The 72,089-nt window shown below is 30.1% G+C and overlaps 1 protein-coding gene across 3 annotated transcripts; it reads left to right on the top strand.

Annotated features, from left to right (window-relative positions):
- Positions 1-21,474: 21,474 nt before the first annotated feature.
- Gbs-76A (Glycogen binding subunit 76A) lies at positions 21,475-55,022 on the top strand. Of its 3 annotated transcripts, XM_085484411.1 has the most exons (3): positions 21,475-21,982; positions 22,040-22,109; positions 51,963-55,022. In XM_085484411.1, coding segments are annotated over exons 1-3 (2,577 nt in total). In that variant the 5' UTR covers positions 21,475-21,980; the 3' UTR covers positions 54,468-55,022. The 3 variants fall into 3 exon arrangements, with proteins under 3 accessions (XP_085340537.1, XP_085340542.1, XP_085340550.1); XM_085484416.1 differs by having other exon boundaries at positions 21,475-22,109; XM_085484424.1 differs by lacking the exons at positions 21,475-21,982; positions 22,040-22,109 and adding an exon at positions 46,966-47,515.
- The last annotated feature ends 17,067 nt before the right edge of the window (positions 55,023-72,089 follow it).

Below are 72,089 nucleotides of genomic sequence, written 5' to 3'. Positions count from 1 at the left end.
CAATTCATAATGGGTTTGGGGTTTTAAAGTTTTTATTATGGGGTTTTTTTTTTAAAAAAAAAGGGAAAAAGGGAATAATGATTTTTTTTATTTTTTAAATTTTGTATTATAAAAAATTATTATTTTTAACTATTTTTTATTCACGTCCTGCCCCCCTTTTCTAGTCCGCCCCCCCGGGCCCTGTTGCCCCCAAAATAATGGGGGGGGGGACAGTTTAAGGGGGGAAGGGGGAAAAAAGCGCTCCTCCTGGCCCAAAATCCGGCGCGGGTTTTCCCTTTTAAAATGAAATTTTAAAAAAAAATTATTTTAGTAATTAGAAATATGGTATATCTGGGGATGGTATAAAAATAATAAATGTTAAATTTTTTTTTAAAAAAAAAAAAAAAATTAAAAAAAATAATAAAAAAAACAGTTAATTTTTTATAAAATATTTTAAAAAAAAAATTTTTTATTAATTGGGAATATATTTAAAAAATATTATAAATTTCTAAAAAAATTAAACAGAGTATAAAAAACGAAAAAAGACGGGGAAAACCCCCAAAATTTTTTTGGGGGTCATTAAAGAATCGTGTAATAATGGGGGGGGTACATATGTAGGCCAAAAAAAAAAGGGGGACAATTAGGTAAAAAAAAAACCCCCTAAAAAATTTTGGGGTTTGTTTCCCCCAAAGGGCCACCCGGGGGGTTTTTCATCATTTTAAAAAAAATTTTTCCACACTTTTTAAATTTTGGGAACGACAAAAAAATTCTTTTTTAAAAGAAAAAAATTTTTTAAAAAAAGGTTGATATCAGAAAAAAAAAAATTTTTTTTTTTTAAAAAAAAAAGGGAAAAGGAAAAACTTTTAAAAATTTTTAAAAACCCCATAGTTTTTTTTTTTCCCCAAAAAAAAATAGTGTAACTCTAAAAAAAAAAAAAATATATTAAAAAACCTTTTTAACGCAAAATTTTTTTTAAAACAAAATTTTTAACCCCATTGGGAACAAAAAAGGGAAAAGGGGGTTTTTTTAAATTTTTGCCCTGATGTAAATATTCCAATGATGTAAAAATTTACCCCCAATTAGGTAGTGATTTTAGCCTTCCCTTAAACTGATAAAAAAAAGCTTTTCCGGGGGAATTTTTATTAAAGACAAAAAAAAGGGGCAATTCAAAAAACCCAAAAAAAAAATCTAAAAAAACAATAAAAAAAAAGCTATTCCAAAAGTTCGTTTTTTTTTTAAAAACAATCTAGTAAAGAAAAAAAATAAATGACAACTTACTTTTATGTAAAAAAAAAACCATGTTTTTTTGTAACAAAATCCCAAAATTTTTTTTTAAAAAGAGAAAAGGGGGAAAAACCGCCCGGGGAAAAATGCCCAAAATTTTTTTTATATAGACAAAGTTAAAAAATTTTAAAATGAAAAAAAAAAATTATATGAAAAAAAAAAAAAAACCCCCAATAAAAAAAAATAAAAAAAAGACCTTAAAAAATTTTTAAAATAATGGTTAAAAAATAAAGGGGGGTACAAAAAAAAAACTCTTTTTTTGGGTTTTAAATTTAGTGATTCATTTGGTTTTTCCCACGCATATGGCTTGCCCAAAATTAAAAAAGGAAAAAATTTTATCAGAGGAATAGTATCGGCGGTCAAAAACCCCAAAAAAAATTTTGCTGCATATTTACCAAATTTTAGTAAAAAATTTTTCCCAAAAAGGGAAAAAAAATTTTAAAAAAAATTTTTTTAATTTTCCCCCGCATGTCTGATTTAAATAAATAATAATGAAAAAATCGTATCTTGGATGTGAAAACGTTTTTCACAAAGGTCCTTTGGACTTGCAATAGCACCCCAAAAATTTAAAAGATGGCATTACATTGAAAACCCCCCCTTTAATAGAAAAAAAAAAGTTTTTTAAAAGGAATTTAAAAATTTATTTGCCCCTTTAAGAAATTTTAAAAATTTAACAAAAACCCCTTTTTAAAAAAATACAGGGAAAACCCCCCATGGGATCGCCTTTATCCCCCAAATTTTTTGCGGATATTGTATCCCCGAGGGGAAACGGGGTTCTTGAAAAAAAAAGGGGTTTAAAAAAAAAATTTTTTCTTCCCCCCAAAAATCGTAAAAATTTTGGGTTTTTCTTGCCGGAAGATAAAGTACATATCTGTAAAAAAATTTAATGATTGTCCCCTTTTGTTTAAAAATTTTACAATAGAAGAGAGGGATAACCTTTTGAAATTTTTTTTGAAAAACTCAATCAAAATTATAAAAACATAATATATATAGATTTTGGTTTTTAAAAAGACATTTTTGGGTTTAACCCCCCTCATAAAAAAATTAAAAAATCCATATTTTTCCCCAAAAAAGTGTAAAAATTTAAATTTTGGGGGGGCCGGGCCCCAAAAAATTTTTTTCACATCCCCCTTTTATTTTTTTTAAAAATTGAACATTTTTAAAAAAAGAGATTTTATTTTTCAATATTTCCCCTTGACTCATTTTTTTTAGAATCAATAATAGAAAGAAGTTCCTTTGTTAATAACCAAAAAAAAAAAAGAAAAAAAGATATAAAAAAACGAAATCATAAATAACGACAGAAAAAAAAAAATTTAGCGTACCCCCCTTTGAAAGAAAAAGGGCCCCCTTTTTTTCCGAATTAAAAAAAAACAAATATGACAGTAGGATACAGATGGGCTAAAAATTTTAAAAACCCCCGGGTTTTAAAAAAAACCCAAAAAGGGGGGGGGTAAACTCCAAAATAATTTTTGGGGGCATATATAAGATATCCTGAATAATTGTGATGGGGGATTGAGGAAAGGGGCGAAAAGACAATTGGTACAGAGTAAAAAAACCCCCAAAAAAAAAATTTTGATTAGGGGGCTGCAAAAGGGGGCGGTGGGGTTTTTTTCATATTAAAAATTTACACCCCAAATCAAATTTGGGGAAAAACCAAAAAAATCCTAGATTATGGGGAAAAAAAATTTTTTAAAAAGGGTTGAATCAGAAAAAAAAAAATATTAAAAAAAAAAAAACCAAAAGGGGGTTTTTCCAAAAAAAAGGGGGAACCCCCCGTCTTGAGGTTTTTTTTTTTTATATTCTAAAAAAAGTCTACGTCATCTTAAAAAAATTTGGGGGGATATTTTTTTAAAAAAAAACCCGAAATTTTTGGGTAAGATATCGATTTGTTTTTAAAAAATACAAAATTGGGTTAAAAATTTTGAAAAAGAAATAATTTAAAAAAAAAAAAATGTTTGTTTATGACAAAAAGTAAGTTTAAAAATTTTTTTTAAAATCTAAAAAAACATTTGAGCGGATATATTAATTTTTTACAGTGTCGTTACAAAATAAACGCAATGACATACATAAATCTGACGCTCTAATAAAACCCAAAAAAAAATAAATTTTTTAACGTTCGTTTTATGATAATCCCCATAAAGTTTTTTTTTTAAAAAGGCCCCATAGATTTTAAAAAATTTTTTTAATTTTTCCCATGATTTTTAAAAAGGGAAAATGTCGTACAGTCGAAACTTTTTCTTATCTTTTGTATTTTTGACGCAAATTAAAAAAAAAAAAATTTTTTTTAAAAAACAAATCACCTATATTATAAATTTTTTTAAATTTTAAAATTTTAAAAATAATTAAAATTTATTAAAAAAATAAAATCAGGAGACGGGTATGTTGGCCATTTTTAAATTTTAAAAAATTTTAAAAAACACTACAATTTTCCCCCTTTTCCTGCCCCCTCAAAGCCTTTTTTTTGGGGGTTTTTAAAAATACTAAAATTTTTAAAAAATTTTTTAATTCCCCGTAATAAAACCCTGAAAGGCGGCATCGCCCGAGAAATTTTGGAAAAAAAAAAAAATAAAATCGGTAAAGCCGTTCGGGGGATAAAAGGGGTAAAAAAAATAGGGTTTTTTTTTATAAAAAAAGAAGTAACTCTCTTCTTCTTCTTTTTCTTTTTTCTAATTCTTTTTTTTTCTCTGCCCGGGTTTTTAAAAAATTTTTTTCCACCTTTTTAATCAAACCCCCAAAAAAATTTCCCCCCCAAACCCCTTTATCCCACATCCCGCCCCAAACCCACCCCACCCCCCCCCCCCTTTTTCCCCCCCCTTCCCGACTTTTCCCCTCTTGCCCTCTTCACCCTTTTCCCAAACCCCTTTTTTTCCCCTTTCTCTCCCCTTTTCCCCCTTTTTTACTCTTTTAAAATTTACTCATCCTCTTTAAAATTTCACCCCCTAAAACCCCCTTTCCCCCCTTTTTAAAATCTTGTCTTTTTCCCCCTTTTTCCCCTTTTACCCCCCCCCCTTTGTCCTTTTTACTTTTCAAAATTTTTAAATTTAAAATTAAAAACCCCTTTAGTAATTTTTCCCCCCCTTTTTGCCCCCTTTTTAAATCTTTAATCTTTTCCCCCTCTTTTCCTCATAAACCCCCCTTTTTATCTTTTTTAATCTTTCACCCTGTTTCGTCTTTTCCCCCCTTTTTTATTCCAATCTAAACCCCCCTTTCGTCCCCTTCCCCCTTTTTGTCCCTTTCAACTTCTTTTGCCCTCTCTCCCCCCTTTTAAATTTTTCTCAACCTTTTCCCCTTTTTTTGCCCCCTTTTTTAAAATTTTTTCCACTCTTTGTCCTTCTAAACCCCCTTTAAAAATTTTCACCTTTTTCCCCTATATTTTAAAAATTTCGACCTTTTCACATTTTGGGGGGTTTTTCCCCCCTTTTGTCATTTTCACCTCTTTCGTGTTTTAAAACCCCCTTTTGCCCCCTTTTTTGCCCCCTTAAAAACCCCTTTCGCCCTTTTCCCCCTTTAAAAACCTTTTCCCCCCTAAAAACCCTTTTCCCCCCTTTTTTTTTTTCTTTCCCCCCCTTTTTCCAAATTTTGTCTTCTTTACCCTCATTCGTCCTCTAACCCAAATCCCAAAAAAAATTTAAAAATAAAAAGGGTTTTAAACCATGTTCAAAAAAAGGGGTTTTTAAAAATTTAAACCTATTTGGGAAATGAAAAATAATTTTCGTAAAAAAAAAAAAAAAAAAAAAAATTTGGGTTAATATCGAAAATTTTGCAAAAAAAAGGCCCCCCGAGTCAAAAATACCTAAGTATATGCAGTTTTTTCTGTTAATTTTTTTTTTTTTTTTTTTTTTTTAAACGAAAAAAAAAATTAAATGATTTAAATATAGGGCCCCTTTTAAATTTAAAAACTTATATAATCGAACTTTTTTAAACAAAGGTGAACATTTTTTTGCCTCTGCCTTTACAAGAAAAATTGGATAAGGTATGTCCTCCGGAAATTTTATAAATTTTAATCACGAGGTTTCACATTCTCGTTCGAGGGGTACCCAAGAAAAACTAAAGTGGTTTGAAAAAAATTTTGGGAGATATTAATAAAAGGGATAAAGGTTTCAATGGTTGAAAGAAAAAAAATCCTCATTATTTAAAAAAATTTGTCTTCCAGCGTAAAATTTATGATCTATTAAGAAAAAATTTGGGGAGGAAACCGAAAATGGATTGTCGATGGGGAAAGCGACCAAAGACGAAAAAAATGAGGTGGGTTTAGGAATTTCCAGCATGAATTTGTAAAAAGTACAGCAAAACAAAATAATAATGATCAAACCTTTTTAAAAAAGTACGGCTTTTTTTTTTAAAAAAATCACTGAAGATTTGGTTTTTAAAGGGTCATTAACCCAAAATACCCAATACACGCGAAAGAATCGATAAAAGAAAACTGCATTAAAGCTTTTTCAAAAGGTGAAATTGTAGATTTTCCAATGGATAATCGTTAAAAAAAATCTGGATGTCAAATTTTTCCCTGTTTTTTATCCTGATGGTGTCAAAAAAAGGAAACGAGAAGATTTGAAACTTTCATTCCCGGGGAAAATTTTTTATTAGAACCGTTTTATGTCGAAACATAGTAGATTCAGGGTTTAATCGCAGTATCTGGTTTTTCCTTTTCAATGATGCAACCCACCGAAATTGAAAGTGGTATCTATAACGATGTGGTTACTAACCCCCGAGAGAGATACCCCTGCTGGTAGATACTGAACGAATTTAAAAAGGGGGGCCCAAATTTGAACGAATTTAATGAGTTTTTCGCCCAAAAATTTTTAAAAAACGGATCAATTTTGGCGCAAAAATCCAAAATGTAAAATGATGACTTTTCATTACGGTCCACGACGTGGTTTTTGACTTTTTAGTATAGTGAATGGAAATGGTCCGATTTTGGGGGGGAAAATTTTCGAGTATGAATCCCGATAAAGAGAAGTTAAACATCAGCGAACTAATCGATACATTTTTTTAAAACTTTTTTGATTCATGTGTATAAAAATTTAAAGCCCTGATTGATTTTATTTGTTTTGGGCCGATAATCAAATGGGAAAGGTTACCCCTTACTTTTTTGGGGGGCTGGAATATCAACGTAGAAGAAACCAGCAATCCCCCGTATGTTTTGGGGAAAAAAAATCCCCCCCCCCCCGGGATTGGGAAAAAAACCCCCGGGTGAAAAATTCCCCAGTTTTTTAAAAAAATTTCGAAAATTTTTGAAATTCCAGAGGGGAAAAAGTTCCCCCCAAATTTTTACGAAAAAGGAATAAGTGTCAAAAAATAAACATAACTGTTTTTGCAGGGGTACGAAAAAAAGGGAAAAAAAAATATATACAAAAAAGTGTCGGTTCATTTTCCCCCCGGGAGTTATGGGGGAATTTTTGTTTTAAGAGACTTTTTTAAAAATTCGATAGTCGGTAAAAAAAATTTGCCATAAGAGCAGATTTTAGTTTTCCCCCAAAGGGGAGTGGAAAAGGGTTTTTTAAATGGTCCCCCCATCATCAAATTAGCCTGGGAGGGAAATATGGAAACAATTTTTAGAAAAAAATCATTTTTTTTTAAACTCTTTTTTAAAAAAAATACACAAAAAAGGGGGGGAAAAAAATGCCCCCCCCGCCTTTGACGTGATAGATTGGGAAAAACCCCCTTTTGGGCATCAAAAAACGGGGGAATTTTGCAATGCGTTCTTTAAAAAAAAGGGGGAAATGCGGTGTTTTAAAACCCCCCCCGGTAAACTATTGGGGAAAAACCCTTGTACGGTACGGATAATGATATTTTTGGTTTTAAAAGGAAAATCGTTTTTTAAATGGGGGAAAAAAATAAAAAAGGGGTTTAAAATTTTTAAAAAAAATTTAACCCTCCGATAAAAATTTTAAAAAAAATATTTATTTTCGTCACTAACCGATGTTTTTTTCCCCAAATAGACCTCGGGAAAATTAGAATCTTTGAATTTGTAATTTTTTTTTTTCCCAAAAATTCGGGGAAAAAATTAAAAAAACAGATGCAAATAATAAAAAAAAAAAGGGGTGTAAAAACGGCATGGGTTTTTTTTTTTAAAAAAAAAAAAAAAAAGGGGGATTTTAATTTTAACCCCATTATCGATTTAATATAAAAACCCCCCCCGAAAAAATACTTTTACTCGCTGCTTTTTTTTCAAACCATGGAGAGATTTGAAAAAACCCCAAAAGGGGTACTTTCGGGGAATTACACGGCCCCCTTTTTTAGAATTCAGAGTTTTTTTTAACCCCAAAAGGAAAATGAAATATCACGAAAGGTCGAAGAAAAAAAAAGCTTTTGGGGAACGTTCCCTGAATTAAGGCGAACCCCCGAAACTTCCCCCTAAAAACCCCCCCAGAAAAAAACCCAATCCGAGACAAAAAAGGGGTTAAAAATTTTCCGATAGAAGTGACGAGCAAAAAAAAGATCTGGAAGATTTTGGTAATTGCCCCCCCCGTTTGTTTACCCCCAAATGAGTCGCAATTAAAAAAACCCCCAAAAAAAGGAGTCTTGATGGAGTATCCCAAGTTTTACAAGATAAAACCCCGTTCTGCTTTTTGTACGAAAGGGGGGAAGGGGGGTTTACAGGGAAAAGTTTCAAATTGAACGTTTTTAAAAAAATTTGGGTCAGAAAAATTTAAAAAAAAAGACTGCCATATCTGCCCCAGGGTTTTTCGCAGCTTTTTTTATCGTTTTGGTTTTAAATCCATAGAATGTTTCAACTACCGGTTTGTCTGAATCTCCCAAAATATACGAAATTTTTCAGACATGGTTTTGAAAATTTTAGAAAAAAATTTAAAAAAATGTCGAATTTTTTTTAATCAAAAGGGCTTAATGTAAAAAAAAATAAGGGGTTTAGGAAAAGATTTTTTTTCCCCTGTGGTAAAAGCCTAGTTTTTGGTTTGCACGAGAAATTTTAAATTTGGGGGCCCCCATTTGAAAATTTAAATTTCCCGCACCCCGTTAAAGCAAACTCGGGGCCCTTTGGGAGAATAAAAAGATTGAGATTTTATTCAAATTGAACTCAAAAACAACCCCCTCCCTTTCCGAGCAAAAGGTTTTGGGAAAAGTACGTCCCCGAGGGGGTTTTTTTTCTTCTTTGGGATGATATGCAGATTATGATGTTGACCGGAACCAGCCAAATTTTTTTTTCCCGGGGGGAACCCCCTTTTTGGGTTTGAAAAACGATGTTTGTTTGTTTTACGAAATTTTTAAAAATTACAATTTTTGCCTTTTTATTCCCCTACGTTTTTAAAAAAAACTGAAAAAAAGCATCAAAAAATTTATTGAGCTTTGCGCGTATGGGGTAAAACCCCTAAATATTGCAACTTTTTAAAAGGGGGTTTTTGAAGTTTTTGGGGGGAAAACGTTTTAAAGGGAAAAAAAAAACAACAAGATTTTTTCGGAATTTTTTACGGCATAATATAAAACGTATTCCGACATAAAAAGGGGTTTTTTAAAAATGGGGTTAAAAAAACCGTTTCATTTTTCTAAAAATTTAAATTTTTAAATTTCAATGTAACAAAAACTGGAAACCCCTAGTTTTTTTTAAAACCCCAACATTCGACTTTTAAAAAAGGGAAAAAAGGGGGGTTTATTTTTACAAAGTTTGATTAATTTTGGGGTTTTCAAATGGGAAACGTTTTTAAAAGGAAAATTTTAACGAATGAAGGGCAGGGGTTGAAAAAAAAAAACCCTTCGAATTTAAAATTTTTTCCGCCCCTATTTTAATTTTTAGTTTCCCAATTTTTTTTACTTTTTTTTAAAAAAGGGGCTTTTTAAAAACCCCTTATAAACAATCGGATAACCGGGGGCCGACGAAAAATATCCCCGGAATAAATAAAAAAAAACAAGCTAAAAGCGTATATTTCACGAAGGTGAAGAAATAAAATCGTGATACAAAAGGGGGTTTTTAGTTGAGTTTTTGACAAAAAAATCGGAGGGTATTTACTCTAATAATATGGAAGTGTTAAAAAAAAAAAAGGGCCCCCCAACGGGGGAAAAAAGGGGGGCCCAAATACTTTTTGGGGTTTTAAAAAAAAATTAAAATTTTAATGGCGTGGAAAAAAGGGGCCCCCCCCGTAAGCGCCAAAAAAAAAAACCGGCCTGCTCGGGGGGGGGAAAAAGGGCCCCTTTTTTAAACCCCCTTTTTTAAAAAAAAAAAATTTTTTCCCCCCGCTGTAAAAAAAGTTGCCTTTTAAGCGCCCCCAAAAAAAAAGGGGGGGCCCCTGTTTTTGGTTTTTTTTAAAAAAAACCCGGCCAAAAAAGCGCTGTTTTAAACGAGGGAAAAAATTTTAAATTTTGCCCGGGGGCTTTATGTTTTTTTTAAAAAAGTACATCAAGAAAAAAATTACCCGCCAGAAATATGTATGTCTTTTGGTTTTAAAAAAGGAGAAGAAAAAAAGAAAAAAAAAAATTATGGTTGCTTTTTTTCACGAGAATGGGCGAGGGGCCCCCCCCTTTTTTTTTAAATTTTTCCCCATACAAGATAAAAAATTTTTCTGCCCCCATTGAAAAAAAAAGGGGGCCCCCGGGGTTTTTTTTAAAAAAAGTTTTTACAATTATACAAAAATTTTTACAAAAATTTTTTTAAATTTTAAAATATATTGTATACTAATAAATTATATATTTTATTATGAAAAATATACCTATATTTAAATTTTTTTGAATGTATTGAAAAAATTTGTTATTAAAAAAATTTTTTATGTAAAAAAGAAAAAAAAATACATAATTTGAACTTGAATTACTAAAAACCCCCTTCTTAATTGTATTTTAAAAAAAAAGTGTTATTAAAAAAAATTTAAATTTTAAAAAAAAAAAAAGGGGTAGGCCGTTAAAAAAGGGGGTATAAAAAATTTTAAAAACCCATCTAATAAAAAAATTTATCAAAAAAAAACTGATATGTTATTAAAGGGGCCAGTCAAAGTGAAAAAAGTAAAGTGTTTTTTTAAAAAAAATTTAGTAATAATTTTTTAACCATGGGAAGAGTAACTGTGATTTTTTTCAAGGTGAAAGTTCAAATTAATAACATAAAAATAAGAAAAAATGTTTACTTTTTTGATTCTAGAAAATAAGTGCGAATTTTTTTCTTAGGCCCCAAAATATAATATTTTTTTTATAGTTTTTAAAAATTTAAATTTCCCCCTAGCCCCCCCAAAATGAAAAAAATTTTCTCGAAATTTCCCCGAGTACCAATTTTTTCTGACTCAGAAAAAAAACCCCTGGGGGCCCTGTTTTTCCCCCAAAAAAATTTCAAAAGGGGGAGAATAAAAATTTAAATAAAAATTTTTTAAAATTTTTTTAAAAAAATTTAAAAAACCCAATCTTTTTTTATTTTAAAATTTTCAAATTTTTTTTTTAAAAATTCCGATTTTTTAAAAACCCCTTTTTCAGGGAGAATTTTTTGATCAGAAAAAATTTGTTTTTTTGCTCGAAAGGGGTTTTTATATATTAAGTAAAATTTATAAAGGGGTTCCCCCTTTTCAGTAAAAAAAAAAAAGCTATACGTTTTAAAATTTTTTGATTAGTGTGTAAATAAAAAAAAAAAATTAAAATTTTAATTTTTTAAAAAAACAAGTGAGAAAAAAAAATATCTTTTAAAAATATAATACAAAAAAAATTTACCCCAAATTTTACTTTTTAAAAGTAAGTGACAGGTTTTTAAAAAAGAAAAGGGTTTCCCCTTTTACTTACAATTTTCTTCAAAAAAAACAAAAAAAAAAAAAGGGTTTTTTAATTCGTTTTTTTCACCCTTTGTTGTGGTGTAGATTTTTTAAAAAAAACTTTTAACCCCTTTTTAATCTAATCTTTTCCCCAATGAAAAATTTTGTATTTCAAATTTTTGTAGAAATTTTTCCGTAAGACCCCCGACCATTATTTCAAAAGGGAAAAAGGGGGAAAAACCCCTAAATTTTTTTAGAGGGCCCCCCTTTTTTTTTTTTGAGCTTTTAAAAAATTGGTACTCTAAAATTTAAAAAGAAAATTTTTTTTTAAATTTTAGGGGGGGGTATAAAATTTTAAACCCCAAAATCTCAAAAAAACGATATTTTTTTTTTGTGCATTAAGGGGAAAAACTATCGCACTTTTTTTTTAGAAAAAAATTGAAAACATTTTTTTCCCTATGTTTTGGATATTAAAAATTTAACTTCCCCTTGAAAAATTTCAATTTTTTTTCATGGAATATATTATTAAAAAATTTTTGATAAAAAAACTTTAGAAATTTTTACTTTGAACTGGCATTTTTGGAAAAAACATACCCTTTTCTTTTCGTGATTTTTTTTTTTTAGATGTTTAAATTTTTGGGGAAAACCTTTTTTTTAACATGGCCTGACCCCTTTTTATTTTATGATTTTTGGGGGATATATATTTACTCATTCTACCCCTGGTGGGGCCCAAAAAACTATCGCATTTTTTTACAATAACGGGTTTTTAAAAAGCCCAAAGATTTTTTTTTTGAAAAGAGTTTTTTTTTTTTTTTTCATAATTTTTTTTAAATTTCCCCAAAATTTTTTTGATGGATTTTTTTTATTATGGAGTATTATTTTTTCACAGAGAAAAGGGGACTAGTGATTTTTTTTTTTCTAAATTTTAAAAATTTGGGGTTAAAAATTTTTTTTGTTTTGCAAACCCCTTTTAAGGGGGGCCCAATCATTTTTTTTTTTTTTCCCCCCAATTATAAAATTTTTACTTTTAATTTTTTTGTGAAAAAATTTTTTTTTTTAAAAATTTAAAATTTTTATATAAAATTAGAATTTTAGGGATAATCTCGGGGAAAATTATATATAAAAAAATTATATAATTTAATATGTGAATACTTATTTATTAAAATACAATAAAATATTATATAATTTATTTTATATAAAAAGGGGGATATAAGTATATGTATAAAAAAGTTTTTTTATCTAATTATATATCCCCCTTTTTTCCCCATATTTTTTTTGGGAAATTTTTTTGTATAATTTTATATTTTTTTTTAATTTTATTTGGTTAAAAGGGTGGGTTTTTTTAAAAATTTTTTCTAGGAAAAAAAGTATTTTATGGGAATTTTTTTTGACGTGGGGGTAAAATTTAGGGGTTTTTTTAAAAGATAAACTTTTAAAAAAAAAAACCCCTTTTTATTAGATATTTTGTAGCTTTTTTTAAAAAAAAATTTTTCCAAAAAAAGCAATAAAATTTTTTTTTTTTGTATTTGATTTTTATAAAGGTTTAAAAAAACCCCAATTTTTTTAAAAAAATTGACAATATCTTGTAAAAAATTAAATTTTTTTTTTTAAAAATTTTTTTTTTTTTTATGAGGAAAAAATAAGACCAATAATAGGTCCCAAAAAAACATTTTTGAAAAAAAGACTTTTTAAAAAATTTTTTAAAAAAAAAAAACCTGCCCACCCAAACATTTAAATTGTAAAAAAAAAGTAAATAACGTGCATTAAAAAACAAAAAACTACAGTTTTTTAATTTCCCACTTTGGATTCTATTTTTTTTAAAAAATTTATCCTAATAGGATGGGGGACTTAGCAAAATTTTTATTTTGGGGGCACCAAAAAAATATGGGATGCTATCGGGAGTAATTAAAAATATAAATAACATTAAAAATTTTTTAAAAAGTTACATCTATGAGGGAAAAAACCCCGTAATAAACAAAAAAAATTTTGCACGTTTTAGTTTCCCCCCAAAAAAAACCCCCCCCCCCCCAATGTACAAAAAAATTGTATGAAAAATTATCGATTAAAAATGTACATCGAAAAAAAAGTAATGAAAAAAAAAAAATTGCCCCAAAGTAAAATTTTTAAAAAATTCCCCCCGTGGAAAATTAAAGCCCCCGAATATATAGATCGATAATAAAATTAAAAATTTTTAAATTTGCAAAGGTAGAATTGTACCATAAAAAAAACTTATTTTAAAAAAAAAAAGATAAAAAGAGAAAATAATTTTTAATGATTTTAAAATTAAAGGTTATTTAAAAAAATCACCCCCAGGGGCCCCCTTTTTTTTTTAACTAAAATTTTTTTTTCTTTTTTTTTGATAAAATTTTTTAAATTTGAAATTTTTTTTAAAATTTTTAATTTTTTTTATAAAAATGTTTATTTATTCCCCCCAAAAAATTTTGGGAAATTTTAATTTTTGTAGGTTTTTAAATTTTTTAGCCAAAAATTTTTAAAAATTTTGATAGATTTTTTACTTAAAAATTTTTTTTTTTCCCTTTTTTAGGGGGCCCCGCAGGGTTTTTGGGGCCCATCTTGTTTATTTTTTTTTTTAAAAAGATTTTTTTTTTTGGGGGTTTTAAAATTTAAAATTTTTAAAAAATTTTTAAATTTTTTTTTTTTCCCCTTTACGACTCTATATTGTCGAAAACTTTAATTTTCCACTGGTACAAGTTTTACTTTCCCTTGGCCCCTTTTTTTTTTTTTTTTTATTTCTTTTTTGTTTACGTTGTACATGGGGGGTTTTTAAACGATATTTTTCTTAAAAATTTTTTTGTACAGGGGGGTTTTTTAAAGGTAATTTTTGTTAATGGCGTGCCCCCTTTAAAGGTCGCCTTTTTTTCCTTTTTTTAAAGGGGAGTTTTTAGAGAATTTTATCCCCTTCCCTTTTTGGTTTATTAAAGCATTTTGTTTTAAATTTAAAAATAAGCAAATTTAAAATTTTTTTTGGGTTTTTTTTTTTTTGGGACATTTTTAAACCAAAATTAATATACAAAAATTTTAAAAAAATTCCCCACACAATTTTTCAAAAAAAAATTTTTAAAAAAATTTTTTTTAAAAAATTTTTTAAAATTTTTAAAATTTTTATTTAGTGGGGGGGGATTTTTTGCCTCAGTGTCATTGCAAGCTTGGCCTGTTAAAAACCCTAATTAATTTTTGGAAAAATTTTGGGGGAAATATGACAATATGGTTTTGATAAGATTCCCCGGGGGAAATTGGAATTTTTTTGGACTTGCAGTAACCAAATTGCAGCTACCAAAAAAGGAAAAAAATTTATTCCCCTATTTTGCTTCCCCTTTTGGGAAAAGTGCACTTTTATATTTTCTCAAAGCTGAGATAGCAAAAAATTTTTTTAAAAACTATCTTTTATGTTAAAATTTTTTTTTTTAAAAAATTTCAGCAAATTTATTATTTTGGGGGAAAGTTGTCCCCCGAGTTAAAAAGGCCCTTTTTTACTTTTTAAAAAATCTTTATTTTTTGTATCATTTTTCCTTTTCTTGGGGGAAATTTTTGCAAAAATTTTTACCCCTTTTTTTCTTGATTCCCCCCAAAAGACAAAAATACTTTAAAAACCAAAAAAAGCAATGTAACTTTTTATTTTTTTTTCTTTAAAAAAATTTTTAGATAAAATATAAATATGCAATTAAAAAACCCTTTCCCCTTTTTGGGTTTTATAAATCTTTTGATAAAATTTAAAAAATCTCTAAACTTATTTTTAAAAAAAACTCGGTTTTATGAAATAAAAATTTTTTTTTTAATTTTAAAATTTAACTTTCAAAAAATTTGCCCAAAAAAAAAAAATCAACATTTGGGGGTTTTTTCCAAAATATTAAAAAAAAAAATAGGAAAAAAAAATAAATTAAAAAAAATATTTTAAAATTTTTTAAAATATATATATAAAAAATTTTTTAAAATGTTGGGGTTTTATTATTTATATATAAAATTTTAAAAAAAATTTTTTTTTTTTTCTATTGAATTTTAATACATACAATTTTATTTGGGGTTTTTTAAATTTTATTATATTTATTCGTATTTTTATATTTTTAAAAAAAAACTGCATAAAAATTTTTTGGGGAAAAAATTTATACAGGTATGTATGTATTTTTAAAAGGGGACCAATACCATTTTTTTTCCCCCTGAAAAAAAAAAATCCCCAAAATTTTAAAAATTTTAAATTTTTAAAAAAAAAATTGTGATTTTTTTTTATGGAAATGTACTTTTTTAATTTTTTTTAAAAACCCCAAAAAAAAATGTCAAAATTTTCTATAATCCCAAATTTTTTAATTATAAAAACCCTTTAAAAATTTTAAAAAATTTTTTTCCCAAAAAAAAAGGGGAAAGCACTTTTTAAAAAAATCAAAAAATTCAAAAATTTTTGGGTTTAAATAAAAATTTTAAAAACCCCCTTTTTTTTTAATTTTTTTAAACTTTATTTTTTTATTTCTTTTTTTAAAATTTAATAGATATTAACACCCCAAGGGGAGCATACAGTTAAAATTTTCCAAAAACCCAAAAAAATAAATTTAACTTTGAAATATATTTTGTTTTTTTAAAAAAACAAAAAAAAGGGTTTTGTACTATTTTTAAATGAATTTTTTAAAACTGGTGCCAAAAAAATTTTTATTTTTTTTTAAACTTTATGCGAAGAAGTTAAACCTTTGGGTTTGGGTTAAAAATCAGTAGACAAAAAAAGCCCTTTTCTGAAAAATTTTTGGTTATCAAACTTGGTATTAAAAATGTTGTCGTTTTTTCTAAGGGGGGTTTTTAGGAATTACCTAAAAAAAGATAATTTTTTTTTTAAATTTTTGTTTAAAAAATACAAGAAAAACAAAGTCAATGATTTATGTAATACCTTCTTAAAAAACCCCTATTTTTAAAAATCCCCTTTTTTTAGATAAATTTGGGGGGCATAGTTTCTTAAAAAAAAAATTTTTAAATTTTTCATCAAAATTTTTTTAATTTTAAAAAATTTTTTTTTTTTTTTTTTTTAAAAAAAAACGGAAGAAAAACTTTTTGGGGAATAAATGGTTTTTTAAAAATTTTAGGTGATATGTGGTGGGGACTGTAAGTCCGGGCAAATTCCAATTTTCCCCTGGGGAATCTTTAAAAAACTAATTGTCAATTAGCCATGTATTACACAATTTTTTTGGGGAATCGGGGGCCAAAATGCTTGCAATGACACTGAGCAATAAGCCCTTTTCCCCCCCCCAATTTACAATGAAAAAAAAAGATTAAAAAAATTTTTAAAAAAAAAAATTTTTTAAAAAAAAAATATTATTTTGATACCCCAAAATGTGTGATGAATAATTTTTTTTTATCATTAATTATGGGGAAATTGTAAAACCCCCCCAAAAAAAAGCCAGAAAAAAATTTTTAAAAAAGTTCCTACAGCACTGTTTAGATTTTTCTTTTTTAAACTAAACGAAGGGTGCCGTGGGGGAAATTTTTCATTTCCCAACCCATGCTCACAAGTGAGTGAAATGTACCTGCCCCTTTTGAAACTGAAAAAAATTAGAAGCAATTAAGAAAAATTTTTTAAAAAAAAATTTTTCTACTCAAAAAAGGCATTTTTTTTTTGAAATATTTTGAAATATAGCCAAAAAACGGGTTTGTATCAAAAGACTGTAAATTTTTTTACAAAAATTATGGGCAATAAAATTTGCCCCAAAAAAAAACATTAAAAAATTTAAAAAAAAAAAAATTTTTAATTTTTAAAAATTTTAAACCCCCCCCCCCTGTCAAATGCGGGGGGCCAAATTTTTTAAAAAATATGCATACTTTAAAAAGGGATTTTTAATTGGGAAAAATTTTTGAAATTTTTTACCAAAAATTTTCAAAAAAATAACTTAAAATTTAAATATAAAAATTGGGGAAAAAAAAAAAATTTAACCCCGCACGTTGATTGATTTTTTAAATTTTTTTTTAAAATCTAACCCCCCCGCCCGTAAATATAGGGAGGGGGAAATATCGCCTTTTTGTTGTAAAAAGTGCGAGATGGACATTTCCCCCAAAAAAAGCATCTATTTTTTTGTTTTTTACGTTTTTATTATGTGTGCGCATGGTTTTATAGTGTGAATACGTGGAGCACGATACACTATGTTTGCGTGGTCGATTGAAAAATGATTTACGGGGAAGGGGTTTTTAAAAAAATTTTTCTATTTGGGCTTTGCAATTATATATCTCTGCTTACAAATCACGTAGAGCAGAAAATAAAAAATTTTTTTTTAAAAATTTAAAAACCAAAAAATTGATTAAATTAGGGGGAAACCCCGATTGCTTCAGCCGGGTTTTTTAGAATTCGAAAAATTTTTTAAAAAAACAAAAAACCCCCCCCCGCGTTAAAATCCCCGGTGTTCGGGCTACGCCCTAAAAAGGTTTCGAGAACTTTTTGGTTCTTGGGTTATTAAAAAGTAACCTAGCAGTTATATTTTGTGTTTTCTGGGGCATTTTCTTTTTTCCAAAATGGGGGGTTTTTTTTTTAGGGGGATAAAAATAAAAAGTTTTGATAAAGTTTTAAAAAAAAAATTTACAAAAAAAAAAATTTTTTGTAAAAAAATTTTTTGGAAAAAATTTTTAATTCAAAAAGTAACCTTTTAAAAAAAATGTTTTTTTTTAAAGTTTGGGGGAAAAAAGTCGGATTAAAAATTTTTAAAAAAAATCTAATAAAAAATTTTAAAAGGGTTTTTTTAAAAAGGGACCCCCAAATGATCTCAAAAAATTTTTTACCCCCGGGAAAAGTCAACCCCCCTTTTGGGATTTTTTTCATAAAAACCCCTATTTCAGGATTTTAATTTTGGCCCCCGCCAGATTTTTTTTAAAAACCCTGGTACAATTATATATTTTTTTTTATGCATGGTATAGGGGGCCTTTTACATGTTTTAAAAAAAAAAAAGGGGCCCCCTTTTTTTTTTTAATATATTAATTTTTTTCAAAAAAGCAAAAATTAAAAAAATAAAAAAAACCCCCTCCCCTAAAAGGGGGACACCCAAAGGTTGGGGGGGAACCCAAATGTATGGGGGGGTTTTAAAATTATAAATTTTTTGTTAATTTTTTTAAATTACAATGTATGCAGTACGCACCCCAAATTTTTTTTTTTCTCTTATCAAAAATTTAAAAAAAAAGCCCCAAATTTTTTTCAAAAACCCCCCGGGATATTTTTTTTTAAGAAAAAAGAATATTGAAATTACAAAAAAATTTTTTTTAAAAATTTTTGAAAAAAAAAGGGCCCCTCTATGCCCTTCCCCCCGGGAAAAGCAAACCCCAAAAAAATAGGTATTTTTTTGTTTTCTCCGATTTTTGCAAATAAGGAAAAAATTTTATTAGACCCCCTTTTTTTCAACAATTTTTAGAAATTTTTTTCTAGTTTTTAAAAAAAAAAATTTATTAGTTAAAAAAGGGGCAGTTTTTTTTTGTATTTTTTAAGAAAAAAATTTTCTCATCGTTTAACCTCGCAGAATTGTCTCATTAAAGGATTTTCTCCCTATGTTTGGGGGGGAAATGCCGGCAGCAAAGATTTTCCCCCAAAATATCCACGGTTGTGTTTGAAAAAATTTTTTTAAAATTTTAAAATTTTTTTTTTTTATTTGGGAGAAACGGCGATTTAATGTAATTTTTTTCTTTAGCCTTTTAAGGGGTTTTTTTGTACAAACCCGATAGACTGTTTACCTCGAAGCTTGGGTTGCCATCAAAAAAATACACGCCCCCGGGTTTTCCCTTTTAAATTTTTCCCCCCAAAAATTTTTAAGCTTTTTTTTCGTTCCCCAAATTTTTTTTAAAAATTTTGAGGACAATTTAAAAAAAATTTTTTTTTTTAATAACTGAACGACAAGCAAATCGTTTGGGGAAGGGTATTTTTTTAAAAAAATAACAGACGAATAAAATTTGGCTCTGATAAAAATATCTTTTTTTTAAAAAAACCCGAACGCACATGCAAATCGTTCTGAGAGAAGGATATTTTAAGCAATTAAAAAGACGGGAAAAAAAATCGTTCTAATATAAAATATCTTTTTTTTTAAAACCCCCCAAAGCCCCCGGCAAAAAAAGGGTTTTTTGGGGGAAGATAATTTTAAAAAGAACTAAAAAAAGGGGGGGAAAAAATCGTTTTGATATAAAAAACCCTTTTTTTTTAAAAAACCCGGGAAAAAGCCCCTGAAAACGTTTTGGGGGGAAGTATTTTTGAAGCAAACTAAAAAAGAAAAAAAAGTCTCTGGGGTAAAAAACTTTTTTTTAAAAAACCCAACCCCCTGGGGCCCCAAAAAATTTTTTGGGGGAAGATATTTTTAAAAAAAAAAAAAGACGAAAAAATCGTCTCTGATATTTTAAAAAAACTTTTTTTTTAACCCGAAAAAACCCCCCTGCAAATCGTTTGGGAGAAAAATTTTTTTTTAAAGCAACTAAAAAAGGCGGGGAAAAAAAAGTTCTGATTAAAAATATCTTTTTTTTTTAAAAAAACCAGAACGCACAGCAAAATCGGGTTTTGGGAGAAGTTTTTTTAAAGCCAAAAAAAAACCCCCCGAATAAATCGTCTTTTGATGTAAAATATCTTTTTTTAAAACGAAAACACAGGAAAAAGTTTTCTGGGAGAAGAATTTTTTTAAAAAAATAGAAAACGAAGGTTTTTTTTGGATGAAATTCTTTTTTTTTTTTACGCAACTTTATAACTATTATTATTTTATTTGGGGGTATTTAACTCCCATTTATTATTATATAAATTTCTACTCTAAAAAAATATTTTAAAATAAAAAAAAAAAAAGCTTTATTTTTCCGAAATTTTTTTTTAGGAAATATTTTATAATAGATTTTTTAAAAAAATTTATAACAATTTTAACCCCCCAAATAAATTTAAAAAAATGAAAAAGGAAAGGGGTTTTTCATTGAATATGCAAAAAATTTTTTTTGATGGAGAAAAAAACTTGCAAAAATTTTGAATTAAAAATTTTTTTTTGAATTAAGAAAAAAGTTTCCCCCGGGGGTATCACGTTTAAAAGGGGGTCCCGCGTATATAAAAAACAACCTAATCTTTATATAGTAGGAATCACGGATTGGTCTTTTTGGATAGGGGAAAAAAAAAGTATTAAGAGAAATGGTTTTTTAAAAAAGGTAATTCCCCCTAAAATTTTTCCCCCCGGTTTTCCCCCTACCCCCAAGGCTTCGCGAAATCGGTTTTTTTTCCCGGAACCCCCGGGGGAGCCCCTTTATTCTTGTCAAGCCCGCGTGAGCCCCAAAAAAAAGCAACAAAAATTTTTTGTTCAAATTTGCAACTAACCATCGCATGGCCAAAAAAAAAAGTACAAAAACGTTCAAGGGGAAAAAAGGGTCGAGACAAAAGGCCCCAAAGTCCCAAAAATTTCGGCCACCGGGGGGTTCGCCAACACGAGAAATAACAATAAAAACAAAAAAAACTTGAAATAAAAAGGGGGGCTTAACGATAAAAATTTTTGATTCCTACATATATATTATTTTATAATATATATATTTTATCCTTTTTAAAAAAAAACAAAAAAAAAAAAAAAGGGGGGCCAAAAGGCCCCAAAAAAGGTACTCCCCAAAAAATTTTAAAAAAAACTAATAATAAAAATTTTTGAAAAGGAACGATATGTTTTTTCAAGGGGCCAGTTCAAATTTTTCATACGTAAAGTGTATTTTTTTCTAAATTTAGTAATAATATATTAAACCCCCAAAAGGTAAATGTTTTTTTTTTTATTTTTGGTGCAAAAAAAATTTAAAAAACAACATAAAGAGTAGTACTAAAACATTATTTTTGCGCACCCTTTTCTTTTTATTAATTTTACCTACCGATTTTATGTTAAAAACAAAAAACATTTTGTTTATTAATTAAAAAAATTGTTTAAGGAGATTCTAAACTCCGTTCTATTTTATCGATAAAACATTTTTGCGTACCCTTTTCTTTTTATTGTTAGAATAAAATAATAAATGCTTTTCCACGATTAAAGTACATATAGAAACAAAGAGCGAACCTACCGATTTTATGTTAAAAACAAAAAAATTTTTTGTTTTTATCATTGTTTTATTCAACCAATAAAAAGAAAAGAGTGCGTAAAAATGACGTTTTATCGATAAATCAGAATGGCGTTTAGGTTCCCCTTAATGCAACATACAAATTCATCATCGCTAAGACTCTTGATCTCTCGCAGGGTCCATAAATTAAAAATTTCTCTGCCTTCACGTCAACCTTTTTTGACATCCTTCCTCTTTTTTTTTATTGAATTTCAAAAAAACTCGTACGCACCAATGTATCACGCTTGGCCAGATTCATCGATGCCTGACAAAGTGCGAGGCACTTATATCAGTCGTCTTACGAGCGATGTTGCTATGCAATATGGAAGGGGTCCTCGGAATCACCTACTACAGCTCGAACCAGTCGGAAGTCAGTGTGCGTAAGCCGGCCGGTCGTGCCAGCTCCACTCCTGTCTCTGGCTCTCGCGCATACACAACACGCGCCTAATAGTCGCGTCGCGCCGTAAAGAGTAAGAGTGTCTGCCTCTTTCGGGGGCTCCTCCACGTCGCTGGCGTGTGAAATCGATCGGGGACGCTGGTCATGGCTGGAAAAGAGAAAAGGGGGGAATTGCGTTCGAAAAATCGAAGGATTCAAAAACCCGTGAAATTCTCCTGAAATTACTTAGAGATACTTAATTCTTTCTCTAGGGAGCAAAGGTGTATGACTTAAATTCCGATGTCGGTTTCCGAAGAGAAGTAAACACGGATTTGTTTTGAAGAATTGTGTTTGGGGAATTCTTTTAAAACGCAAATTCCGTGAAAAATATGACTTGCCAGATTCTCGGGTCATCACGGGAGACGAAAAGTTATGCGCGGACTTTTATTTCTACCACAGATTGGATCTGAAAGGACCACTCTTTTCTTCCCAGTCGATCATATTAATTAATCGCGCGTAGAGGGATATGATAATGTTCGCGATTGTATCGGACAGCTTGTACGGAGTTTCGCGATCGTGGATAGATCGTGTGATCATCATCAGTACATATGTAAGTCTCGTTGTGGAAAGTCTCTCTCTCGGTCGATACACGACATATCGGTTTTAGGAAAGTGATCATGACGCAGAAGGAAGGCGGCCAGGACGAGTCAAAGACGGGGGAACAGGCGAACTCGATGGTAAATAAATATCGCTGTAAATATCCCATATTTCTACAAGCAATAAGGACAGTGTAGATATGGCAGATAATATTAAAATTTAGTTGCAAATTATGTGAGAGATCTTCTCTTCAGACTATAAAGTCGCGCTCTTCTTAATAAGTTATTAAAGCGTTTTCAAAGTGTCGATAAAAACCGTAGCTAATTTCGCCGGAATTGCATATAATCAGCTCTCATTATGCAATTTGTTGCACTTGCATGAGCAACCACTTTACACGTCTCCTTTCAGGGAAACGTTTTGTGAGGGGTTGAACGACGGTTCGTTCTAGATTATTATTCCACTCGGGGCGATACACGATGCACGAATGAATTGAATTAACGTTCCACGATATAAATACGCAAAGGTGGAGACCTTCTTGAACGCCTTCTTGACTTTAACACCGAAAACGGGATTCGCTTCTTCTCAGACGTGATAAAAAAAAATTATAACACGCGAACTCGAAAATTTTGTCGTGATTTCGGCGACCTTCGTAGTTAAATCAAGCACTCTATTTTTGTTTTGATAAGAGCCCGGTATATCATAACGGACATGAATCGCATTTTGCGTGCACTGTGCGATTACAACGTTTTTTTTAAGTTTCGTGCATTTTCATTTCCAATTACGAAAAAATATGTTGCTCTGTATGACAGGAAAAATTGAATTATTGTTACAGCTTGATTTTTATTTACTTATATCAAATTAATTTATAAAAATTATAAATAATTTATTATAAAAATTTATTGTGATATATTTTTTCATTGTATATAATTTTTTAAATCATGATACATTTTCTTCTCACACAATATGTATAATGATTTTAAATATAATATAATTTATAATATAATAAAAAATTATATAAAAACTAATATGATAGAAAAATATATTACAATAAATCACATATTTTCATTTTTGATAATTTATTATTAATGAAAATTTTATACGGAAATCAATATAAATTCTTTGAATAAATAATTTAAGATTTTCTTGAAAAAAATTAATAAATTAAATTTTTATAAATATATATATATAAGATATTAAAAAAGGGCCATATTTTGAGAGCAGAGGTAATATTGATCAAAATAAGAAAAAAAAGTCTAACGAACATAGGTCCTACAATTAATATTTTAATGTTACTATAGCGAAATCAGTAAGTACTTTTTCGTTTACTACAATATAAAGGTGATACAATCAATGAGAAAAAAATAATAAGCTCAAATAGAAAGGTAGCCTGCATCTTCGAAAATATTAGGATCCATGTTCATTAGACTTTTCTTATTTTGATCAATACTACCTGCTCTCAAAATATGTAATTCTTTTTTTAACACACTGTATATATCTATATATATAGATCATATATAATAATTTGTATTATTATTTATAATTTATATTTTATATATGTATATATTACCTCATTGTGTGAATTTTCCTTATCACAATGTCTTATCTTTCATTAATTTTTACGAAATTTGATTCAATTTGATTTTTACGAAACGTAATCGGATTACGCAATTGGATTACAAATTACGAACGAATTAGATTGCACTTCTCTCAGCTTTCTGTAATATATAAGATGATTTCGTTACCAACATTTCCGCGTGCAACGTCCCATTAATCACAAGACCGAAGATAATTCATAACACGAACAAAGTATGGTTGTGTATCTTTTTTTCGAAAATAATGTCGATATTTGCGTTAGAATTTTCCATGTGTTTGCCTTCATTCGCGAGCGACAATGAATGAACGAATTCTTCTTCTCTTCTCAAGTGCAGATACTTTGTTGAAAGGGATCGTGGATTCTTTTATCGTCGCAGATGCGATAACCGCGATAATTTCCCTTTCTTGACTCTCAGAGTTAACAATGTTATTAGAGAGTTTCGTTAATGATATAAAGTATCGAGTGTTTCTCGCGCAAATTTAAAGTATTTCGATTTCTTCATATCTTCGCTTCTCTTCTCGCTCGATAATTTTCCTTCAACGTTAAAAAATCATCACATTATGAAATAATTTATCTAAGGTCGCAATGTAATTTTCACTGCGCACTTGATGCAGTGATATTGCCTGTTTGAATTAGACGTCTGTATAAAATGCATATATAGGGTGTTTTCCAAATTATATCGGAGATTTTAAGGGCGTATTCTAGTGGTCAAATTAAGAAAAAAGTTTGTATAAATATGGTCCAAAAATGCTTTTCTTCCGAGTTAAAGCTCCCTAAAGTCGGGAGAAAAAATTGAAAAATGTATTACAGCTCTCAGAGACTTTTTCACAGATTGTTAAAATTTAGCACAGCATAATTATTATTAATTTTTTTATTATAATTAATATTAAAATTACTAGTAAATACTTCATTTTTATGTGAATTTGATAATTTAATCCAATTTTTTGGATTTTTTAAAATGTTGACCCCTAGAATTAAAATAAATTAGGCCATTAAAATCTATGACACAATTTTAGAACACTCTGTATATATTATGTATATTATATATATTTTTAGAATTTTTTTAAACACATGTATGTGCAAGAAAGAGAAGGCGAGTTATCTTCCAGTGCAGTAGTGAACATCGCTTATGCTTCTTCTTGCTATCCGAATGTTAATGTGATAACCCCGCTTTATTGTCTGACTTCTCCTACCAACGAGTCTGTTGTCGAGATTATTAATAGTTGCGTGTGATTTCCAAGGAAAGAGAGAGAGAGAGAGAGAGAGAGAGAGAGAGAGAGAGAGAGAGAAAACTCGCACTCTATGAATTGTCAATGTCATTGTTAAGTTCATGATTATTCTAGTTAAATGCGATTATTCCAATTATCATTTTTCGATTAGTAATGTTAAAGTAACATTTTAGTTAAAGTAGACACTTTGTTCAAGAATTGAAGAGGTCGATTACAATAAAATATATTCAATTTTTTTTCTTTTGAAAAAAACATTTTTTTTCTTTTCATCGAATTCTTTGTACTATAAGTAAAAAAACTCATTACAATAATTATTTTTAGAAAAATATGCGCGGAAAAGATTTTTGACAAGAATATTAAGCATTTCAATATGTATTATGAATTTAAGCTAAAAATAAAGAGACAGAGCGGAGGGGGGGGGGGGCAAAAGTTCTAACCTAACTCTAACTTTTTTTTATTAAATTAAAATTAGATTTGTTATAAAAGATTTTGATGAAAAAGCTCTATAAAAATTTTTTTACAAAAATTTTTAAATTATATATTTAAATATATGAAATGTACATTTAAAATATATTTAAAATATATTTAAAAATAAAATAAAAATTTTGAAATATATAGATATCTAAATTAAAATTAGATTTGTTATAAAAGATATTTTGGTAAAAAATCTTTATAAAAATTTTTTGACAAAAATTTTGAAATCATATATTTATAAATATATTTAATGTACATTTAAAATATATTTAAAATATATTTAGAAATAAAATTAAAATTTTGAAATATAGATATCTCGAAAATTATTTATCGTAGCGCATCGTAATTTGTGATATCTTTTCTCGGTAAAAAATCTATTAAACGCACCTATGAAATTGACGGGTTCCGGAAATAATATTTTCTCCAGAGGAAGAGAAAAAGGGAAATAAGGTCTTATTTTATGAAAAAATTATATAATAATAAATTTTCTTAATTGTTTGTTAGTTTAAGAAATAAAGTTACTAAAATTAAAAGATTCAACACAGAAACAATTCGTTCAACAGGTTGATTCGTTTACTTTTTAAAATGCGCGAGCCGTGCTTTATCTTAAAACATGTGTCGCGAAGTTCAAGGTCCGTCTTGTAATGTACCGAACGTGAGTGGCGTCGACTTATCAGTTTTTATAGCTACTATAAATATGCCAGCGCTAATCGCTCCCTCCATCGCTGATTGCGGGACGAGTCTCGCACGGATGTCTAATATCTACGCACATATGTGAACATAGATCGTATCTCGTATTAGATGTATCGAATTGGATTAGCACGATTACGTATACATTGTCTATTTATATACAATGTGTCACGGTGTGTGAAAAAGATGTTTACATATACGCGTCTGCACTGAACTCGATAATCGTCATCGGTAAGAAACAGGCTCGATAACGAGTCGGGACGATACAGGTCATGTGTGAGTTCTTCTGTGTCTGTTGATATTATTGTTGAATCGTCTGTCTGCATCATTTCTGCATTTTTGAAGCTAAAGAATTTATAAGAGGAGACGAAATTAAAAAAAAAATTATACGTGATGTTGTATCGAATTTTTTAATAATATGTAAAACAGCTTATTTTTTTATCCTTTCATCTAAATTTTATTCTATGAGTCGAAAAACAAGAAAATTAGAGAAATTATATTTTCTTTTCTATTACAAGCGATTATCATGTAATTATTATTATAATATTATATTGAGACTAACTATTTTTTATTGCTCATATTTCTAGTTTTTGAAGAATTTGATATCGCATTTGTAATATTTTTAAAATAAGATTAGAAAAATTACATTTTCTTTTCTATTACATTCATGATTTTTATTTCATTGTTACGATTGTCAACATTGTTATATTGAGACTGACTATTGTTTGTATTTCTAGTTTTTGAAGAATATATTGTACTTGTTTTAAATAATTTTTTTTAAATAAAAATTTTTTCATAATTATACGTCAATGAAAAATTAAAAATCAGGGAAATTATATTTCCCCTTTTCTATGTTTGTTACATTTAAAAATAAAATAAATTTGTTTGTACTGCGCATTCGCCAGAATGCATGATTTTTTTCATATCCACTTTTATCAGATATCGCGATAAAAGAAAACAATAATTTTCGCGCCATTCAAATATTATAAACCGTAGAGAAATCTCAGGATATGCTTATCATATATTATATTTCTCTTCTATATATACTCTGAGTGTAATTTAAAAAAAAACATTGCAAAAAATCAGTTTTTACACATGAAAATTTCGCAAATTGCAATAGTAATTATACGAGGTTCAATCGGAGGATTTTATTCTTCCGAGATTATCAAGCGCTTATCATTTCAAAGGTGCTGACATGATCTAGAAAGACATTACAATAAGTTTTCACGAAAATTGTTTAAGTAAAGTGTTTGATCAACTTAAAATGTATGTGTAAAGAAGTTATTTTCACTAAAATTGTTTTCTTTGTGGACAGGAATTAACTGTTTATATCACTTTGCCCATTTTTATACCTAAGTATAAATTGAGTGAACTTTGTGTATTATTTGTAAAGTAAAAATATCAAAAATGTGAAAAATCATCATTATCTTTTGCAAGTTTGCAATTTTTGCTATATATCTTTATAACTGATTGTGAGTTTTATAAATTAAAATTCTATTAAAGTAAACTTTATCTAAAATTAACTAAGAGATGCCGTTTTTGTTAACTTTTTATTTTCGCAATATTTAATTTGGGAAAAGCTATCCTTTGTGATTGTTTATAACTCGAAAATTATTGACGCCTCGATATTTTTGTTAAAGAAAAATCATCTTCAAATTGAAAATCTGCTCTTAAAAGAACATCTTATTAGCATATTTTATATATGTAAATAAATTTTTCTTTTTTTCCTCTCTCTTCTCTTTTTTGTTTTCATGCATAATGTTGTATGTCGTATCTAGGCATGGAAATACACATTCGCGAAGTCGTTACTTCGGAATAAGTCTCTTTTCTTTTCACGCACACGCTTTTTTTATTTTTTTCTCTCTTCGTCAACGACAGGAGTTTATTAAAGACGACACTTTACGGCGAGGTTATCGCATTGCAATTCAACATGTATACTTCGATAGGTTATGTCCACCACCAGATGATATCTGTCTTGCAGTAATGCGTTAATTACGATCTGCTTCTCAGTCTGTAGCGGTTCGATAAGAAGAGACGAGGATAAAGTTCCATTACGTTTTCTGTCTATTCGTCATTAAAACGCAGTTGATGGTTCTTCCGTTTTGTCCCATGTCGAGAAAAATTGATCAGGTATGCAAAATATGGGGTGACAGAGCTGCAAAGAAAAGTGTTTATCATAATCATATAAATATATGCAACATCAGATTTTTGTGCAACAAATTTTCTTCGAAATTATTTAGAAAGTAACCAACATCTATATTTTATTTCTGACAGCTGACGGATCCAGGATTAGGATTGGGACAGCGGAAATTTACGCGAACCGTGACAGTCATTTTAGGTTTGTTCTTTTTAGTTGAACTGGCTACACTAGTTCAGAGCAGTTCATTCTTTTTACCCACATTGGAAGGAAAGAGATAAATTTTGAACTAGTGCAGCCAATTCAGCTAAAAAGAACAAGTTTTTTACAATCCTCATTAGGTTTGTTCTTTATTGCTGCACTGGTGAACTAGTGAACTAGTGCACACTGGTGCAGTAAGTTAGAGTGAAACAAAATATACTTGTCTTACTTTAATTTATTGCACCAGTTCACCAGTGCAGCAACAAAGAACAAACTCATTAAGTTAACCTCCCACCAGGTAGTTATAAGTCTGTTCGTTTTAGCTGAATTGGCTGCACTGATTTAGAGTTTATCTTTCTCACTCTACATGGGAAGGGAAGAGATAAACTCTGAACTAGTGCAGCTAAAACGAACTGACCTTCGGTTTGTTCTTTATTGCTGCACTGATAATCTAGTGCAATGAGTTAGAGTGAGGCAAATACATTTTGTTTTACTCTAATTTACTGCACCAGTGTACACTATTCACCAGTGCAGCAATAAAGAATAAACCCTGTATATCTGGGATGCACTAATGCATACTGATGTAGTAAATTAGAGTGAAACAAAATATACTTGTCTCATTTTAACGTATTGCACTAGTGTGCACTAGTGCAGCAATAGCGAACAAATCCAATATCTTATTTAGCGCCAGGTGAGAGAAGGTTAATTTAATAATAGAGATCATTTGGGGCTTTTCAGCAAGTGTTTGGTGAAATTCAAATAAGTCGAATCTAAAAAAAATTTCGCATATAATTATTTATTACGATGTTGTTATCTGTTCGATAAAAACGGTCGTCTTTATTCAGTTTCTTACAATACATATACGATATCGTGCCGAGTGCATCTTTTAGTAGATATATTAGCTTTCCGAAAGCTTTGTTGAGATATTAATATTTTAATGTTTTATTTAAGAGAAATATCTTTCTCCAATTAATTCTTAGATTCTGTGTGTTTAAAAAACTTTCATAATTTAACTTTTAAATAAAATTATCATTAAACTCATATCGACTTGAAATTAAATTACGCTTCGCTGTTGTCCACCATCCTTCAGAGTTTTACTTAATGATATTTAAAAGTTTAAACTACATTTCAAATATTTCTTGTGTTAGAAATATTTAAAGCATATAAAATATAAAAAAAATATTTAAAATATAAAATTTTTATATGCATTTTATGTTCACCTTATATTACTTAACACTAAGAAAAAAGTAACGGAAACTAACGATTTTTTAATCGTTACTTTTAAGTAACAGTAATGAGTTACTTTTGTAAATCGATAACGAGTAACGATAACAAGTTATTTTTTACTAAAAATAACGGTAATAACGGTAACAAATTACTTATTAAAAATAACTTTCCCAACTTCGGTTTTAATTAATCGCCTGATTTTTGCCTAGACAGCACAAAATTTATAAAATATTTACAAAATAATTATAATAATTATTTTAATATTTTATAAATATTTATCATAATATATATCATATTTTATAATTTTTTTAGAATCTTAGATTTAAAAGATCATAAATATTATGGTAAATTAATATTATAAATATATTTAATAAATCTCAAATCTCAAAATATTTAAAAACCTTAAATCAATTATGATACAAAAATTTTTTAAAATATTCATATTTTCTTTAATAAATACCTAATGAAAAATAATCAATTAAAAAGATATAATCAATGAATTTTTAATCAAAAAGATCGGTTGATATAATCTACAATTTGATGTATTAGACGTTTTTGTGTTTTTATTTAAAACATTTTTATTTAGCCATTTATAAGAAGTTTTAAAAACGTGAAAAAGATATCTATTATAGTAACTTATTAGACATTTTGATAAAATAGAAAAAAATTTTGAAATACACTCGGAGAAGTATTTTAACAAAATGCATATACGTACATATCGATACATTCATACATTTTATTAAAAAGAATTTTTCTGTAACGAAACATGGCTTTAGATTAAAAATAATTATGACATCTTTAATCTTAATAGTCGTTTTTTGCCATCTTTATATAGTTCTCATGACTAAAATTAAATACGAGATGGATACGTCACAGCGGTAAATGGAAGACCTAACGATAGTTATAAAATAATTACTATAAATATTTATTTTTACTTACCATAAATATTATATGAAATATTTAATCTATATTTTGATAATATGTAAAATGAATATTTTTATAAAAATATTTCTAAAATAATTACATAATGTTTTAAAAAATATATTTATGAATATTTATCATAAATGTTGGGTGCTGTCTGGTTGTAATATAATCCTAGTTCGAACTGAATGGATTTTTTTTTAAGTAATATATTTTTTACGGAATACTTATACATATATTATTCCGTCTCTCTTGACATACACGCATGGAAAGTTGATATAGGTTATAGATATTGATATAGGTTATAGGTATTGATATAGGCAGATATGTACCTATTTAATGCGGTTGATTGGTTATAACATTGAACAACGAATGATAGGTAATACACGATTATTGTTAAATTGACAATTGCAGTATGAGATAATAAATAGACCTTTCTTTTTATTGCTCGACACAATCGTTTGGAGCATCGTGCACGCAAAACAACAGACGAACTGCAGTTTCGAAAAAATTGTACATATAGGAATGTTTCTCGTTAGATTTCAAAAAAAAAAAAGAATCGCGTCAGCATTTTCTTGATAAATCAGGAATTTATCGACCGCTATCAGTTAATTAGCTAATTAATTGACCCGGGACAAACAGATCTTGATAAATCCCTCCTCCATCACATTCTTAGTACGATTCGCGCAAAAATATCTCGCTTTATCTCTTCAATACATATCCGTATATAGAGTATACGTTTTGCCAGAAGGCCCGTGTGATGAACCAGAGATGGATACGAATTTAAATAAATTAGAATAAGTTTAAATTATTCTTTTCGATGTTTTTGTGATGCTGTTGCAATGCGAAATTGTAGAAATGAGCTCATTAGTAGGAAAACGCTCGTGCGTAGAATCGAATTTAAATAATAATCGGATTTAATTTCTACGTCAGAGAGTATCTCTTTCTCTATCGGAGGCGTGTTTTTTACGTGCTTCAGTACCAATTTATGTTTTGGTAAACATACATAATAGAGATGACCTCATCAATTTTAATGACCTTGACATATATTGTCAAGGTCACTGTTTTGAGTAAATATCAAAAGGTTTTAAGCGTCACTCATTGTTTATAATTTCGCTCATGGTATATTCAAAACACCATGTACGTTTAAAATATGTGGAATGTTGTGATTTCAATGTACTCTGTGTTTGTTTACATTTTTTGTAGTTATTTCGAGTGTAATTTTGCATTTTTGCTTAGAGTGTGCTAATCTATCATTGAGTTAATACGTATTGAAAGCTACCTAGATAGCACACAATATTTATGATAAAGATTTATATATATTTATGAATATATATATTTTTTTAATATTATATAAATATTTTGAAAATGTTTTATAAGAACCTTTATTTAACATATTATTAAAACACAGATTAAATATTTCATATAATATTTATGGTATGTAAAGATAAATATTTATAGTAATTATTTTGTAAATATTTTTTAATTAAATTGTTAGTTCTTTCATTTACCGCTATGTGACGTATCTTTCTCGTATTTGATTTTCATCGTGAGAATTATATAAGGCAAAAATAGAAATTAATAAAATTAAAAATGTCAAAATTATTTCTATTTTTAAGCTATATTCTGCAACAAAATGTCTTTTAACAAATTTTACGTATATATCAATGTGTACGTAAAATTTGTTAAACTACTCTGTTGCCTAAGTATATTCTGTGTATTATAATTTTATATTCTATTTTAAAATAAATGTCTAATAAGTTACTTATAAACATTTTTTACACATTTTTAATTTTTTATAAATGGCTAATAGAGTTCGAAAAATACAGAAACATTTAATGGACTAAATTTTAGATTAGACTATCAACCGATCGTTTTGATTAAAAAATCGTTGATTTTGTCTTAACTTATGATTTCTTACTGAGTATTTATTAAAGAAAATATAAATTTTATAAAATCTGTATCATAATGATTTAATAAATACAAAAAAGAGGCACAATCATCGGTCTGATTGATAGGGTAATTTTATTATCACATCCTTTATTTCATCAGAAAAATATAGAAATGATTATTAACATCCTAATAAATAATAATTATCTTGTAAAATTCATATTTGACACAATTAACGATAGACTAAAAACTCTAATTTATACTAGAAATAATATTAAAAACAACAGTCTAAATCAGTCAAATGACTCTTCTTTGTTTTTTACTGTACCTTATTTACCGAATATTACAGAACAATTGATAGGTATTACAAAAAAAGCTGACACTAGACTCTCTTATGTAAGCATGAATAAATTAGGGAAATTTATAAAAACACATAAAGATAAAATACCTAAAGGAGCGAATACTAATGTAGTATACAAAATTAACTGTAAAAATTGTTATGCCTCATATGTGGGTCAGACTAGCAGAAAATTGAATACTAGGATAACGGAACATAAAAAACACATCAACAGAAAGTGTTCTAATAAATCAGTTGTTACTGATCATAGATTAGAGTTCTCCCATGATTTTGACTGAGGTGAAGTAAAAATTTTAGATAAAGAACCGTATTATAATAAAAGACTAATATCGGAAATGTTATATATAAAAAGACAAGCTAATGGATTGAATCTACAAAATGATACTGAATTTTTCCCTGATATATATAATAACATTATAGAGTCTCTGCCAAAATTATCAAGGCTTATAAACAAACTTTGATATAAAAAAGGTGAAACACTGAGTTACTGTCTCATTTGAGATCTGAGAGTTGTGACGGTTAAACGTTCTGTTTTGTCTTCAGTAAAAAACTTTGTTAAAAAGACGTCGGATCTGATACTTGAAACTTTTGTAAAATAATCACCAATTTGTTTGAGTAAGTGTGCAGTGCATTTTACTTGTCAGATTATAATGAATAATCGGATATTGTTTATTTAGATCTCAATTTAATGTTTAACAACATTTCATTATGAGGATTCAATCAAGAAATCTCCCTTGACCAGTAAATCAGGAAGTCTATACTCATAAGTGATTGCATGGTACGGTCGCTCGAACTCAGTATGTATCAGTAATGGTGGTTGTCATACACGATGACTTGTTTAGCAACATATGTAACGAGACAAAAAACTGACTTTATATATTTATTATCTTGACATTGTTAATTACCGTCTATAATGTTTTAATATCACAATTTAATTTAAAATATTTGTATTGCGCTGAAGAAGGCTTGAAATGTCAGCCGAAACGTTCGCATAAATGTTTATGTCTTATGTATTTATTATTTCGTTTAAATGAATTTTATTAATATCATCTGACAACTGTATTATGTTTAATAGCTCTTATAGCCCTTCTTTGTTTACAATTATTAAGTTTAACAGAGCTAATTACTATTTTTATTTAATAAATACATTTATAATATTTACCATAATATTTATCGTAAATATTTTCTGATATTTATGATAAATATTTATGATCTATTAAATTTGAATCTAAGACTCCAAAAACATTTATAAAATATTTATGATAAATATTTATAAAATATTAAAATAATTATTATAAATATTCTATAAATACATATTTTATAAATATTCTGTGTTGTTTGGGTAAAATAAAGCTATACGAGTTTATGGCAATTTGTGATAATTATTTTTATAACAAATTATCTTGTGGATCAAGAAGGAGCCAGGGGCTCCGCCGGGCGGGGAAGGGGCAAAGCTCCTCTCCTGCATTCCCACCCCACTTAAAAACTAATTCTAACCTACCCATGTTCGAAGAATTTTAAATATAGGTTGGTTAGGGTTAGTTTTTAAGTGGGATGGGGATGCAGGCGGGGGCGGAGCTTCTCTCCCGCCCGGCGAAACCCCTGGCTCCTTCTTGATCCACGCGTTTACTTTATTATACGTCCAAACATAATACATTTAAATGTATATGTCAACAAATATTAGTTTTATTTAGTAAACTTTTGTTGTTAATAACTTTTTTATAAACAATGAGAGACGTTTAAAACCTTTTGATATTTACTCAGGACAGTGACCTTGACAATATATGTCAAGGTCATTGAAATCGGTGAGGTTGCCTATTATGCATATTTGTAATAACCCATGTTTTTGTAATAAGGATTAAAATTTCCTCCATTTAACATCAAATCAATATTATATTCTCATTTTAAGAATTTTCCATTTTTAGAAGAATATTCTAAAATATAGGCGCTAAACGGATTTTTAATTTAAGAGAAAAAATAATATCAAAATATTAGTATTACATGTAAATATTTTTAATGTTTAAAAATGTAGACGAAATGGAATTTATTTTTCCATTAATAAAAAAAGTATTATTTTACAGAACATAGGCAAAGAAAGATAATAAAAAAAGCATATACATAGTACCTATAGACCAAGGATAGATACGAAACCTGGGTCATGAACGATTAATAAGGTTAAGTTACACGTTATTTACTCCTAACTACAAAACACTTTTCTTAAATCACTTATTAAGACTTCTTTTTCGAGTTATTTATTAACTTTATTTATTCTTTTAAATATATTAAAACCAGAATTGAGAAAGTTATTTTATAAAACTCATTACCGTTCTTTTCTAAAAAGTAACTTGTTATCAATTTTAAAAATTGTTTTGTTACTGTTACTTCTAAAAATCATGATTTGTTCCAATTTCCTTTACTTTTTTCATATATAAAGTAAACTTTATATATAATTTATTTAATACAAGAAACTAAAAACAATTAAAATTTTAAATATTTATACTAAACACCAAAAATGTTTAAACATTATTTTACGTTAAAGTTACAAAAACGATATAAAATTTTGATAGTAATTGATATAAAATGACACTAAAGTGTGTAACAATTTTGACAATAATAAATTATTTTGAATAACAAAAGATTGTAAAAAAATGTAATATCATCTGTCTCATTATATCAAGAGACACGGTAGTGTCTCGCGACCAGTTAAGGGCGTAGCGGAGACACCGTGTATCTTAACGCGAGTCGGACATTTGAGTCTTTATAATATTTCGAATCCTCAATAATGGCTGAAGCAATCGAGTTTATACTAGACTTAATCGATAGATTGAGTTCGAATTATATAATAAAAGTGTCTTTATTTCTGCTCTACGTGATTTGTAAGCAGAGATATATAAATGCAAAGTCGAAATATGAAAAATTTCTATTAAGAAACGTCCCCGTCATCATTATCATCATTATCATCATTATCATCATCATTATCATCATCGACCACGCATACATAGTAGTATCGTGCTACACGTATTCACACGTATACAACACATGCGCACACATATATCACACGTACACAACACATGCAAGATGCATGTAGTGGTAATTTTGTCCATCTCGCACGTTTTACAACAGATGGCGATAGTGGCGCTCCGCCATATCGGCAGCGTGCGGGGTTATGTTGGCTAACTCTCTCTCTCTCTCTCTCTCTCTCTCTCTCTCTCTCTCTCTCTCTCTCTCTCTCTCTCTTTCTCACACACACACGCACACACACACACACTCTCTCATTCTCACTCATTCACTCACTGTTCGTCTTGTGTACTTATTTAGTACATTCATGATCGGCAGCGTGCGGGGTTATGTTGGCTAACTCTCTCTCTCTCTCTCTCTCTCTCTCTCTCTCTCTCTCTCTCTCTCTCTTTCTCACACACACACGCACACACACACACACTCTCTCATTCTCACTCACTCACTCACTGTTCGTCTTGTGTACTTATTTAGTACATTCATGATTAAACATCTATATGCATTAATGTGAAATTTACTTACAATTAGTTTACTTGAAATATTCAATCTCTAAAGTGTTTATCTTATAAGATAGACAAAAAAATCTGAGTAAATAATAAGAAAAAAAAACAAGGATTATTATTGTCATAATTTTTTATCAATTAAGTACTCTCAACTATCCAATAATTAAATAAATACGTACAAATGTGCGCGCGTGTACACACATACACATATTGATATTAAAGAGATTGAAGGAGAGGAAGGAGAAGATAAAAATTTAAATATTCACATATATTTTCAAATATTATATATGAATTTATAGTTTACATATCTAATTAATAATGAATTTCTAATTATATTAAACATATTAAAATAAAGACATACATGTATTTATCAAATGAATAAAATTATTGAATACAGACTTAAAAAATTTATTAAACATAGACTTAAAAAATTAATTAATTAAACATATACCAAATTTAGAAAAAATAAACTTTATTTATATATGCAACAGCTTTTTAAACTAAATTTTTAAATTCTATTTTATATTAGACAATTATCTCAATCAACATCTACGTCCACATTAGCTGCACTGCAGGCTACCTCTACAGCCACATTATCTGCTCCGCGGATATAGCGTTATGCCAATACGATACATTACATGTACTTAATTACTTGCCTTTACTGTACCAACTCTTGTTCTTTCCACGTAATCATGTTTTTACAGTTATCGTTTGCTGTATATCTTCCAGCAAACTTTATTTCGTGTGAAGTGTATTTAATTAATTAAATCTCTGCGAAAGATTGAGAAGATGAAGGGATAATTCAAACTATAAAGACATGGTTACATGGAAAAGACAAGAGTTGATACAATAATAAAGACATACATGTATTTGTATCCTGCTGGCATAAGGTTATAGAAGTTGATTGAGATTGAAAAATAATAATGAAAATAATAAAAAAAATAAAGACACATGTATTTGTATCGTGCTGGCATAAAGTTATAAAAGTTGATTGAGATTGAAAAATAATAATAAAAATAATTAAAAAAAGGAAATATTCAATCATCATTTAAAAGCATATTTGAAATCTGTAGAATAAACAGTTTTTGCAAAAAATGTGGAGCATTTGAGCTCTAGTAAGTCTAAAAATAAATGTAAACATCAATTAATAATAACTGATGTTATATATATATTATATATATAAACCAATTTGTTGCAATATTCACTATAAAAGGTTGTAAGGGTAAGATGGCTAAAAGTGAATAATTTAAAAGATAGTTAACATAATTTTACATAAACTAAAATATTTCATAAAATAAAATATTTGTAATATTTCGAAGTTTATGTAAGATTATGTAGATACATAAAAATTATACCTTTACAACTTTTTATAGTAAATATTGCGAGGAATCGATTTATATGAGAAAAATTAAGGTAATTCTATTTTGAAAATATAAGTGACTTTTAAATAACCTTGAAAATCGCCGTTTAGGAAAAAGTCTGTGTCAACTTTTTCTTTTTCGAAATCCTGCAACTTTTATCTAAATTTAATAGAAAATGTATAAAAAATGCTCGACATTAGTACACACACACACACACACACACACACACATATGGGTAAATTTATATAAATAGGGTGCTTTAGGAGGAATGATCAGGATTCTAGGATATGATTGTACACATCATTTTAAGCAAAGAAGTTTAGATAAACATGTTTAATAATTGTTCTATTCCGGTCATAAAAATATACAAAAATGAATGATATAATCTCTAAAAACTCACCTTTAAAAAAAGGTAAAAAAAGGCGACCAGTTAAGGGCACGCCATTAACAAAAATTATCCATTGCAAACCCATGTAGAATCCTATCCTATTGCAAACCCATGTAGAATCCTATGAAAAATTAATCATTGCAAACCCATGTAGAATCCTAGGCAAAATTAACCATTGCAAACCCATGTAGAATCGTACCCATTGCAAACCTATGTAGAATCCTATGAAAAATTAACCATTGCAAACTCATGTAGAATCCTATGAAAAATTAACCATTGCAAACCCATGTAGAATTGTATTAAAAATTATCCATTGCAAACTTATGTAGAATCCTACATTGCAAACCCATGTACAATAGAATTGTATGAAAAATTATCGATTATAAACCCATGTACAATCGTAACAAAAGTAATGAAATAAAAAAAAAATTGCGCCAAGTGAAAGTAGAAACTTGTACCAGTGGAAAATTAAAGTTGCAGACATATATAGAGTCGTATAATGAATCAGTAAAAATTTAAATTTGCAAATGTAGAATCGTACCATAAAAAAACTTATCTTTTAAAAAAAAAGATAAACAAGATGCCAAGTCCACGCGCCATGTGAAAAAGAAATAAAAAAATTTTAGTTAAAAAAACTGGGAGCGCTGCTAAATAATATTCTAACAATATTAAAATTAAATTGTTACTTTTAAACTCATTACAGTTAAAATATGTTTTGTGTTTAAATTAATTAATGTTACTTTAAGGTGCATTGTAATTTTGAAACTTAGCAGCGCGCCCAGTTTTTTTAACTAAAATTTTTTTATTTCTTTTTCACATGGCGCATGGACTTGGCATCTTGTTTATCTTTTTTTTTAAAAGATAAGTTTTTTTATGGTACGATTCTACATTTGCAAATTTAAATTTTTACTGATTCATTATACGACTCTATATATGTCTGCAACTTCAATTTTCCACTGGTACAAGTTTCTACTTTCACTTGGCGCAATTTTTTTTTTATTTCATTACTTTTGTTACGATTGTACATGGGTTTATAATCGATAATTTTTCATACAATTCTATTGTACATGGGTTTGCAATGTAGGATTCTACATAAGTTTGCAATGGATAATTTTTAATACAATTCTACATGGGTTTGCAATGGTTAATTTTTCATAGGATTCTACATGAGTTTGCAATGGTTAATTTTTCATAGGATTCTACATAGGTTTGCAATGGGTACGATTCTACATGGGTTTGCAATGGTTAATTTTGCCTAGGATTCTACATGGGTTTGCAATGATTAATTTTTCATAGGATTCTACATGGGTTTGCAATAGGATAGGATTCTACATGGGTTTGCAATGGATAATTTTTGTTAATGGCGTGCCCTTAACTGGTCGCCTTTTTTTACCTTTTTTTAAAGGAGAGTTTTTAGATTGTAATATACCCTGCCAAAATCTGATCATCCTATATAATCAACATTAAAATTCTCTCAAAAGACTTCAAGTTTTTTCATTTTTTAAGCAACTCGGCATTATATTTGCTGCGTTGTAAGCATTTAAAGTTTCACATTTTCTTCCATTTTTTTCTATTATATCACATAAACAATATGCGACTGTTTATTATTAATAAAAAATATTTTCTTAGAGAGATATTTAAGTATTTATAAAACTTTAATAAATAATATTTAATTAGAAAATATTTTTATATAATAAAATATTTTAATATTTTAATAATATTTTAATAATATTTTAATAATATTTAAATAATAAAATATGTTATTAAAAATATTTTATTAGAAAATATTTTTTCTCACTGAGAAAATATTTTTTATTAGAGTTTTAGAAAGACTTAAGCATATCTGTTAAGAGGAAAATTTTATAGTATACAATCCTCTTACTTCTCGAGAATACAATTTTTTGGTGTAACATTGCAGTGCAGATGAAATCGCGACGATAATGAGATTTTATTCGCGGAGTGGATAAATCTTTCTCCGATAACAAATCGCAACACAGATAATGTTAGATTAACGACGTGTATTTCGCAGTTTCCGGCAGGTCTCGCTGAAAAGGAATAGAGGAGAGTAGAGAATGGAACCGTGAGATAAGATCAAATTTGAGAGAAACGAAAATTTTTGTCTCGGCGACAAAATCTACCTCAATTATTCGCTCGTTTAACGTAAAGATGATTTTTTCAATGTCACGCATGTCATGTTAGTAGAATCGGATAATCGCGTTAGACGTCGTGAATACTCACAAGATAAGAATGCATGTCACGTGCGATGACGTTTAGTCTCTTTCACACGTAATTTCACTACGCTTTTTGGCCCCTTTTCTTCTTCTGTTAACCGACTGCGCAAGAAGCGCATTTCAGGACGTGACACGACTGATGCATTGATGTGTGTGTGTGTATGTGTGTGTGTGTGTGTGTATGTGTGTGTGTATGTGTGTGTACGCTGCCAAAGGATATTGTGCGTATATTAAAGCATCAAATGCCGTTCTCTTTTTTTATCCTGTCGTTTTATAGCTGCCATTAAAGAGCCGGTTCGAGCGGCTGGCAAATATAAATCATGAGGGTCTCAAATCTCAAGATGTCCGAGTTCGTTTTTTGACCGCAGTTAATTGGTATTTTATTATAATAACAATGTGTACAGAGTGTTTTATAAATAAGTGCGACAAATTTTAGGAGATGATTCTTTGTCGAAAATTAAAAAGAATTTTTCATATAAATATTTGTATATACTCTTATATCCCTCCCTGAAGAGTTACATCTCTCTTTCTCTCAAGGAGGTAATTAGGTTTTTATTTTTTCTCTTGAAAACACTATTGATTTTACGAAATAAAAATAAATAAAAAAGTTTCTAAAAAAATATTTTTATAACGCATATATTTAGATTCCGTTAAAAAGTTCTAATAAAAAATTAGACAGAGATTATTAGTTTCATTCCCTTATAACGAGATACGGAAAAATTAATAAACATTAATAAATATCCTTTTTACTAGTGAAAAATATTCACCAAATTTCATTTTTTAATTTGTCCCAAATTTGAGAAACAATTAAAAATATAATTTTTACCTCCTCTTTTAGAGGAGTGTAATTTTTTTGGAAAGAATATATTTATATGAAAAGTTTCCTTTAATTTTCGATAAAGAATCATTTCCTAAAGTTCTTTGTCCTTATTTAAAAACACTCTGCATATTTTTTAATTCTTTCTTATTTTTTTCAGATACAGTTATCATTATATTTATAATTAGTGGTTATATATAAGGTTAATAATTAAATAAAATAATTAATTTTTTTTTTCAATTTTATTTATTTAAAATAATTTTCCAGTTTGCGATATATCGTCTACATATCTTCGTAAATTATTTCGACGTATTTTAATTGACCCGAGAGAGATATGAGAATGCTTGAGAAATGATTTTTAATGAAAAAAAGTTTTCTCACATTTGAATTCGAACTGATTAGCAATGAATATCTCATTATCTGCGAAAATTGATTATTTCTTATTCGAAACTAAACTTGCAGTATAAACATCGACGAGATTACAAAGTGATTTTCCGCGAGCGAAATTTTTCGCATCGATCTTTTCATCTTCATTGGAACGTATATAATATATAAAATCATCCTCTTAAGAAACTCATGCAGCTTTCGCAGATTTCCATTCCTCGGCTAAATATAAACGGTGACTTTATTTACTCTTGGCAAGAGAAGTCGATTCTTGTCGAGGCCTCGAGGCCGAGTCACGGCGCTCGCGTGCTCAAGTATATCGATGAAATATCAATTACCATTTTGCCCGTTTCGAATCTTCGTTTATTTCTCTTGTGAATTTTTGAGGACGATCGCGACAGAAACCCAGATATTACGAAATTATTGGAATTCTCGAGATAACTCGCTGCTCTGTAAATAATCTTCCGCAATCTGGAGAGAGGCGCACAATTTTGATAATTTTTATCGTTAAACAAGGTCTAGATAGGAATATTTAAAAGTCAAATTGAGATTAATTTGTGGCGCGATTTTACTGAGATGAAAAATTTGCGATATGCTTTTCATTGCAATTCTGACTTTTTTATCAATTAAAGTGAAATTAAGGCCGAACAACTAATGTCCGTATAATCGTCGAGAGCAGATAAGAATATGCAAATATATAAGGTCTGTTTATCAGACTGTGGCGCTGAGTTTGTCAATCCGTCACCGATAACTTGGAAATTAGCGTCTGCGTGAGTTCGAGCACGTGATTGTCAGCCGATCTCTTGCGTTTTGGATGATAGTCAAGGTCGCGTGACATTCAATTCGCTATCTTATACTTTGTATATTTTTTCTCTTTTTTTTAATGAATATATCTCACTCTGTACATTACTCTGTGGTGTAATCTGAATTCGCGATGTTTATTCTTACACTGTAATTTCTTAGCAGTACACAGCAATAAAACGGAGCAATTGGTTCGGAAATCTGACCTTGTACATTGAAGGATTTTAATTCCATCGATCGAGGGATCGGGGGCTATTATGATCGTAAGTAATGCGATTCATCATCTCTCCGGCACGTCGTAATTTGTTGCTAATCAATTAGGAAGCGGGATCTCCATGATGATTGGGCAATTTTCTTGCGGGGTGCGATAAATCTGTTACGATAAATTGCGACGTTGCTCTAACCACGGGTCAAGTAGTCACGATTCGAACTGTGTCGGTGAACGATCGCGCATAAAAATAACCTCTCTTTCTTTTTTTCTCTCTCTCTCCATCTTTTTCTATCACAATGAAGCAAAAATAGATTCGCTGGAAATGTACAGACGTGATATTTCGACGCGTGTCCGCGATGCCAAGAAGACCTCAATTTGTAAGTCGTGCCAGTTTGAATGGGGAGAAGAATATAATCGTCGAATATATGATTATCATGATGTAAGATTATTAGAAAATTCATATAGGAGACGAATCTTCGATATTTAAAATCGAATTTCTCAAAGGCAAATCTTTGTAAGAAGAAAAAATTTAATTATATACCTTCTTGACCGTATAGATATAAGAATAGATGGAGTCTTTTAACGAGAGGAAGGTGGTAATAGCAGAAAGGCAGATAGTACACTCTGACTTTGATAAATTATCTACAAAATACGATTATATACGAGCCAAATGCTACCGAACATAACTAAGATTGATCGAAGTTGGTGTCTTGACTTATACATAAGAATATATATTTTTTGTGCCTGTGTCTTGATCCCTTTAAACTATAGGATTGGATAATAATTATAGTTAATTAGTTAAAAATTAAAGGGTTAATAACTTTTAACTTAGCTTAGTTAATTTAAATTGTATTAATTTTTAACTTCAACTAGTGATTTTTACTTTAATTTTTTTCAAATCTCTGAACATTATTGTTTTTTTATAAATTATAAACGTATTATTTTTTAATTAAAGTATTATTAATTTTTATGTTCATTTGTCATCAATTGTAATTATCAAAAAATATATCCATATATTTCTATATAAAAATCAAATCTTTTTATTATTTGTTATCATCAATTTTAAAAGAATTAAAACAAACAAAATTCTAATTTAATACAAATAATGTTTTTAAAAATGAACTTTTAATTTAACTTTAGTTAATTTAATCTTAAATTAACTTTAACTGAGTTAATTTTTGTTCGTGCAACTTTTAACTTAACTAAATTAATTTTATAAGCAACTACTTAACATAGTTAAAACAAAATCATTAATTTACTCATCCTTGCTTTACAAGAAAAAGCACATGCTGAAAATTTTTAAGTGCTATTTTTAAATAAAAAGATATTTCGATAAAATACTATTTCAGATGGTTTTAGCGCACTCTCAAAATACCTCGAAAACTATCACTTTCCTTTTATAAATAATCAGCTGTAAAATAACTATAATATAAGACTCAGTTTGTCTGTTCTTTGCACATGCACAGTCATTCCTCATGACAAAGTTTGATATTACGATTATTTTACGGTTATTGATTGACTCAAAGAAAAAGGTTTCAAGGTATTTTAAAAGTGTGCTAAAGTCATCTGAAATAGTATTCCACTGAAATATCTTTTTATTTAAAAATGATAATTAAGAATTTTCAGCGTACGCTTTCTCACCTTGACGTCACAATCCAATATGACTGCGGCGAGAATCTAGAAATCTTAAGTTCTTCTACAAGCTACATCTTGCGATCCTTACACTCCTCCTCTCCTTCTATAATTCTGATATAACATTTTGCTACAAAACATACGACACACGCGTTCAACACGGGCAGCGTTCGACAATGTAAATACAACACGGATCTTCTAGAGTCATCCCGTGAATTCTTCGCCATGGACCTTCGCTCGAGACTGCACATCTCGTTGCTGAAGGCGTGATTGATTCTATCTGACTCTCGTAAACTTTCTTTATCTTAATCATAAATGCGCGTGCGCAATTTCGGAGCAACCTGAAGCGATTAAAGAACTATTCATGTAAAGCTCAGATATCAGGTTATTACGGTTGTAACGTCGCTTGATCATGATGCAATTGCATCCAGGCTGTTCATAAACGAGCACGTTTATGTGTTTGTTGGACAAGAAATATGTGGCATGAAAGATATCCAGTGATTGATTCACAACACAGGATTATGATGAATTGTTTTAGGTTTTGCGAGATTATTTTAAGGCCGGGTTTACAATAGGTGTAGTAAGCTCTAAGCCTTAAGAAATTGATCAATCACCTTCGATTATTCCCCTCATTCTTGACTGTGATTGGTGAATTTCTTAAAGCTTAGAGCTTACTACACCTATTGTAGACCTGGCCTAAGGTGATTCTAAAGCACTGTTTTATTAATAGAAAATTTCGCCCCTTCTTTGTTAATATTAATATTTCAATTGTGGAAAAAGACTCATAATTATGAGTTCAAGTACCAATATTTTGATTGAGTATACAGATTGATAAATCTTCTTCCAGAATTAAAGAATTAAGAGGATCTTAAACGCCCTTGAGAAGTCTGCGGTTTCAGTCCTGTTTTATCGACAAAATGTGAGGTTAGATAAACTATACATAAATCTATTTATTGATTATACGGATTGTTTTTTATCTGAAATTAAAGTGCTTCCCTCTTTGTTAATATTAATACTAATTTTTACAGAAAAAAGATTTATTAATTTGTATAGTCTCATATATAGTATATCTAGGTTGCAGAATTCTTGAATTCATAATTCGTTATTATTAGTAATTTATTAATTATGGAAAAGGTTTTTCAAGCTGTATAGTCAATAAAAAGATTCATGGTCGAATCTAACTTCGCGCTGCTATCGATAAAACAGAGCTTCAAGATCACTTTAAGGAAAGATTTAGTCTTGCGCAAAGAGACCATGTTTTTTTGAAGCGGAACGACATAATAAGTCCTGTTTATGCGGACGTCGCGCCGTCATTGCCGAGGCCAACACCCTCTAAAGCCTATGCTAGGCCTTGTCTTACGTTACGATTAACTATTGCGAGCCGCCCAGACTTCCGATAGACATGGCGAGTAAATGTATGCGGAGTATCTGAATGTGGCAAAGCAAGTGAAGATTAGAAAAACGAAGAAATCTGTTCGTCACTTCAAAGTTATAACCCCCCCTCCTCCCCTTTATGTATGCTTTACAATTATGTATTTTTGTCCTGATAGACGTCATACGGTCATAAACCGGTTCGACTTGATGCTCGCATTAAATAACATTACTGGCACTATTTCTGGATTTCGGTATATCAAAATATTAATCAACTGTACGTGAGATTTTGTATATCACGTATATATAAAAAAAGCTTAATTACTTATTAGCCATTTTGTTATTTATAATAATAAATTGTGTATACACATTTGCCTTACAATTTGCGATTCTTAATTGTTTCTCTGATGAAAGATTTGAGAAATCAATTTTTTTTTCATTATACTGAAGAAAATTGTATACTTATTTTTAAAATTTTCCACTTATTTTTAGAATATTTTGTTTTAAAATAGGTGCCAAAAGGATTTTTTTATCTTAATGATTATATATACCCAAGTAGCAAGCTGACGTCATTAAACGTCAAAATGACGTCATTTTGACGTCGAATTACGTCAGCTTGCTACCTGAGTAACATCAAATATATATTTTTAATTTGTAAAAATATACACAAAATAGAATTTATTTTCTTTTATTAAGAAAAAAAATATTACTTTACAGAACACAAAGAAAAATGAGAAAAAATAGTATAGAAAGTAATCACATATAATAATGAAAATATAAACATAGTATATGCATATAGATCGAACATGATGAGGCACGCAGGACCTGGATGATTAGAGGTTATATTATTTACATATACATATTACGTATTATTGTTTCTCGTTAACATCTTTCTGACAAATATTGCGCACTACACTGTAAATTGCAACACTATATTGTATAATCATGTTGCTAACAATGTTATAAATGAACGATTCATACAAAAACATATATGTATATTACTTGTTATTAACAAAGAATAAAAGAGGAATTTTATAATATATGTCTCTTACAAAAACACAATTTTTTCAGTGCAATAGTTAAAAAAAAAATTTAAGCTTGTCGCTAAGTTAAACTTCATGAGTGCACAAATAAAATAAAAAATATCTTCGTAAATAAATTCGATATACACGATACTGAGAATACTCGAGATGCGGTAGTAATTTTTCTTACAATTAGATGCTTTACGTTTGAAAAAATTCAAGAGAGTCGATCCGCGAGATAAGTTGCGTCTTCTTTCATCTATAAGCGCCCGTTACATAAATCATAGCAAGTTATTTTTCTCGATGCGGTCTTTAAAATGTCACGTGCTTAGCGTCGTCGGTGTTCGTGTGTACCTACGTGCGGGAAGGCTCTTCAGGATAAAAATAAGTATCGAAATAAATCGCATGCTCTGAAATATCCGTTCACGGCAGGAATTCCGTGTGCAGGATGCGTGAGCGAAATGTCACCTTAACGTGGCCCGCTAGGGGGAGTAAGCGGCGGGAGGGAGGAATTGATTCGCGGCCAATTGCGCGTGTATATTTATAACGTTCCAATTTTCTCACGGCGGGCGTGCACGCCACTTCCCAAGTACGTTCGCGAATCTGTCGAGAGCGGTACATCGTCGTTTTGCGCGTCGGGACGATCGATTATCACTATATCACGTAATTCACGGTCGCACGATTTCTTCTTTGAATTTTTCTTCTTTGAGTGCAACACGTCCGTTGATAATTTTTTTCAGCGGGAAAGATATTGCTCGTTTCTTTGTGTTTTTTTCTTAGGTTGGTATACATAATACTTTGGCGAACAACGATGGATCTCGCCGACGATAAATCGTCATCGAGCCGTTCCTGCCAGAATCGTTAGTCGACGGCTAATTATAGTTTCGAGAAATATAGCCGGTAGTTTGTGTATAAAATCACAATGAATAAAAACGCGAAACGAGGACATTTCCTCTACTTTTTTGCCTCGTAAATCATCGATATTCGGTTGCCTAAAAATTCTCAATTGTCTCTCGCGCATACCTCGATTCAATTGTTTCTGTGCTATTTGACTCTATTTTCATGTTTGTGTCGAGCAAAGAATGCAAGGTGATCATATAAATTTTGTAGTATCTGTCTAGAGACCCTATAATAAGAGTCAAGCCATATGATATCCAGTTTTGATTGGTCCTCTAGATCTGAGTAATTCCCGCTCATATTTGAATTATATTAACCTTACTATTAGTATAAACATAATATTTCAGTAACATAAGTAAAAAATAAATTTTTTTAGGAGAACTAAATATTATAATTTTTTTGTTAAACATCTTACCTCATAAAGACGAGAATTTTATTTGTTGCCGTAATTATGGACGATGAATGTGTCAGTAGCGCATTAGAAAAGGTTAGATAGGAAAGAGAAGGATAGTGAATATTGAATATATGTATATCTTTCTTTCTCACAGAATTTTGCCCAGATTACCTTAAGGCTAGACTCTTATTATAGGGTCTTTATCCATCCATCCTAGTCATTGCTAGGCACGCACAGTTTATTTAAATGAATAGTCGTATATGTGCGTTCCGCGAAAGATCAAAGACTGGTATTTGATTGGTATTGGACATTTTGCGCGTCAGAGAATGCTGCACGTGGGTCGTAATGACCGATCATTTGCACTTCCTGCGGTGCTGTTTCGATACTGCACAACGTTGTGGCCGTGAGCCAATGTTATATGACTATTAATGACGGGCATATTAGTGACTACGTCACTAACACATATTCACCAGTGCTTCGGCTTTCCATCTTTTTTTCGTATTTCCACTTACACACACTGTTAATGAGCTGCTGACTGCCGTTAACGAGCTGACTTCAATTATGTATCGAGCTCTACCCGCAATCGATAAAGTATAAGGATCATTAACTTTAGAATCTCTCTTTCTCTTTCTCTCGTGTATCCTAAGAAATAACTGCCGGCAACACAATATATCGGAAGAGAAACATTTTTAGCGCAATTATAGTTGATTGATAATCTTATTGTACAAAGAAAAAGATAGAAAAAGTGACGTTCAAAAAATTTCTTTTTTTTAGTAGAAATAAAACATAAATATCAAATTAAAGCTCATATTTTACTGATTATACAAATATACACATATACATATATACATATATACATATATACATATATATACACATGTATATACTTTTATCATGTTATTCTGAACTATTTTGGATCAATAAAATAATAAAAGTTGATTTAAAAATAATACAAGTATATAGGCTCCTGTGTTTGCAATGCAAATAATACGAAATGACAAGACCAAATGACGAGTGTGAAATTCGGATGTTAAGTATATAATTGCTTTGAAAACGAAATTGATATAGATTGTCAAATCAATTTAATACATAGTATACAAACGTTTCGACTTACTAAGTCTTTCTCAGTGTGAGTTAAAAAATAAAAAACACAATTAAACTAAGATTTGCAATACCATAAGCGCACAATCAGTGATTTAATATTAATATTACAGTGAATTCGTGTTGAGTGTCATTGAAATCGTAAAGTGAACAAATAATTTTGCTTGAGATGTAATATACTAGAAGTTTTCAACAGTATCAAAAAGCAATTTCGTCGTGTGATGGCGAGAAGTTGAACTTTTTGTTGTTAACTGTACAGAATTAAGATATTCATGAATTAGATTCTATTACCGTTAGTTGTTAGATTTAAATGTAAAAATTAGTCTAACTTACAATCTTCCTAAAATCTTGGTGGTATCTCTCAAGTTCACGAAACAAATGTCAGTATATTATCAAAAATCGTTAACTTGTTTAATGTTTACTCTTGGCAAGTTCATCTAGGATGTCAAAATATGTGTCGTCAAGCAATTCGGTGTCTGTGTTTAAGTTTATTCCATTTTTTGTTCTTTAATGTAAATCATCTCTGATATTAATCTTTTGTGGAAATTATTTTCAATGTCAAGGATTTTTACATTATTCCAATTGAACATATGATTTGAGTTAATAATATGTTCTGTACCCCCGAATGCTTTGATGAATCTAACTTAATATTATTGGCACGTTCTTTAATTCTAGTCTGTAATTTTCGTTTAGTTTGATCTACATATGACGCCTTACAATTGTTACAGCTAATTTTGTATATGACATTATTATTATCTTGGTGTTCGTTTCTATCTTTTTGTGTTTTAGTGAATTTATCTAATTTACCAAGGCAGCGGTATCCTACTTTGAAATCCGATTTTTTTATTTCAGTTGCTACTAATTCCGAAATGTCCTTGACATATGGGATAATAAAATAATTGTTTTTTATCTTGTTTTTTGTTTTTACTGTTTGAGTTACTAATCGTTAGAGTTTTTATTCTTTTGTTAATTGTGTTAAAAATGAGATAAAGGGGGTACCCATTTATCAACAATATTTCGATACATTTTTCTAAATTCTTTTTGTGGAATGTGGGATGAGATAGTAAAATTGCTCTATCAATCAAATTATAAATTGTCCCAATTTTTAGACACATCGGGTGGTTCGAAAAGAAAGATAAATATCTCCCTGAGCTCGTCCCTTTTTGGTACCAATCAATATATATATGGTTATCTATAATTTTAAACATTAGATCTACGAAATTAATACCTTCGTCCGTCCCATATTCCACTGTGAATTGCAATCTATTATGGTAGTTGTTAAATTCATTAAGAATCTTTGTGATATTTTCCATTGGTGCCAACAATATTATATCATCCACATATTGATAATACAACCCAATGTTATAGTCGTTATTTTTCAGAATTGATTCCTTTAGATCTTGCATCACCAAATACTAAGTTCCATATATAAATTAATCTCGAACTTACATATTAATTTATATATGGAACTTAGTAATCTCAAACCAAGAGATACAGTTCCGAAGAATTAATTTTTCGCGCTTGGGCTCTATTGGCCGATTTAAAACTCATGTATTATTATTATATTCATAAATATTTATGAATCTTTATCATAAATATTGTGTGCTGTCTGGGAATAATTTCTTTCATTTGTATAATGATGAGTCAAGGAAATACTCGTACCATCTATAATAAAAATAATAATATTACAAAAATGTTATTATTATTGTTAGTTGTATAATATATATTGCAGTCAAATAATGATTGCAATTTTTAAGAATTGTTTTGGGTGTTACTTAATTATTTTTTATATCTCTTAAACAATGCGCATAAGATATATCTTTGGAGTCTTTTGGATGATAGGTATACCTATCATTTATGGTGGAAATAAATTTAGAAAAATAATTTGGAGAATCATTTACATACCTTGTTTTGCAGCACCTACGTCTCAATGATTTGGGCAAATGTAAAGAAAATCCAAACTTCGAATTAGCTAAAAAATGTTTTTAACTAACACCACTCTTTAATAGTTTATATACATTTAAACGAAAATACTTTTTTCTAGATATAAAAAAATTCATATTTATATGGAAAAAAAATATTAAAAATATAACATTTTTGAGTTCACCATGTATGCGCCAAAGTGTAGTAGAAATACCTATGACGTCACGATCATTAAACAAAGTTATGTTTATATGAAGTTTGTGTATTTATTAGATAAGTAATAAAATTTCTAATTGATTGAACATTACAACTTTGAATAAATGATTTTGATATTTTATAACATTTGAAAATATTAAAAATATAATAGTTGCATAAATAAACTAATCATTTTTACCTAGTGATACAGCGCAGTCTTTACAGTCAATAATGTTTATAATTTTATTTTGTTTATTAACAATTATTGTGATTCGATATGGTCTATTTCAAACTTTATGCTCAGAATAAATTTTAGTTTTTAAAGTACAAATATATCATATTATCCCTCTAGAGAGAAACAACTTATTGTAAAGTCTGTGTAACTCGGTCTGGTGGAACTAGAAAAAAATAATAATAAATTCAAATTCAGTGTACTATTTATAAGCAAAATTAATATTTAAAAAAAAATTACAGTTACTAACATGTACAGATTTGCTTTTGCATTTCGAACCTCAAGATAATTGAATGATCGTTTTTTAATATAATTCAAAACCATGAAAATATCTATTTTTGTATATTTTTGTAGAAAATTTTTCGGTTTTTGTAAAACCAGGTTTCAGCTTTAAACTCATCACTTCTTATAAATATTTTCGTTTTAGAAACTGATATTTTCGAACTAAAAATGCATGTGCTACTTAATGGCTGTATGTAACACAAAATATATTATGATCGTGACGTCATGCGATATTTAATTAATCAATAGGGTGTAACGTTAGATTGTTTGAAAAAAGTATAAAATTGTATGATTTTTAATAAATTAATACATAAATTTCAGCAAGTGAAAAATTGAATTATTAACATTTATGAATCATTTATTAACTGAAGATTGTATAAAAAAAGTTTAAGACTACCTTATTTATTTTTTTTATCCAATTCTCGCTACGTCTCATATATTGAGTCTCTGACGATCAAGCACATCTTTCTTCTCGAAGATTAGACTAAATCCATCGCTTTCTTCTTTTATAGAACAGCAGTTCGGACAGCGTGCCGGCGGGTCGAGGCAGTGACCCGACCTCGCCCTCGCCCTCACCTTCGGAGGGCAGGCACGCGGAGGCCGAGGGAACGACAGCCAGCTCCAACGTTCTCAAGATGGGCAGCATGGATTCGGCGGACAACGCTCGCGGGTCCTCCTGCGGTCTCGTCAGTTCCCTGCTGCCTAGCAGCTGTCGGGGTAGTGCAGAGGCGTTTGCCCGGTGTCTTCATCGACGGCTGACGTCTTTGAGCGGTGAGAATGGCTCGCCCGACCGAGCCGCGGACGGGCCACGTGAGACCTCGTGGCTGCATCCATTGTCGTCGAGCAATCACCATTCGATCGCCAATAGTCTTACCGTCACAAATCAGCATTCGATTCTTCAGCATCAGCCGCGTCATAGCTCGGAGTCGGATCTCTTCTACGAGCTGGAGGAGGAAGAGGACGAGCTAGGGTCACCGGCTGAGGAAACGACCGCTGCCGAATTGGCGAATTTGCTGGTGAACCCAGAAATTCTAAAGGCGAGTCATCACGATGCCTGCCACTGTTCGCCAAATGGGACCAGGATGACGCCTGGTCTCGTAGGTGTTCATTCTGAAGGTTCCGAGTCTGGTTGCATCTTTGCGTCACCGATCGCCGGCACACCGCCCGACAGCGATTCCCCGGAAATGTTCTTCGATCCAGAGTCTTCGGACGCTGATAAATCGAAGAACGAAGTCTTTTTTGATCCGATCAGCACTTCAGATAGCGAGACCAACAATTCGAATCTTACCAATGCTAGTTTTGTCCGCGCGAGAGTTAAGGCTGCGTTAAACGGACGCGTTAGACGGACAGATACGAATATGGAACGCAGCGAGGATACCACCTCCGAGTCGAGTTGCTCGTCGAGAAAGAACCCCGCGTCTTGCATAAACGGCGATCATCAGCAGGAAGAGCAGATCGTGTGCAGTTCGGAAGATTCGCTCAATGGCAGGAGCTCTAAAGAAACGACATCGCCCAGTCAGGAATCCCTGTGGAGCACGTTTGACGATAGCACTGTGTCTCTCCAGGACGAAAGTCCACCTAGAATTATCAACCAGAATTCTGTTGTTCCTGACAGCTGCCTGCCCAAGTCGCATTCCGATTCTGAGCTACCGAGCAATGGCAAGATGGCAATATCCGACAAATTCAGAACAAACAAGCGAAACGAGGAGGTAGAGGAAGAGGAAGAGGAAGAGGAAGAGGAAGAGGAAGAGGAAGAGGAAGAAGATAACGAAAAGGTCAAGGATGTTGATAAAGTTGACTTCGTCAATGGTATATCGAAGAACGTGATGTACATTAATGGTAGCGAACTCAATGATTTTGTTGACGATGTCGAGGACTCGGTTGACAAGCCGAGAAACCGGGAAGATTACACGGAATCCGCAAATGTCATGAAGAGTACAGTGCTACAAGTGGAGAGTACGGTCACTAATGACAGTAACCAATCTGCTTACAGCAACGCCGTTGATGTTCCAAAAACGTTGGAATGCTTGAGTAGCGACGGGATAACAATCTCGAGGAGCGAGCTAAAGTTGCAGATTAAAAACGATAGCGCGTTACATAATTGCGAGGAAGAGAAGCTGAATTATTTACTGAAAAAGCTCGGCAACAATTCTGAGAAGGAGGATGAGGAGGAGGATTTGTCGTCATCGCCAGACCAGGAGACACAGAGCGAGATTGTGGAAGAGGAAGAGGACAGGCCGCAGAGAGTTCGTAGGTGTTCTTCACTGAAGACTGGTAAAACGCCGCCAGGTACACCGCATAGGAAGAAGATTGTCCGTTTCGCGGACAAACTCGGCCTCGATCTAGCCGACGTGAGGACGTTCCTGGACGAGATACCGAAGATACCCAATTCCGCGTACAGCGACTTGATCTACGATGACATTTTCCGACCGCAACAAGACAATGGTAGTCCGGACACTGCCGCGGCGACCACCAGCGATCATCACTGGTGTGATCGTTATCAGGACGATGGCAGGCGCAGATCCATGTCGGCGATACCCAGAAAGATCGATCGGATGTTGGTACCGTTGTTCCAGCAGCCAGGCGGCATGGCAAACTTTCTGGATTTGGTGCGCCAGCGGCGGGTTTGTCTCGAAAATGTACTGGTGCAGGACCCGGTGACTTTGGCGATTCAGGGTACGGTGCGCGTTATCAACCTCGACTTCCACAAATCTGTGCACATACGATACACCCTCAACTCCTGGCGAAACTTCAGCGATCTACAGGCGACCTACGTATCCAATTCGTGCGACGGATTCAGCGACAAGTTTACCTTTGTCCTCTATTGCCACACGTTATTGGTTGGTCAGAAGCTTGAGTTTGCAGTACGTTTTCAGTGCAAGGGAGCGCAACACTGGGACAACAATGCTGGTGCCAATTACTGCTTTCAGTGCCTGCCTGCCACGTCGTCGACCGGATACATACCGATCACCGCTGATGAGAATCGACGTGGCAGCTGGTCGCCGATATTATACTGATGGACATCCGGATCGGCTTGACATGATAACGGGAACACAGACTGAATCAGTTGTCAATAAAGAGGCTAATTTGGCGTGAATTCGCGGCGCGAATACTTAACCGGTACTTCTAGACAAGTATTCCGCAAAATGTAAGAAACGAAACTTTCGAGATTTATCATTGTTTTCTGATGCTGATTTCGAAGAGTTTTTGAAGAGCTTGCATAATGATTATATCATTAAATTCATGTTTGGAAACGAAGAATTTCTCCAAGTATACACTTTAAGTTTAGACGCTAATAAAAAATGCTCACAAACTATATCTTGGAAGATTAATTTGTAAAATTAACTTTGTTCGAGTTTTATAATACCACGCTAAAATCTTTTGATCTTAGATAGCTTACTCTCCGAAATCTCTTCCCACGAAAGCATTTCTAGAGAAATCGCGAAATATATTCCGCCCATTACAATTTCTCAAACTGTACCTGTCAAGCCGATGGAGTTACACAATCTTAAAAGTTAGGAAATTTTTTCGCGCTAAAAAAAAACATTTGGATCGACAATACTCGATTCAAACTGCGTAATGGCCTAAACAGAGAACATAAAGAAACAAGATTAAGGAAAAGTCAGACGGTTTAAACGTTCCTATGGAAAAAAGTACCTTTTACAGAGTTTATGTCAGAGTTACAGCTGATGAATCACTTATTTGATCCGTACGAATAAAATCGCTCATAGTCGCGAATTTTGTTAGCCGACATACAACGACAGATGATAATAAAATGAACGTTGATATAATAATATTAGTCCTCGTTAGCGACATTCTACGAGTTTAGAGTTTATTATGAGAGAATGTTCCGGAAGACGTTACGCGTACAAACACATTTATACCTTTTGTTCGGGATATTGTACTCGACATTAGGGTGGGACTTTCGAATAATGTGAGATTTAAATGTAACTAGTGCCTCCAAAAAATATATCACTCAATTATATATATTTTTTCAATTTTATGTAATAAATATTTTAATGTTTTTATAAATTGTCTATTTTTTTCTGTCATTGAAGTTATGAAAAGTCGAGTTACTTTCAGAGAAAATTTGTTGCAAGATTATTATCGGTTTCAAAATTATGAATACTGAAAAGTAAAAAATTTTAAAGCAAAAGAATAGAATAAAGAAACAAATATAAGAATTCCGAATATATACTGCTAATTAAATATCATTTTTATGAATGTTATCATTTTGACTCCTTTCAGATTTAATATTTAATTTTGCATTAATGGAGACACATCTAAAGTACATAAAAAATTTTACTTGTCTGAAAAAAACGCGTGTATGTTATTTTGTTTATATATGTATATTATATATATACATGTACAGGTAGCGTCAGTATTGGTGGCAGGCGTGTCCTTCATTGACTAATTATACTTTATTCAGCACATTAAAAATACATTATGTTATGTAGAGCTCGTGACGTTTTACGATGTAATCTCTGTACATATCACTTTATCGATACGTTATACGATGTTTCTCTTTTACGCAATATATATGTATAATATAATGTCCATTGAAAATGTGTTGATTGTGCGAACGAAGACATTTTTCGAGGGAATTTTTTTAAAGTTCGAATTTTTTGAAATAAAGATATTTTCTAATTTTATATTCAAGAATTGTAATATCGTGGTTCTTGGATGCACAACTGACTTCTACTTTTCATACAGTCCTGCAGTCATAGTTTTGCTGTCAGAAATAGTCTTAACTATTTTAGCATAATTATTGAATTGTCATTACATGTTTCTCAGATGTACTTTTTCTTTATAAGTAAATCGCAATTTCAATCGTATATTTAAAGAGTATGATGACATGGATTTTTTTCTTATTGGTTTATCATTTTTATTTTAGTATATTATTCGATCTGTATAACATAAAATTAGGATTTGATACTTTAGAAATAGTAAAATTATTTTGTTATATAATTTTACACACACATACAGATATATATATATATATATATAGTATATATGTATATATATATATATAGTATATAGTATATATGTATATATATATATATATATATATATATATATGTATATGATATAAAATATATGTATATGATATAAAATATATGTATATAATATATGTATATGTATATATCTTTTTTGTTTTAATGTATCAGATTATACAACTGCTCTGTTGTCGCTTTTTATAAATTTTTATCTTATCTTTTCTTTAATTTTTGATTAAGTTTTCCTGTATATATAATCTTGGGATTAATGACGTTGTTTTACAAATCATCTTTTTCTCGTAACATAAATTTATACTATAAAAGTTAAATATCGAATATTACGACCATCATTATTGAGATGTGCATAATAATATGTACACATGTGAAACTGAATCGAATAAATTTATTGTTAGACAATATTGCCTGTAAAATTTTTTTAACGTGGAATGTGTCTGTAAATTAGCTTCTTGGTGGAATATTCTAAAAATAAGCGTTGATAGAGTAAAGTAAGATATTTGATGATAAAAACAGATTTTTACAGTCTTTTTTGATCATCAGTTTAATTCCGTACAACAATAGAATTTGATAAGGCTATTACAAGATTATTCAATAACTTACTTATTATTTACTGCATAGTTAAATATTATTAGTAATAAGTAAGTTTAAATTTTCTTTACTGTGGATCTAATGGAGTGGTAATTTGCATATGTTTTTAAATAATTGCTTTTTATATCTTTTAATGTTATCTACATGTATTATCAATTGTCTTCCACAAAAATTTTAATTTTAACTGTTTATGATAATTTAAAGTAGTTCTATCGTTTTTCACAATTCTTAGGAATTTTTAGAAATTTTAATATGTTGTAGACGGAATTAATATCTATCGATTACGAAATTTTGAAGTTAATTCACCGTTTAGTTTAACAGTTATTTACAATTAAAAATAGCATTTTTTCTATACACCACGTGAAAGGATGGCATTTTCATCACATTTTAATATATAACAATAGAACGGATCTTACAATTTTAATAAAAAACCAGTGGGGTATACAATACGAGTGTGGGATTATTTAAAAAAAAAAATAAATTTTTTCCACCGTTTAGTTTCAAAGATATTACTTTTTAAAGAAATGAATTTTTTTCCAAACGGAACATGAAGAGAAATTGCGATGATGATGTGTATTTATACATGAGCTGTTTCTATGTGAAGAGGTTCAGACTGTACAGACTCAACTAAAATTGTTGCTACGGTAACATTGTATAAACGATGAATTTCCTTATCGATTAGAGGCGAAACTTTTAGTTGATATTGTAGCGATAGAACTACCTTAAACATGAAAGAGATAAAATATCAATGAATTTGTCACAATACAATTTTACGTAAAGTAAAAAGTTTAATTAATACAAGAATAAAAGTAAATTTTTATACAATATATTTATATTTCCTTATAAATGTTAAGAAAATTTGTTAACTCGAAATATCTCAAATTACCTTATCTTACTCTATATACATATATAATGTGCGCTAGAAATGTAATAACAATATAAAGATGTTATGTATTGTATGCGTGTGTTGAGAGAAATGCATTGTATGTACACACATGTAACTTACCAGTAAATGCGAGATTGTTAACGAGAAAAGTTACACACCGAGAATATTTTCCTAAAGATTGTTATCAACGGTATATGTGGTTGATTAAGATGTAATGATTATACTGATATAATTGATTTAACAATAATTAGGTAATTATAGAATTAATTAATGATACATAGCGACGATTGAAATTGTATCTTTTGACCACCGAGTTAATCTTGTCGTATAGTTCGCTTCCGTTAGGTATATATATATATATATCCAGATAGCCACAGTAATTATTATGACATCATTTTGATGTCATAATAATTATTGTGGCTGTCTGGGTATATACATATGTATATATATATACCGGAAAGAATGGAGAATGTTGCAATAAGTGCGAATGCAAATTATCATTGATTATTTTATGTTTGGGCTTATATATATATACATATATTCTTCTACTTTTTCATCTTAATGGGCTATAAAAATCGATGATTCGTGAATAAGAATAATTGTGTAAATAATGTCATCGTTTGTTTTTGTATTTATGTTTTAACTCAAGGTGTATATGTATATCTGAGTCTCGAAATATCTTTCTCTCTAATAAGCAATCTTTTCTTGCGATTTGGAAGTAAAAGGATAAGTATCTTTGATATAATTGTATAGTTTCTGACTGCTTATTTCAAATCGCAGACTAACATTGGTTATTTTTATTACGAGATATTGCTGTCACATTCTACATCATTTATTATTATGTCAGAACACTTCGTAATGATATGTTCGATATTATATACAATGTAATTAATTAACGGGGCTCTGTTATAGCAATACGTCACAATATTAGTAGGTTCGTAACGAACTATTAATGATAACGTCGTGACAAGGAAAAAAAATTATTTTTGCGATCAAGACATTATAAAAACGTGGTCTGGATAATTTTGATGAAGATTTTTTTTAAGTTCCGTTTATATCAGAGGAAAGTCGCGCACGCGCTTAGAACATACATATATAGAAAAACATAAATGGTTATACATAAATATATACTTACATATATATATATATATATATATATATAAAGTTTTAAGCACATGCGTATAAAGCAGTCACCTCCACAAATAATATGATACGATTAAAGCAATTTTTAATTCATATTTTATCACAACCTACAAGAGGGCAATAAGAAAGAACACAGGAGATTGAGCATGTAGGCGGGATTTTTTCGTCTCCCTCTTTATATTTGTACCTTACCTTAACTTCGTAACTTTAAAGCGTCTCTGTCTCGGACACAGAAGAGAGATCAAGGGATCTCTAGATCATTTTCATCTATGATGGAAATCATTTACTCACTCTCTTATAAATATCATTGGTAATTTTTCAAGATGAAAATTTTATCATATTGCGAATATTAGAAGATAAACTAAAGAAATAACGGTGAAACATCGATAGTTACAATTGTGCAATAGTATAAAATAAAGACTGTTAGAGCTCCTCCCTCAATTCCTTAGATCTCTTGAGAGTATATATAACTGAATATATATAATAAATATATATCACTTTTCTATATATTACCAATTAATTTTAAATTGTTTCTCTAAAATAGGCTTGATACGGCAGAATAGGTGCCTAGAACATATTGATCCTTTTAGGACATTCATTATATTTTTACATTTTATTAATTATTTTGTTTGATTTGTACAATTTGAATTACATATTTACATAATGCCGCATTTTACAGCATCAATGGCGATTTTATCTAGCAATGAGATCTAGTGTATGTCGGTACCGTCCATATACGTCTTTCTCATCCGTCCCGGTCAAACATTTTCTGGATCAATAAGAATTAATATATCGATTAATTCAGTAGAAAGCCTTATTATATCAGACAATTAATACATTTGTGTCATTGATAAAGAAGATATGGATCGATGGAAAATGTGCCTGAACGTTTGCCTAATTAATAATAAAACGAAAAAGCTTTGATATATAAGTATAAAAAAAATAGGAAATGAGTTAATAAGAACCAGGTGCAAAAATTAGGTGTAACAAATTTATTTTAGTCCTCTTTATTTTATATGAACTTTGGTTTGATTGAATTTTGGTCCTTTCTTTGGATTATCTTCAGCAGATTGATAAAAGATGGGGATGAGGGTCAAGAAGCAATTTTGTATTGTCAATTGATCTGAAGATAAGTTAAAGGAGGAAAGAATCGAAACATTTAAATCAAATAAAAACTTCAAGACAATAAGTTTGTTGCGCCTAACTTTTATCAGTCCACTTACTGAAAAAATTGTATTCGCATTTTTTTAATTTTTCACTTATTTTTAGAATACTCTGTTCTAAAAGAGGATACTCTTATTAAAAAAGGGAATTCTCTAAAAATTAGTATCAGATAATTATTAATTTATAAAAATGTACAAAATGGGATTTATTTTTTACATAATTAAAGAAGTGATATATTATTTTTATATTATTATTTGAAACTTAGGTCTTGAACGATTAAAAAATTATGTTACACGTTGATGTATTTTAAACCTCAAGTCTTTGTTTGAGTCATTTATTAATTTTCTTTATTCTCCTAACAGATTAAAACTATATTCAGTGACAAACACTGCACTACATAAATTAAAACAGTATATAATCATAATATAAATATAATAATATATAAATGCTAAATGAACGGTCATCCGCATAAAAAAATCATACAACTCTCTTAGTTCTTGACACTGTTTTAGCAACACTTCAGAATATCTGTTAAGATTTTGAAGTGCAGTTTTCTTATTAAGAGAAAACAATTTTTTCGATATTTTCTACCTACACATTTGCTTAATCGTTAGATCATTATGAATCCGATTGTGCTTCCCTATAAATATTTCTGTGTCCGAGATAGAGTGTCGATTAGCGCTGCAGTTTAAACCGTGGTATATTTTTCTGTACATAAATGCACACATAGATATATGTGGATAATATGTAGATAAATCCGTGTCAAATTTTGCGATGTTGAAAGGTCAATGTAACGCAATCAGCCTAAAAATAGCATATCAAGGATCGATTCGATATTATATGTTTGTGAGGGCAAAATACACTTGTAAATGTATATATTTGTCATACATTTTTCGTACAGTTAACTCGATGATAATTGAATATAAAAAATATACTTTTATGTTAATGGATGATAATAAATTGATAGGTAAAAATACAAAGTCTGAACATATACACGGGTTCAACCCTTATAGAAATTTATTACTAATAACGCCGCAATTAATCACTTATTTCGAGTACTTAAATTACTGTATATCAGTATTTTAAGTACTCGAAATAAGTGATTAATTGACGTTACTAATGATAAATTTCTATAAGGGAATTTTGCAAAAACGCAAGACCAAGTTTGCTCTCGATTGCCATGCAAATCTTCATAGCGTGCAATGCAATATTGAATTGATTCCTTTTATTTTTATGAAACATCGAACAATTAGATCTATGTAAAAGTTGCGCTCGAAAACTGATTGTAAACCGATTCGACGTTTCCATTTTATCGGTATAATATTACATGTTTATTTATGATATTAAGTGTTCTATATATATTGCATGAAAATTTGGAACGGTTAAAAGATTAATGAAATGTCTTACGAAATTTTATCGAAATAACTCTCGATGTCACGTTCGCATCGTTCGTTACACAATCATCTGTATCGTTAGACGAAATTATTAAGTTAAGCATTCTTTTTTTTCTAATTGAGTCAATTTACACGCCCATCGTTGCGAGGCGAGAATGCGTGCGTAAATAATATTGATTGAAAATAGAAGTTAGATATTCGCAAAAAAGGCTGAATTCTAAGAAAGGAGTACAATATGTATACACACACTCTTGTTCTATATATTATTAAAATAATAAATGAGAGAGCGATTCATAATTTTTATTTGTTTCGCAATTAGAAAAATTTGTCTATATTTTTATCTTATATTTGTATCCCAATATTAAGATTAAGAGTTGAAGAGTATAAAGGAGTAGGATATTTTTGGAGTTCTGTCACGCTAAGATAGATTTTACAAATTATGGACTAATATTTGTGTTGCATCAATTTTCTATCTCACTTACAATTTACCTAATTTGAAATGGAAAAATTTATATCAAAGTTTTAAACAATGTTTGTTGGTTTATTTGTTAGAAAATATGTAAAATATTACGCGTTTCGTCTTAGAGATTTTTGAAATAAAAGTAATGCTATAGTTTTAAATTTGGCGGAACTGTATCGTCAGATGGAGGAGTGCAATTTGAAATTTACATATATGTAGATTCTTACGACAAAGTAATAAAATTAAATTAATACATTTATTAAAATATTGACCAGCGAAGTGCAAAGTGTGGATGAAATTATTCCATATCAGTTCGAATAATAAAATCGTTGGCAGTAGATCCTTGAATAGGTGAAAAAACAACGCGAAAGAAATGTTCGAAAAGTTATTTTTTTTAATGACAATGTTTTATTTCAAATAATCGATGAAAGTACAAACGTGTTTTATGCATTTTATTTTTTTTGCAAAGCTCTAATTTTTTATGCTGTGAATTTCTCTTTGTCATCTATAAAGTAATTCCACGATTACAAGTATCGTGGTTTTCATCAATTTTTACGTCGTTCTTCTGTCATCCACTTGAGAAAAATCATTGCATCTTTTCGATTACTAAGCAATATACAGGATGTTTGTAATAATCGCCCAAATTCAACATGCATGTAAAACAGATTTACACATTATAGTAATAAATGTTAAAAATGATGATTACCTCATTTTTATCAATATATACAAGAATAGTAGCAACTTTATTTGATTTATAATAATACCGAATAACAGTATGTTTAATTATAATCTTTGTTTTTTTAATATAACAAAGAATTTAAAAACCTATCGAAAATTTTAATATAAGTATCTTTTTGATTATTTACTATGTAGTTACTGTTTAGCGTCATTAACTAAACGAAATATTTTTGTCCGACAATAATACAATGAGTTATCTTCGCTTATCAGATCAATAAAAATTAAAGAACAAGAGAAAACAATTCCAGTCATAGATTTATTATTTTAGTTATTTATTTCTTTGAATTAGCATAAGTAAGCATTTTGTAATATACAAATTAGAGAATTGAAATGTTAATATTGCAGATAGAAGATGGGCTAATAACACTAATTGTAAGAGTCAGTGGAGAGAGAAAAAGAAAACGGGGGCAATTACATTTTGAATGCAATAAATACATATGTATTTTTAATAAAAATATGAATTATTTTTCAAAATACTACTTGAATATATCATTTTTCAAATTATTGTTAAGATGATAAAGCAAACATAAGAAAATTAATATTGAAATTGAAAGAAATTCACTTGAATAAATGTTCATAATATAAATAGTTTAAAATCATAAAAATACGAATAAAATAATATTTTTTAGTTATACAAAAGATATAAAAAAAGAAACAACTAATATAATTATTTGAAAATTTTAACACACATACACATGCGCAGGCATACAACTATAAACGTACACAGACAAGCAGAATTATAAACACAAGGCAGGTAAGACACACTCGAATATAGAGAGACATACATATAAAGATAAACGTATATAACACGATATAATAAGTCTCTATAGCAGTTTTGATGCTCTCGTATATTTTCAGTAGAGTATAAATCGGATCTACAGATAGACAACCAGCAACTTTATAGTAAATATTACGTTTAAATTTTTTGGAATTTGTTATTCTTTATCAGTCTGCATCCTTTTTCTTAGTACAATTGAAGGCAAAAGATATTAACAATATATATGTATATATATATATATATATATATATATATATATTGTTGCGTCCTCGGGACGCCTCTCGCTCAGTCACTCACACACAGTCACTCTCACTCGCGCGCGAAATAAAGACACTCGCGTAATAGGGAAATGAACTTTAATATGAGGATCCAATACACGAAACCAATGAAATATAACAAATAGTGCATTCGTAATGCAAAGAAGCTCCGGTCTCGGAAAACGTCCGCACGATGCGACCGCTAGACCAAATCTGTCATGTCTCCCGAAAACAGAAGAAGACCCTTAGTTGTTTAACAACAACTCCCTTGACGACGATCTCCCGGAGGCGTAAAGAGTTGATCCCGCGAAAAGTATCTCTCGATACAAAGATGTAGATCCAGGGGCGTAACACGGGGGCGCAACAATATATATATATTTAAATCTGTTCAATGTCTTGAGTTTCATAATTTTTCATAGTTTACATACACTATCCGCCTGTATACATATATACATACTTTTATATATATATATATAAAAGTATGTATATATGTATACAGGCGGATAGTGTATGTAAACTATAAAAAATTATGAAACTCATATATATATATATATATATATATATATATATATATATATATGTATGTATGTATGTGTATATATACAATACATATATATATATATATATATATATATGTAATATTTACATATATTTCTAAATATATATTTACATACATATTTTTTCTTGTGGAAATGTTAAAATCGATTTTAACGTTGCGTTGTGAGATTAATAGAGTTATGTTATAAAAAAAAATTTATTAGGAAAATATATTCTTGCAACCTGAGGATTGGAGAGCACAAAAATAAAAAAAAGGTATATCATGTTTCGAATGAATGTGAAATTGGCCGTTCAAATCTTTAAGAAAGAAGTCAGTATAGTTTTAAATTTTGCAAGCACTATATGTTTCTGAGCATTTATTTATTTGAAAGAACCTGTTTTTATTTGTTTAATATTTAATTTTCGTATTTAGTTGACGTTTCACTCTTGTCGAAAGGTCGTATTGACACAATTAATTTATATGTGCTTTAATATAGTTTAAATTCTAAAAAAAGGTTAAATGTTATTTTATTTTAATTTATGTCAAACTTGAGAAGGACCCAAAACAAGGGTCGAAACGTCGTCCTTAATTTTATTTGATGTCTAACTAACAATAAAGATATTTTTTTGTCAGTTGGGTCATTAAAAATTATTTGATTTATTTAATTTTCGATTTATTAAACATCAGATCAATGTTTTGATCTGATTCTTAAACTAAAAGAGTGTATAATATGGCTGTTATAAATAAAAATTTTAAATTACTATATGCACAAAATATAATTATGGTGTTTAAGCCACAATTATATTTCCACAGTAAAACGTCTGTAACATATGCTACATCGCCAGACAAAACTGCGCGCGAAAGCATTCGCGGAAAACTTTCCTGTCCGTAAAGTCGTGCACTTGTTCGTGCCTTCGCCGCTACGCGGCGTCTTTTCTCGCAGTTAGAATTCCGCTGAGCGAGGATGTAAGGCCACGCGCTGCGAAGCGGAAACTTATTTGTGAATCTTATATGTATATATATGTATACGTTACGGCGAGTGTCATGAAGCTATTATTGGGCGGCTCCGTTAATAGGAGGATCCTATTGTAAGATTATTTTGAGACAATTTTTGCTCAATAAATATGTCGGAAAACAACTGTGACTTTTCGGAAGTAGAGATTTCACAAGCTGGTAAAACTCTTTTAAAATTTAAATTCTTATTATTCGAAACAAAGTTATTAAAATTTATTATTTATTGGATAATTACTTCGATTATTTTAAGATGTCTATTGTATAAGAAAATTATACCGAATTCTAATCATGACTTTTTATTTGATTGTGGTAACTTTGGTACTGTCAGCACTCGACATTTGTCAGAAATATTAAGTTATTGTTAATTTTGATAGAATTTTGGTGAAGATAGCATGTCTTTCTTGCGATGTAAATCTCAAGTGAAAAGAGACTACTTCTAATATAAAAATTTTTATTGAAAAATATAATTAAAAAGAAAATAATATTGTATTTATAAGCTTTTAATATATTATTATAAGGTTGATTACGATAGGGACAGCAAAAAGAGTTAGAAAGAAAACCAGCGTTCCCAGGTCCCGAGAGGGTGCTTATCATATATGTGGCGCCAAATTATCACTATATTTCTTATATTAGAAATAATCGCAAATAAATTTGTAATTAATATTGTTTTTAAATTTTTTAAATCTGTAAAGTTATTTAAAAATATTAATATATGCTGCGGAAGACACAGGAGAAATAATAAATCTTTATTTTTTAAATCTATATATATTATATTTTATATTATTATATTATTCGCAATTAAATAATATTTGTACTAATAATTCTATAACATAAATAAAATTCAGACTTCATCTTTAATATCATTAATATCACATTATAATACTGTATTGAAAAGTTAGAAAAAAAATATTACGACTTATTTATCTGATATTATGATGTCATCTACATCTACATTCCATTCAGTATTTGCATCTTTTGCATACAAAACATTGTTTGTCATACAAATTCATGTTTTGATGGTTCAAAATTAACACAATCTCGAACTCGTTGTTTTGCTAAAAGGATATCACTCATAGTAGGTGTTATTAGTTTATTTCGGGTCTTAGTTTTAATTAAATTAACTTTACTAAAAATTCTTTCGCAATCTGCGTTTAAATGTGGAAGCGATATAACATTTAACACAAATTTTGATAAATTTTTGAATGTTAAACCTTGATCACCTTCATCACATACTAATAATTTAGACCAGAAAACATCTACTTGATCTTTAACATTTATACGAGGGTCACTATTTATATTTCGGGAATTGGTAACACTGATGTCATGTGAGTCCATCTGACGGTTTCATCGTAAAGTTTGACATTTGACGATATACGTACTCAGAACATTTTGTCATACGGACGCTATTTGTTTATTTTATATTTAGTTGAAAGTTTCGTCTCGGCAAAAAATGGAACTGAATTGTGAACATTTTCGTGCGATGATTTTTTACGACTTTCGACGTGGATTATCACAACAAGAGTGCGTCAATCAACTTAATTTGACTTTTGGCGATGAAGTTCCATCAAAAACCACTGTGTATCGCTGGTATAGTGAATTCAATCGTGGTCGTAGTTCGCTGTCCGACGAGTTTCGTGAAGGTCGTCCAAAATCGACTGTAGTGCCAGAAAACATCGATGCTGTGCACGAAATGATTAAGCAAGATCGTCATGTAACCTATTGTGAGATTGAGGCATCCCTAAGCATTAGTTCCACCAGCATATATGCGATTTTACATGAACACTTAGCTGTGCGAAAGTTATGTTCGCGTTGGATCCCACATAATTTGACAATCACTCAAAAAAAGGCTCGTGTCGATTGGTGTAAAGAAATGCTTAAGAAATACAATCGCGGTGCTTCAAAAGACGTTTATAAAATCGTGACAGGTGACGAATCATGGATATATTCGTATGAGCCCGAAAGTAAGCAGCAGTCGACTGTATGGGTGTTCCAAGATGAACCAAATCCAACAAAAGTTGTTCGCGCACGAAGCACTTCAAAGAAAATGGTGGCCTGTTTCTTCGGAAAAACTGGTCATATTGCAACAGTGCCTCTAGAGCAGAGCTCGGCAAGAAATGCACATTTCGCCCGATTTTCAATTGACTCCGCCCAGCGCTCTTCCCTTACCTCGACGTCCCGCGCGCAGCCTACGAGCCGCGCGAGGCTCAGGACCGTGGCACCTCGCGACTCGCGACCGTATCGTGTCACCGGACCTCGCATACATATAGCTTTCCACATCACCCAGGGGGTACTATATTATCGACGCGTTTTTTTTTAAGTGGTTTCCCCGTTAGGCCTAATCCACTGATGACTGTGAGACGACCTTTTAATAGCTTTAATTAATTTAAAAGAAGCAGAATTTTAAATATTAAGTGAAATAAAAAATACATTCAGATTCACGACTTTCGGGCTTTTTTACAAACGACAGCAGGAACGTCGATCTGCATATTGCACGTAGCAAGACGCATAAGACGCGGTAAAGAATTGTCGCTTAAACAAGAACGTTTTTCATTTTTAATAAACTTCATTTTCGAGAAAGAAGTCTCACATAAATATGTGGATCCGAACATAGAATAAATTCGGAGTCCGAAATCTCGAAGCTTGGGGTAGGTTGATTTTGATAAAACGTTATAAAATTCTGCACCGGTTTCTTGAACCGTTTTCAGAGAAATATCATTTTGTAGGTCACATAATTCATCCCGTAAATTAATCTGCTGTTCTGCGATTGGCGCTGTAAGAGGATTCTCGAAAAGAATTAATTCTGTTCGAAGTTTTTCGAAGCAGGTGAAACGCGTATCGAATTCTTCTATAACAGAATCTACGAAATGAATATTTTCTTTGAAATTACAGCTACTGCCGTGTTCTTCGAAAAGAATCTGGCAAGAAGGAAAATAATGAAAAATGTTGTTATTTAAATCAGATTTAAATAACTGTAATTTGCTTTGGAAAGAATCAACATGACTAACTAATTGGGAAATATTTTGAGTTGGTTTTTGCAGCTTTAAATTGAGAAGCCTAAGTTGATTAGTCATGTCAGTAATAAAGGCAAGTTCGGAAAGAAATGTTATATTTTCTAAAAGAGATATATATTCCTGAAATTTTGGATTGTTTTTTTATTGAATGAAAAGGAGGATATCTTTTCTTATAAAAAAAAATATTTCCAAACATTTTGCAGCACTAAGCCAACGTACTGGACAATGAAGTGGGACATCAGTGTGGATAGCATTATGTTCATGGAGAAATGATTGAAATTTCCGATGACTAAGAAAGTTCTGTCCACCTTTAATTATATTTATGATTTTAGTTACAGTCTCCATAGCTGTTGACAGTTTAATAACTTTGCCACTTAGTGCTTCCTGATGAATTATGCAGTGAATAATAGGGATGTTAATGTTTCGCTGCTTTAATTGACCGGCGAATCCTATCAAATTTTTTTACTACCGAAGGTTCAAAACCGCAAAGTAAACAAACCGTTCGATCGGAAATGTAACCGAAGAAATAATTAACTTCCCAAGACTGATCAAATTTTTGAACATATCTTTTGTGATCCATTCTTAAGATTGATTTGTTAAAAAAAGAACAATACCTTTTTTTTAATCGCAAAAAATTTGCAATAGAGAGGCATTTCAGAAATCGTCATGCAGTCGATTATTCGAATTACTCACATTCAGAAAAGTTAAGTGTTATCGAAGGATTAAAATTAGTTTATCAAGAAGATGCAATACCTTCTTCGAATTCTTCTTCTCAAAAATCCCGATTAGCCTCTTATGCTATTTCTTTGCTTATAGCACAAAATTCAAAACCCTTTACTGAAGGTACTTTCGTGAAAAACTGTATCATCGAAGCAGTGAAAGTTTTCGGTAATTCTTTGACTCTTAACGAAGCATTGAGTATTCCCCTTAGTGCGAAAACTATTACTTCGAGAATTACTGATATTAGTAATTCTTTAACAGAGAAATTAAAAAATCTTTTAAAGTCCTGTACGTATTTCTCTTTATGCTTGGATGAGAGCACTGATATTCGACATATGAGCCAACTGAGTATTTTTATTCGAATCGTGCAAGACAATTTCTCATATGTCGAGGAGCTGTTAGATTTCGTCTCGTTACATGACACAACAACTGGTCTTGATATTTTTTTAGCAGTTGATGACTCGCTTAAAAAATTTGACATAGACTTCAGTAAATGTTCTTCGGTTGCAACCGATGGCGCAAAAGCTATGACAGGTTCAAAGATAGGATTCGCCGGTCAATTAAAGCAGCGAAACATTAACATCCCTATTATTCACTGCATAATTCATCAGGAAGCACTAAGTGGCAAAGTTATTAAACTGTCAACAGCTATGGAGACTGTAACTAAAATCATAAATATAATTAAAGGTGGACACAACTTTCTTAGTCATCGGAAATTTCAATCATTTCTCCATGAACATAATGCTATCCACACTGATGTCCCACTTCATTGTCCAGTACGTTGGCTTAGTGCTGCAAAATGTTTGGAAATATTTTTTTTTATAAGAAAAGATATCCTCCTTTTCATTCAATAAAAAAACAATCCAAAATTTCAGGAATATATATCTCTTTTAGAAAATATAACATTTCTTTCCGAACTTGCCTTCATTACTGACATGACTAATCAACTTAGGCTTCTCAATTTAAAGCTGCAAAAACCAACTCAAAATATTTCCCAATTAGTTAGTCATGTTGATTCTTTCCGAAGCAAATTACAGTTATTTAAATCTGATTTAAATAACAACATTTTTCATTATTTTCCTTCTGCCAGATTCTTTTCGAAGAACACGGCAGTAGCTGTAATTTCAAAGAAAATATTCATTTCGTAGATTCTGTTATAGAAGAATTCGATACGCGTTTCACCTGCTTCGAAAAACTTCGAACAGAATTAATTCTTTTCGAGAATCCTCTTACAGCGCCAATCGCAGAACAGCAGATTAATTTACGGGATGAATTATGTGACCTACAAAATGATATTTCTCTGAAAACGGTTCAAGAAACCGGTGCAGAATTTTATAACGTTTTATCAAAATCAACCTACCCCAAGCTTCGAGATTTCGGACTCCGAATTTATTCTATGTTCGGATCCACATATTTATGTGAGACTTCTTTCTCGAAAATGAAGTTTATTAAAAATGAAAAACGTTCTTGTTTAAGCGACAATTCTTTACCGCGTCTTATGCGTCTTGCTACGTGCAATATGCAGATCGACGTTCCTGCTGTCGCTTGTAAAAAAGCCCGAAAGTCGTGAATCTGAATGTATTTTTTATTTCACTTAATATTTAAAATTCTGCTTCTTTTAAATTAATTAAAGCTATTAAAAGGTCGTCTCACAGTCATCAGTGGATTAGGCCTAACGGGGAAACCACTTAAAAAAAAACGCGTCGATAATATAGTACCCCCTGGGTGATGTGGAAAGCTATATGTATGCGAGGTCCGGTGACACGATACGGTCGCGAGTCGCGAGGTGCCACGGTCCTGAGCCTCGCGCGGCTCGTAGGCTGCGCGCGGGACGTCGAGGTAAGGGAAGGGCGCTGGGCGGAGTCAATTGAAAATCGGGCGAAATGTGTATTTCTTGCCGAGCTCTGCTCTAGAGGATCGTAGAACAGTAAATTCTGAGTGGTACACAACCATCTGTTTGCCAGAAATCTTCGGTGAAATAAGGAAAACAAACAAGAGACGTCGGATTGTTCTTCATCATGACAATGCGAGCTCTCACACATCGGCTCAAACAAGAGACTATTTGAGCACTCAAAACATCGAATTGATGGGTCATCCGCCGTACAGCCCTGATTTGGCACCCAATGATTTTTTTTTGTTTCCATCCGTGAAGAATAAACTGCGTGGTAATCAACGATTTTCATCGCTCGAAGAAGCTATTGAAGCGTTCAAAAATCATGTTTTGGAGATACTTCATTCGGAATGGAATAAATGCTTTGAAAATTGGTTTAAACGCATGCAAAAGTGTATCGATCATCGTGGCGAGTACTTTGAAAAACAATAAAAATATATTCGCAGCTTAACTATTTGTTTTTGTTCCTATTCCCGAAATATAAATAGTGACCCTCGTATGACTAGGAAGATCGAAATATGGTAGTTGTCTCCATTCATCATCAATTAATTGATATTGTTGATTATTCACGATACGTGGTAAAGTTTTCATCAATGGTAATAGACTTGGCATTTTATCTCTACTGTTTCGAAGCATAGCTTTAGATGGATTTAAATATGACAAATGTTGAAGAGTTTCATTATTAAAATCAAATCGTTTTTTTATCTGACTACAAGCAACCGTCACAAACTCGATGCATGACAAACGAAAATCATTTTTTAAGTTATTGTTTCGATTTATTTCAGGCTTATTCAAATATTCCATAACTTTAACTTCAAGATAAACTTGCTCGAGATGTAAACGGTGTTCTTTATTATATGGATCAATATCATTCAATTTGTTTCTGCTTATATAATATTTATCCATGTAAATTTCTAAAAGCTCTTGATAAACAACACTCATTTTGTCATAAAGTGTCGTGATTACAACTGACTCTGATTGAAAGAGAAGATTTAAATTGTTAAATTTTGGCAAAATCCATTTTAGAAATAAATAATAAAGT

Source organism: Nylanderia fulva, unplaced genomic scaffold, assembly GCF_048542155.1.
Source record: "Nylanderia fulva isolate GAGA-0341 unplaced genomic scaffold, ASM4854215v1 Scaffold104, whole genome shotgun sequence".
Taxonomy (NCBI): Eukaryota; Metazoa; Arthropoda; class Insecta; order Hymenoptera; family Formicidae; genus Nylanderia; species Nylanderia fulva.
Note: the sequence above shows the minus strand (reverse complement) of the source record. Positions and strands in the feature narration are given on the sequence as shown.

Excerpts from the sequence above, each read along its gene's own strand:
- Gbs-76A (XM_085484411.1), top strand. Across the intron at positions 22,110-51,962 it reads GGGAACAGGCGAACTCGATG|AACAGCAGTTCGGACAGCGT; the intron begins GTAAATAAATAT and ends CTTCTTTTATAG.